Source organism: Vanessa atalanta, chromosome 12 (assembly GCF_905147765.1).
Source record: "Vanessa atalanta chromosome 12, ilVanAtal1.2, whole genome shotgun sequence".
Taxonomy (NCBI): domain Eukaryota; kingdom Metazoa; phylum Arthropoda; class Insecta; order Lepidoptera; family Nymphalidae; genus Vanessa; species Vanessa atalanta.
This window is the reverse complement of record NC_061882.1, coordinates 1818451-1890539: the sequence shown is the minus strand read 5'-3', so window position 1 is coordinate 1890539 and position 72089 is coordinate 1818451. Positions and strand designations below refer to the sequence as shown.

Below are 72089 nucleotides of genomic sequence, written 5' to 3'. Positions count from 1 at the left end.
GTTGGCTCTTTAATAAATGTTAACCATTCCGACGCCAGTGCGCCAATGTTATGACCCTTGTACCAATGTTTGCCTGGTCAATGAAAGTCACTTATCGTCCAAACTGGAACGCAATGATACTTAATATTGCCGTTTGGCGTTAGAATACGTAATGAGAGCAATTCAAAATAAATGAAAGGTCTTTACAAAATAATGGCTTTAGGTCTTTAAATAATATGGATACATGTATGTACTATATATTTCAAATAAAATACTGAAGTCTAACATAACATACTATTAACCTAAATATTATTCCATATTTTCCTCGACTTTTAATAACGTGACTTGCTCAAAGTTAAAATCTCGTAGGCGGGTCAACGAGGCCTTAATGCTTGATAATGCTGACGGCACAGTAATAAGGCTGCTATATCGAGCTATTAGTTGCTAGTACTATTTTTAAAAATATGTCATTAACATTATTTAATGCATTGCATACTACTTTTAATTTTCTAAGCCATTTATTATTTAGACAAGAGTTTTAATTAGAGTGATTTTATTGTATAACTTCTAACAACTCTATATAGTATTTTAGAAATCTTACTAATATTATAAATGGCAAAGTTTGGATGGATGTTTGTTGATCAATCACGCAAGATTCTAGCTAGTATTCTTGCCATCATTCCACGCGGTCAAGATTTATATAGTAACAATTATTAATTCATATTTGTATATATATTTAAGCACTTAATGTTATCAATTCTTATGTTAATAAATGCATTACGCAAGATTAAACGGATCTGAATGATATTTGGCCCAGAGACAGATTTTAGTAACATATATGGTACTCCTTATACTTAACACGCGAGCGAAGCCGCGTGCGTAAATTAGTTATACATAAATTAGTTATTTAGTTTCGTATTTATCTATTGTAAATGATAAATATTTTTTCTTAATTTAAATTTAATTCAAAAAGAGATATTTTTTTATATTATAGCTGTCGTGTAGTATACACACGGCTAAAGTGTTCGTAATACATCCTTGGGGAATTCCCACCTAAAATGGGTAAAATGTTTAGCCTTACTTTGCATCAAATATTTCAACGTCGACTTTGTTTATATTTATAAATCGAATAATAATAACTATATTTAAGTTTTTTCTTTTCTATATCTAAATATCTCAACACATACAACCGTTCGTCCGTATGTCAACACTAAAACTACTAAGTCTAGAAAGCTGAAATTTGAAACATAGGTTTATTTAATACTAGTTGTTATCCGTGCCTTCGCTCGCGTTTAAAGGATCGATCGTCAGGCATAAAAAGTGGCCTCCTTTCTTGGGTGTAAGCTTGTTTCATACTAAGTTTAATCAAATTTGGTTCAGAGGTTTGACAACGAAAGAGAAACAGACAGAGTTTGCATTTATAATATGTATATAGATCGTCAGCACGAGTAAAAAGTATTCTTGGTAATTTCAACATTCAATGGGAAATGGGGGGTGGTTTTCTTCATTAAAAACGTGTCATTCCGTGTCAAATACCGATGGAATAATTGATACGATGTTTTCTGAAAACATGCTTGTAAACGGCTTAATTCGAAAGATAATTTTATAGTGATAAGATATCTTGTCATTTATCGTGAACATTATTAATATATTTACTATAAGATAAAAATTAAAAATACATTTATTTAATTGATATATAATAAAGATATGAAAAATAATTAATAAATACATTCTTCATGTTCGTTCCGGGTTCTATTTTCGTATCCTGATCCAGACAGCGTTGGCCTTAGGCCATGACACAGTTTGTGTTTGCTGAAACAAGCAGGTACTTTTCAACTGTCAAGCGCTACCACCTATGTAAAGAAAAGAACTGCCCAATGACGTCCCACTGTTGGCCTTACATTGCAAATTTTCATCCAGTACATGTAGGTACGAGGTTTTCCTTCACCATCGAGCACGAGATGAATTATAAACACAAATTAAGCACATGGATGTTCAGATATTCAGTGCTTGACCGGGTTTGAAGTCCAAATTATCGGTTACATTCACGTTTAATAACCACTAAACCTCAGATCACCACCACCACCTAAGTAGTAAGAATATTCATAACGAATTACAAAGTATAAATTACATACAATATGTTATTATCTACAATGTCAACCCATCCGTTTTTGTCTGAGATACTGCAGAGTAAAATAATATAATTTGCTAGTAGGATTATTTTTAATGACCCGAAACCTGATAAGCGGCAGTTCAAGCTAAGACTGCGGAATGTTACCTGGAAGTTTAAGCCATCATCATTATATTAACAGCCTGTAAATTTCCCACTGATGGGCTAAGGCCTCCTCTCCCTTTAAGGAGAAGGTTTGGAGCATATTCCACCACGCTGCTCCAATGCGGGTCGGAGGATGGACACATATGACAGAATTTAGTTTAAATTAGACACATGCAAGTTTCCTCACGATGTTTTCCTTCACCGCTGAGCACGAGATGAATTATAAACATAAATTTAGCAAATTTAGTAGTGCTTGCCTGGATTTGAACCCGAAATCATTGGTTAAGATACACGCGTTCTAATCACTGTGTAGATGGCCCAGGCTCATAAATCATATCATTAAGTCATATCATCCAAGATCAATTCAAATATCATTATTAAACATAGTAATATTATACTTTCTTATTGATTGTTAAAAATCTACCACCGGTTTGGATATACACACCTTAGACCTGAGAAGAACCGACGAAAGACGCTCAGCGGGACCTTTTTTACGTCACAAATTTTCGAATGCTATGACAAATTGATTAATTTTGAAATTGTTTATCTATAAAGTCGTTAATATTGTAATATCCTTTGACACACAAGCGTTCTCAAACGGTTTTTTTAAGTTTACAAAAGAAAAATTTTGAACGTTTTCTGGTATTCTGTTGTAGAAGCGTATACATTGTTCCACAAAAGAATCACTAACGCTGTTTAGTCAGGTAACAGGAGTAACAAGTTTATGTTTGTTCCTTGTATTAATAGGGTGCACATCACAATTTCTAGAAAAAAAAACTATTTTTACAAATTCAGCCAACACTTTTAGTGCCTTATATTCTAGCCCTTTTCCGCAAGACAAAGACCATATTTATATTGGCTGCCGTCATTATGGGAATTGCATAAACAAAAGACAGACAAATACTTGCTGGTAAGTAATTGTTGCTAACTTTTACGACTTCTCTACACTCGTATATAACCTTGTGGAGCAGGTACAGCTCTTAGTACTTAAAATCTCTATCGATTGTATCGGAAAACTATCCATTATTTCTTGGTGGTAGGGCTTTGTGCAAGCCTGTTTGGCGGTAGAATATCATCAGATATTCTACCGCCAAACAGCAGTACTCGGTATTGTTGTCTTCCGGTTTGAAAGGTGAATGAGCCAGTATATCAACAGACACAATGGACATAACATCTTAGTTCTCATGGTTAATATTTATTGCAGCACTCTTGTCTATGAGCGGTGGTGATCACTTACCATCAGGTGGCCCATTCGCTAGTCTACCTATACCATAAAAAATATTGAAGGGAACGAATAGAGAAGGCATAGTGTCTCGTGGTCTTGTGTAAATGGTTGTCGTGCCCACAATTATCATACATATCCCTGTATCGAATATATCCGCTATATCTAATTATTTACGGAACTCTAGAAACGGATATGCAAATTCTAATATAATTTATTCATTCTGTAATGTTTGTTGTTGAATGTTAGTTTCCCAATGGTCATATATATTGAAGGTCTATGTTAATCAGATTGTATCGTCGTTAAAATAAATCTTTTATTTTTGTTTTGGAGCACTTGATTAGTTTTTTATTAGTAGATGTGACTCGGAGTTTTACTCACATTGAATTGATATACAGAGATAAACACACATCGAAAGAAATTTTCGTCTTCATGAAAACAAAGTGGCTCACAGTTCAAACACTAATTTAAATAGATTTTTTTTTTCAAAAGGATTTATATCGTTTAAATTGATTTGCAAATCATATTATAACATTATCGTAATATAAATATTATTTTAAAGGGAAATAAACTTTCAATTTCATGGAATATAGCACGGCCATCATAAAATGATCTATGTAATGCCTCAGGCAGCAAAAACAATTTCGCTCGTATTAGGTCCGAAAAATATTTACGTGAAAACTGCCCAGATTTTAGAAGACGTTCAAAAAATATTGTTCTTCATGGATTACAAAAATTGTACAAAATGTACTATGCAATAAAAAGCAATGTATAAATTATTTAACATAGCTGGAAAGAAAAGTGAAACTATTTCATGAGTGCTTTTTGCAAGTTTGTCTGTATGTTCCACCCAATTTTTTATATAAATAGTTACAGCCTGTAAATTTCCCACTGCTGGGCTAAGGCCTCCTCTCCCTTTGAGGAGAAGGTTTGGAGCATATCCCACCACGCTGCTCCAATGCGGGTTGGTGGAATACACATGAGGCAGAATTTCGTTGAAATTAGACACATGCAGGTCTCCTCACGATGTTTTCCTTCACCACCGAGCACGAGATGAATTATAAACGCAAATTAAGCACATACAATTTCAGTGGTTCTTGCCTAGGTTTGAACCCGAAATCATCGGCGAAGATGTACGCGTTCTAACCACTGGGCCACCTCGGCTCATGAAAAAGTCTATCTATGATTATTTAAAAATAATGTGATTCAACCTTGAAATAAAACTAGTTTTTTAACGGATTTAATCGCGTATATTAATTATTTTAACATCCCGACGTTTTGAGCACTTTGCAGTGTACGTGGTCACGGGCAGACTGCCCGTGACCACGAACACTAGTTTTATTTCAATGTGTAATAATCGCGAAAATCTAAGACAACATTATGTGATTCAACCTAGTTGTCTTATTCGCTTGTTTATTTTTCCATATGGGATAATTCGTTTGGACCGAATTTCGGCCGTTGGAGTCGCCCGAAATTTACTAATTTTTTAATAATTATTACATAGTAGAAACACTGATAATTTTAGAGATTTCTCTGGTCGTAAATAAACACATGTTTTTGCGCTTACATTACAAACATTGGCTGAATACTACCTTACGAGATAGATCAAAATAATAGTACAGTACAGTATTGTACAGTAATATAGATCAATATGGCCCTTTACAGCATGTAATTTAAATGAATATATTCGAAGATATTACAGATTTCAAACGCAGGGACATCTGTGAACGTTGTAAGACATTCCGTAGTATTTTTAGTTTCAGCATTGAACCCGTACGATGCCGGGACGGGTCGCTAGTATGTAACAATGCACAATCTACTTACACTATCTTGCCTGATATCATTACAAATATATGTAACACGTCTTTTATCGAATCATAATCATTTACATTTATTTTAATTAGCAACATGTAATAAATTTTAACTGGTATGCGATAAAAACTAAATTAAAGGAGAATACCCAATACTCATTCTTGAAATGAAACAAAAATGCAATGAAATGCGGCCGGGATATCTCTAGCAGTGATTGAAGTGTATACACAAGCCAAGGTCTTTGTATTCAGTTCAAACTTCAAATTTTTGTATGTTTCGGGCATATTTTAGCAGTTGAATTAGAACTACTTTATCTTATACTGTTGGGTTAAATATTTACATGTTGGTTCAGATCGGATAGCAACGTATTTTTAAGGTTCACTAGATATGATACTGAATTGGCTCCAGACGAAGAAACTCCTCAATAATAATCCAGCGCGTAGAAGCATCAATCAAATCAAAATACTTTATTCAAATAGGCTTTTACAAGCACCTTTGAATCGTCATTTAACAGAACTATATTAAGTAAAGCTACCGGTTCGGAATTTTGGTTCTATTGAGAAGAACCGGCAGAAAACTCAGTAGTTAGCGTGTTTTTACCATTCTCGCCGTGATACACCGACAGATGAGAACGCGTTGGAGAGCTGCTGTTTCACACGTCACGCAAGCTACACCTGGTGAAATTAATATTATATGATCGGGAACATCCTAATCCCGATTCAAAAGAATTACTGCTAGCATTCCTACCAAACACAGCGCCCACGAACCAACGAGCGCAATAGGTCCAATGGCTAAAGTACATTAATTCTAACCGTAAATTGTGGGTTTAAACCTGAATTTTATATTATTAAATTGTGGGTTTAAGCTGGTGACGACCAAATTTTCATGTATTTAATTAGTGTGAAACTGTCACGTGTGTTAACAACTCGTAGAGCAGCGTGGTGGAATAAGGTCCAAGCCTTTCTCAAACATGAATGGAAAAGTTTGCCGAGCATTGGGATATATACATACTTCTTATTATTCTTGCCAATGTGCCATGCGGTCATGATTTGTTCAGTAATTTTGATCTGTTAATATTTAATTACGTTCTCGATATATATTATAATGGCATTGGTATGGTGGCTAGTTCTTAAAGTAACAGATCTTTGTTCCTAGACTAAAATCCCGAGTCAACCACATACCACACACAACTATAAGTCTCTGTCTATGTTGACTCTGTTTTTTTGAGAAGAATAAAGTCGTAAGTTGAAGTATATGTGTTTAATTCTGAACCATATATCAAAGTATAGTAAATTAAAAGTGCGATAACTCCAACAAGGTAACATCTTAAGCCAAAAGAATATAGCTCAATCCGAAACAAAAAAAAACACGCTTAAAGAATTGTGTTTCCAAAGTTAAGGACTCGCAAACAACTCGTTACGAAAACATAACGCAAAATACTTTTAAACAAAACACAGGGAGAATTCATTAATTTATTAAAAGCATCATAATGGTAACTTCTTAAAAGCTTTCACGTTAAAATTAAATTGGAATTCGTTATAATACCAGATAATGTTAGAACAACAAAAAGACGTCAAACGTAATTGTAAGAACTTATTAAATAACGCTTTTATTACTTTAATGTATATTCACGAATTAGACAAATTGATGTTTATACATAAAGTTATATTGTTAGTTTTATTTTGTCTTTGCTTATATTTATTTTTTTATATTATTTTCGCATTTATAAGTATCCATATCCGGGGTATTTATTTAAGTTCGGGTAAACAGAAGGTTTACCGTAACCCCTTTTTTTCAATTGCCTCGTTGGTCTAGTGGCTATATATAACACCCCGGGAAACACCTCTACGAATTGTAGGTCCGCATAGGCGGGTCGACCGTCAGGACTTTACGGTAGCATACGAAAGAGATCGCGCGGCGCCCGCCGAAGAAACGGAGAGGGTCGCGCTGGTTTTTTAGAAGTTATTCCAGTGTACTGGGGTGCTGGTACGTAGGCGTCCTGGGCAAGTCAAACATCTCCCGTTTTTCCAGAAAGATAAAAAAAGAGAAACTTGGAAATATGACGCCCCAGGTTCAAGCCCGTTAAAAAGTTATTGGGTATATTCTCGAAAATTTCTGAGTAAGTAACAGCCCGGAGTCAAGATGTTGGAAGTGCCCATGTCTCGGAAGTCACGTAAAGCCGTTGGTCCTGCGTCTGCATTCTTTCCGGTCGTTTCGGATTATGACAGTGAGGTAATAAAGAGTGGAGATGTTCGCGCACATACTGGGCACTTGCGCACTATAATATGTCCTTCATACTTGACTTGTCTTGCTTGAGATTGGCCGACGTTCCCGAAATGGGTCATGACATCATCACCATCGCCAAATTTTTAATAATGTAATAATAAAACCTTTTAAATTAAAAACAAATATTAGCAACCTTAGTAATCGGTACGTATTATTAAAAGTTATTGAATTTATTTATGAAGTTAAATTAATAAAAACGAAGACTTTTATTAATATAAATATAAAAAGAACAATACATTTTATTATAAGACTAATATATAGCAATGGAATGACTAGCTCACTCCTCACGTTCCTCACCTTTCAAACCCGAATACAAAAATACTATATAATGCTCTTTACCAATAGAATATATAATGTGTGGGTAATACCTACCAAGACAGGCACAAAGCCTGAAAAATAACACATAAATATTAAATGTATACTTATATTAAAATTGAAGTGTCTGCTTGTAATATTAAAATAACCGCTTTTAATTAAATGCATATGTATGTTTACACGGTACATATACCAAAACAGCATTTTTTTTAATTTTTGTATGTCTGTCTGTTTGTTCCGGCTAATCTCTGGAATGGCTGGACCGATTTTGACGCGACTTTCACTGGCAGAAAGCTAATGTAATAAGGAGTAACATAGGCTACAATAATAACATTTTTTGTTAAATTTAAACGCGCACGAAGTCGCGGGCACAACTAGTTGAAAATATAATTGACGCGTACACGGGGATTCATTGTTTTGTACCAAGCGACGTGGAAGAGACAAGCAAAGCGTTCTTAGTAGAAGCTTAATTAAGAACCGTTGAAGTGTTTTGATGGCAGCACATTAATTTCATCCTGTTTTTCTGCCATCCCGACCAATTATCTTGGCGAGTCGACGGCGAATCTTCTCGAAAACTTTTAATTTTTCTCGTCTCAATTAAATAACTCTGTAAAATGGTTTGTCTACTAAAATATTAATTTTATTGAGTCGCTTTAAAAATACAATTATTTTGTATATTATATTTAAAAGATTTAATAATTGATGTTAAGTATATTTTTTTATTGTGAATGACCAGCATTGACGTATTTCACGATCAATATAGTGCTTTAAGAAAAATATAATCTTTCCAATCACTTTTTGGAATACACTCGTAGCTTAATTCCAAAAATTATAAATTTAAAACCAGCTTTGTTTGAACAAACTTTATTAATACGAAACATTTCTTTCCTTTTTCCTGCATTTTTTAAGTTCGTGAAAGTTGTGTAAATTTTCAATTGATATACATATTAATTAAGGTATACGAAGTCTCTGTTTTTTTATTCAGTATGAAGTATTGTTAATGTACCTTTATTAAATAAATAATTAAATATTATTACCCGACTACGGGGAGTTTTATTTGCAGGCTATATGTATCTATGTAATTTCATGTGTTTCTGTATATTTTCTAAATTACCCGCAGCAATTCATGATACAGATTTAGAATGATTTTTCCAGCGTGATAAAAAAAAATAAGGTACACGACTACACTCTAAACTTCACAATATGTGTTTTAATTGAAATATTCTATAAGTTATCTACTTTTTAGGTGAAAAATAATTGAATAGTTGTTAGAGAAGAATTTCGGACGAGGATACTTTCTTGTTTCGGACTTTAGAAAAAGCGAATTTTTCCGTAGTCGAGTTTTAGTTTAGACTAAGTTGGTTTAATCGTTTTTAATAATTATTATTATTTATTTATATTATTATTTAAGGTCGTTTTAATGAAGGAGAAAACTAAAACTGAATCATTCGATCATAATTTTCCTGATAGTTCTAAAAAGTAAAAACGCTATTTTGTACATTTTTAAAATTAGGTTTAAAGTTAATTTAGTAAATGTCACTTCCCAAAAGCACCGTTATGACACTTACGCGCTTTTTCCTATTCACTGACGATATACAAATCGATAAAATAAAATAAATACATGTACCAAGTGCTCTTTAATAAGACCAAGGATAATTCAACAATAAATGTATATTATACAACGTTATCCGTCGTGTAATCTAATAAGCTTATTAATATAATACAAGGCGCTACGGTGTAATAATTTAAAGGTAATGCTGACAATGGCGACGTTAGCATTAAACTGTCCAGATCTGATGACCGAACAAAAGAATTACAAAGGCATAAAGGTCTTGAAGACAGTCAGCAAGTGGGCCACGGGTACAAGTATTCACTTGGATAGGAAAATGTACGTATAATTGTATAGTTCACCTCTAAAAGTTGAATCTTGAAGATCTATATACATACATGTGTTTCTGTGTTACCTAATTCAAAAAAACAAATAAACCACTAATAAAATTTAGATCGGAAATGCGCGCTGCATGTAGGGGGTTTAGTATCTAATACGTCACAGACGTCTGCCGATGGTTTTGCTTGTATTTTATGATTATGAGCCCAAGTCTTCGTCCGCGTTTGAATTAAAAAAAAAAAAAAAACTTAAAATTTTTAAAATAATAACTTTTTTATTATCACTACCTATGTAGTAAATATCTTTACATAGTATAAAACAAAGTCGCTTTCTCTGTCCCTATGTCCCTTTGTACGCTTAAATCTTTAAAACTACGCAACGGATTTTGATGCGGTTTTTTTTAATAGATAGAGTGATTCGAGAGGAAGGTTTTTTGTATATAATACATAGATAATATAGTTAAGTAACACTGATAATTTTAAAAGTTTCTAATGTGATGTCGTAAATTTATACATTTTCTGCGCTTACATTGCAAACGCTGGCTGGAAACCCTACGAGATAGATCAAAATAATGTACAACACATTGTACACCTTAAATAGGTTTTCAAAAATGTCCGCGATCTCTTATGGCTAACCCACAATAACCATTTTTTATTCTTTACTTTTTACGAGAAATAATGGCTTATTTTCGAAACAATTTTAAGAAATTTAGCATTAATCCTTATCCAATTAACTATCTTAAATACATTGTTCATTTAATATAGATCAATATGACCTTTTACAGCAAGTAATTTAAATGAATATTTTCGAAGATATTACAGATTTAATACGCAGGGACATAGCGGTTTGTATTGTCTAATGACTGAAAAAACTACATTTTTTAGTATATTTAGTGTCAGTCACCCGTGCGAAGCCGGGGCGGGTCGCTAGTTAAGTATAAAAACAAATTATTCACTTGATAATTGAGTGGTGCTTGTCTGTGATCTAAATGTTCCACTGGGTCATCTCGGCTTTGATTTTTGAATATCGAATGTGACTTTCATGTTGGTTATATATAGTATACCAAGTTTTATTGCCCGATTCAATGTTCGAATGTTTCTTCGGTCGAGTGGATATCTTATTCGGCTGCCGGGCGGATAAAAGTTATTGGGTTGTTCTTTCAAGATTTTCTCAGTAACTGCCGGAGGCGGGAAGTCGGCTTTGATACACAATCGTGTCCTCAGACATAGGCTTCACGTTTGATCTTTCTCTCGGCTGGTGTCGGACGTCTCATTAGTTTATAATATTGAGGGAATACAGAGTAATATTTCCATCAGATATTCTACCGCCAAATAACAGTACACTGTATTGTTGTGTTCCGGTTAGAAGGGTGAGTGAGCCAGTGTAATCACAGACACAAGGGACATAACATCTTAGTTCCCAAGTTTGGTGGCGCATAGGTGATGTAAGGAATGGTTAATATTTCTTACAGCACCTTTGTCTATGGGCGGTGGTGACCACTTACCATCAGGTGGCCCATATGCTCGTCCGCCAACCAATGCCATAAAAAAGAGTATATTTATCTTTATACACATCATTTAATTTGTTAGTGTGTTAATGGTGTGCATCGCCGATATACGCAAAGGGTATCACTAATATATTGAAGAAAGTTCCGTGTTCATACCAATGTTTCTCGTGTATACATATTTTTGGCGTTCAGTGTACCCTTTACTCATGTTTAATATTTGTGATTGTATTGAAGAAACGATATTAATTAACAGGCATTATAGAATACATATGATTCTCATAACTCAAGTATAGTTTTAAACCTAATGACCTTGAGAAAGGTTCCCTACCCACTTAAAATAATTTCGGAGTCTGTTGAATTGTGTTGATACAAAGTAGTCGTGGTCCAGTGCTCTGCTCCACTAGTGGCTTGCCGGAGATCCTCTCAGGTGACGAAGGTGAAGTTTAGTGAACTCAAAACTATAGCAAACATGAGCGTATTGTGTAAATTTTACTTAAAATATGATATCTCTCTACTTTATAAAGTTAAATATATGTACCAATGAAAATCTCATCAAGAATTAAGTAGAAGTATAACTTCATAGTTAACAGACAGACTTTATACCACCAGTATTTAAATATGATTAATATATACATAGTATATATAATTTATACTATACATATATACCCTTTTGTTCGCGCCTACGACTACTAATTTAAATGTATATATAATACAGATCATTGATTTAATTTTAAATAACATTAGTTTCTATATAATCAACCTTTTTTTACAACATTTTTTATAAAAAAGAATGTGTCAAAGCGAGTGTGCTGTTTTCTTTCTTTTGTTTTTTTTCACTTACTTATAAGCCATCTTATTAACTAACGATACAAGCTGTACGAGATTACAAAAATATATTATACTAGTTTTTGAAGCAAATTTTGTTTTATTGAGTTCGGTATCGGACTCCAGTGTCTAAGTAATAGACACCTTTTCTATATTAAGCAATTCACTGATGATATGGTTTCCATTATCTGCGCCATCTTCGTACGCGATAGGAATCAAGTCGATATAATTTTATTCAATTTTAAAACTACTTAAAGATATATAAAGTATCGTTGTAACGCGGGACACGTCTGCAATGCATTTCATTTATATTCGTGCAATGAGGAAGTTAAGTTCATTGTTTCATCGTCTGGAGTTCTGGACAATGATGATCTGTCGAACGTCTATCGGTGGACAGTGAATACGCTGCGCTATACCCTTATAAATGTTTAGAGGCGGAGAATTTTAAATTAAAATATAAAATAGTAAAGGTTTTTTTTTTTAACGTAGTAATTGGCGTTCATGAAAAAATAATAAAATATTACTTAAATTGCCAACGAGCCACCGACCTTGGGAACTAGGATTTTATGTCCCCTGTCCCTGATGTTTCACTGGCTCACTTACCCTTCAAACCGGAACACAACAACGATTGCTGCCTGGTGGTAGAATATCTGATGAGTGGGTACTTACTATCAATTTTTAATGGTTATATTTGACAGATAATTTAATACGCATTATGTTTGAATAAGATTTCGGGTAACTTTTCCGCCTCTCAACAAAAACATTTTTTACAATTACAGTCAGTTGAATCCCATTGGATTCTACGTCGTATCCGTAGACGTGCACCACGCCTCGAGTCATCGGAACAGTTGCTTCAATTATTATTTTTTGGTCGAAGCGATTTATTTTTAAATCTTAATTGGGTAAATGAAAAATATATACACAATGTTCAGAAAAATGCAGTTGTAGTAAACCCTAACTCTGTATCGGAAAATCAGCAATTTTTAAATCGAGGAAATCAGTAATCGAGACTCGGCATGACATGTTTTCATTAAATAAGAATATTTAATATTGAATAATTATCATCGTAAATACGGAACGAGCCACATATAATTGCAAAATATTAAAAAACCCGCCAAGTGCGAGTAGAACTCGCGCACGAAGGGTTCCGTACCATTTCTATAAAACGGCAAAAAATCATGTCCCCCTAACCCCTTAAATATTTATTTTATTCTGTTTTTTTTATTATTTGTGTTATATCGGCAATAAAATACATCATCTGTGAAAAATTAAAGTATCTAGGTATAACAGCTCCTGATAAACGGACAGACGGGTGGACGGACGGACAGCGGAGTACTTACTTTTTTATTCTTTGGGTACGGAACTTTAAAAATTCCGTACCGTACTGATATTATTTGTAAAAATCGCTAAACCGATATATTTATTATTATTGTTGTTTAGTTTTTAATAGAAACAGTAATCTAATTGCTCAATAGTTGGTGTTAAAAAAGGACTTTAGTGTTCACATTTATTGTTAACTTACTTGGAACTTACCACACATACACAATATATATTATTTTGCCAATCAGTTTGCTGCTTGGCACAGCAACCAGTGAGCCAGTGTAACTACAGGCATGGAAATAATAATTAGTCGTGTGTCGACATGCGACCTTCGAATCCCGCGACGATAAGTATTATAATACTTGTTATTATACTAAGTTGCTGTGACGTCAACGTATTAAATTATATCTCTAATAATATATGAGAAAAACACAAAATAAAACAATCAAATACATTCACTAACTTTTGAACTGTTAGAGGAAGGCGCCTGTGCCTGTGACTAGCACGGACGCAGACGTTCACTCTGTCTCAAAAATGTATAGCATTGTACCTACATATTATAATGGTGGTTTTATATCAAATTGAGACGGACAAATTGTACTGGCTTTTTGAATTTTTTTTTTTTTTATTATTTATGATTACTAACTTAGCCATAGAATATATTTTTTAATTCCAATTTACAACATCATAAAACATTATAGGAACTGTCGACATGTCAAACGTTGTCGTTCCGAACTGTTCATTCACAATTTTTTTTAAAAATAATGTCGACTAAAGTAAAAGGAGATCGTGCGGCGAGCGGGCGAGCGGGTACGTCCAGCGTTCTCGCGTCGCTTCGTTGCCGTTTTTACATGTTATCGAACTATTTTTTAAATTTCACTATTTTATTATTTTTTTTCTATACTTGTACCAGCCTTAAGGAGCATTGATGACGTCAGCGCCACTCAACATGTATTATCTTAAATTGTATTTTATATCTTAACATAAGCACTTACTCAATATATTGTAATAAAATGTTATCCCGAGGACGAAACACCGGAAAGTATTACTTAAAGATAAAAGGAAATTACTTGGACAGAATTTTTATATCATAATTGTAAAGTGTTTCAAGTAGCAGATAAAATACCTTGCCTCTGACTACTTAATTCCTTTCTCAGGTAGTGTAATGTCATGTTTTATAAATCCTGAACTAAATGACAAATTCAACGAACGTTATAAGAAAATATCAATGAGTCATATGAAGTTGGGGGGATTTTCTGTCAATAAATTCGTAGAGCAGTTTCATTTAGATTTCACTAGCGATCCGGCCATTATTGGCCATCATTATTTCGCTATATATTTTATTTAAATATGATGGTAAACCCCCTTCAAGGCTTAGTAGTAAGCCTCCTTTTATTATAAAAAAAGGCCTTTGACCACCAGTGGAACTTTTACCGGGTATTACTTTTATTTGTTTATAGAGATCATGAGGCCATTTGTAAATTACATGTGACTATAGGAAGTTATCTTAAAATATACAAACGCAAGGAAATCTAGATGATAAAAAACCTCTTATACTAAGTTCTGAACCTTCTCTATCTCTACAGAGAAGTATTGATTTAATTAAGAACTAAATTACTAATATAAGGAAACTTACAGTTCACTTGTTTAACAATACATATGTTTTATATAATGTTGGTTTCGACGGTAGAATCTATGACGTTTCATGCCCACATGCCCAATTTAACGAAATAATTTTATACGGTTTTCGTCCAAGGACGGAGGATTCATAAATTTCAGATTTTAGAGTATAATTCATACAGGTTTTGAATAAATTGGCTGAAATATAACGATGGCCGTTTATGAATGGAACAATAATGCGAACTTTACTGGCGCGTGCCGTTAGAATTATAATTATTTACGATGTAAACGTTTCATATAGATTCCTATTCAATCAAAGCGAAGCCTGTAACAGTTTAATGACTCTTGATTATTAATACATTCGTGCGACTTTGCAATACCACAATGACCACAAACGATGATTGAAGAAACCCTAGATTTGGTGGTCTCTTAAAAAACCGCGGCGTATCTTTTATTATGACCATTATCATATTTTATACCGTTATAGCCAGGCCGGCGTTCCAGGCCCCCCGGGTTCAACGTCCATTTGGGTCTTTATTATGTTCGACCTGGTTTGGATTTCTATTGGCCGGCTAATTTCAGGGCTGTTATTGACAGCAGAAAACGTGGACGATCGTTTTTTTCTAGCAAGCGTAAGTGCAGTATAATCGTTGATCGATTGTAACGATATGCGTAGAGCACACTATTGAGAGTATGCAGCATGGGAGGCAGAAGAATCCTGAACCTGACGCCCGTTTAAATTTGGCGCTCCTATAGCCGGCACTGCTTATAGCGTTGCTTGGCAGTCAAAGCTACACTAATTATACTATACAACTTAATGTGACTTGATGAACGTTTAAGATAAAATTTAGGAGTTATTGTTCTGGAACAAATATACATATTTAAAATACAATTGGCAATTATGTTTTAATATCGATTTGCTATTAATTTATTTTTATGAATTATGTATTTATATTTATTATACGGATATCTGTACTAAAACGGAGGAAATACTAGAAATATTGAATACTAGCTGTTACCCGCGGCTTTGCTTGCGTAGAATATTAATATATTTACAAATCAACTTAAAATATTAAATGCAAGACCTCTTGGTATACCACATTGGTGTGTATTTTTAGAGTAGAATATCCAAAAACGCTTAAATAAGTATTCACACATTTTTAATTGGGAGCCCAAAAATAAAATTTCATGCTTCTAACTTCAAAATGACGGACTTCCAGACTAACCTGTATACAATATGTCAACCCCTACTTTTTCCCTTTAGGCGTAAAATATCAAGAAACGCTTAAATACGATCAGTATCCCAAAAAAAATGATGAAAATTATCGCATTTATGACAAACTTATATAAACTATACAAAATAAATACACGTATCTACTTAATATTATTTTCCGCGTTAAGTGTTCTTCCTTCAGTTACTATAAAAATCAACTAGTTTCCAGTCTTAACGTCGTACAGTTAATAAGAATTTTATCCAATGCTACTTTTTTATAAATGAGTTATAAAAAGTGTCGAAGTGCCACAACACATTCACACACGGTAAAAGTCAAACTAAATGTAAAATTAATGTTACGCTATTAATTTAGTTAATCGTAAAAGGAGGAAGTCATTTTTATTATTTACATATCAGGCATATATGGACTTAATCCTCTGTCAGTCGCGGTTGCACCAAATTTCAATAAAAAGGTATATTACGATTTTTCAAATTGCATGATTGCAAAATTATTATTATTGAATCGACTTCTGTTTAATTTCAAAATAAATATATTTGGTGCAGTAAAACCCGGTTGCATTAGAGCATGCTGTATGTATGTTGTTAATTTATAATTTGAAATACTTTAAGAATTTGTTATTGTCATGTTATAATAAATTCACTAGCCTTTTCTTTTAAAATATTTTAATTAACTATAAATTCAAAAATATCTTGAGAAATACTTATTTAATACCTATAACGAATTTCATCTTGTTCTTGAGATTGTTTTTTTTATTTCTTTTTTGCAGTTAATCAGTTATACTAAGCACTAGTTGTTAAAGAATGGAATTATTATGAGAATAAAATACATTCCAGTATTCACAATAGAATTTTTATACATAATCATAAATCAAGGAATTGCGACGAGTATTTCTTATACGGGGAATCATTCTCCTGGGTCTTATATCATCAATTAAAACGTGGTTATTTTCTAGACCTCTTATTTTACCTATGTGATATGCTCCTACTATTAACACTAACACCACTACACAGGACCCCACAGCTACCAACGATATGGTCATGGGATTCCAAAAGCTTGTTTTTTCGTTGTTAGTTGATTCCTCTGGTTGTGGCTCAGGCTCTGGCTGAGGTTCAGGCTCTGGCTCTGGCTGAGGTTCAGGCTCAGGCTCTGGCTGTGGTTCGGGTTCCGGTTCAGGCTCTGGCTGAGGTTCGGGTTCAGGTTCCGGCTCTGGATGAGGTTCAGGTTCAGGTTGTGGCTCGGGTTCCGGTTCAGGTTGTGGTTCCGGTTCAGGCTCAGGCTCTGGCTGAGGTTCGGGTTCAGGTTCCGGCTCTGGCTGTGGTTCGGGTTCCGGTTCAGGTTGTGGTTCCGGTTCAGGCTCAGGCTCTGGCTGTGGTTCGGGTTCAGGTTCCGGTTCTGGCTGTGGTTCGGGTTCCGGTTCAGGTTGTGGTTCCGGTTCAGGCTCAGGCTCTGGCTCAGGTTCAGGCTCTGGCTCTGGCTGGGGTTCGGGTTCTGGTTCAGGCTCAGGCTGGGGTTCAGGCTCCGGCTCTGGCTGAGGTTCGGGTTCTGGTTCCGGCTCAGGCTCTGGCTGAGGTTCAGGCTCTGGCTGAGGTTCGGGTTCTGGTTCTGGCTCAGGCTGAGGTTCAGGCTCCGGCTCTGGCTGAGGTTCGGGTTCTGGTTCCGGCTCTGGCTGTGGTTCCGGTTCAGGCTCAGGCTCTGGCTCAGGTTCAGGCTCTGGCTCTGGCTGGGGTTCGGGTTCTGGTTCAGGCTCAGGCTGGGGTTCAGGCTCCGGCTCTGGCTGAGGTTCGGGTTCTGGTTCCGGCTCAGGCTCTGGCTGAGGTTCAGGCTCTGGCTGAGGTTCGGGTTCTGGTTCTGGCTCAGGCTGAGGTTCAGGCTCCGGCTCTGGCTGAGGTTCGGGTTCTGGTTCCGGCTCTGGCTGTGGTTCTGGTTCTGGCTCAGGCTGAGGTTCGGGTTCTGGTTCAGGCTCTGGTTGAGGTTCAGGCTCTGGCTGAGGTTCAGGCTCTGGCTCTGGCTGAGGTTCGGGTTCTGGTTCTGGCTCAGGCTGAGGTTCGGGTTCTGGTTCAGGCTCTGGTTGAGGTTCAGGCTCTGGCTGAGGTTCAGGCTCTGGCTCTGGCTGAGGTTCGGGTTCTGGTTCAGGCTCAGGCTGAGGTTCAGGCTCCGGCTCTGGCTGAGGTTCGGGTTCTGGTTCCGGCTCAGGCTCTGGCTGAGGTTCAGGCACTGGCTGAGGTTCGGGTTCTGGTTCTGGCTCAGGCTGAGGTTCAGGCTCCGGCTCTGGCTGAGGTTCAGGTTCAGGCTCAGGCTGAGGTTCAGGCTCTGGCTCTGGCTGAGGTTCGGGTTCAGGTTCCGGCTCTGGCTGTGGTTCAGGTTCAGGTTGTGGCTCGGGTTCCGGTTCAGGTTGTGGTTCCGGTTCAGGCTCAGGCTCTGGCTGAGGTTCGGGTTCAGGTTCCGGCTCAGGCTGTGGTTCAGGTTCAGGTTGTGGCTCGGGTTCCGGTTCAGGTTGTGGTTCCGGTTCAGGCTCAGGCTCCGGCTGAGGTTCGGGTTCAGGTTCCGGCTCTGGCTGAGGTTCGGGTTCTGGTTCCGGTTCAGGCTCCGGCTGAGGTTCGGGTTCAGGTTCCGGCTCTGGCTGTGGTTCAGGTTCAGGTTTTGGCTCGGGTTCCGGTTCAGGTTGTGGTTCCGGTTCAGGCTCAGGCTCTGGCTGAGGTTCGGGTTCTGGTTCAGGCTCAGGCTGAGGTTCGGGTTCAGGTTTTGGCTCAGGCTGTGGTTCAGGTTCAGGTTGTGGCTCGGGTTCCGGTTCAGGTTGTGGTTCCGGCTCAGGCTCTGGCTGAGGTTGTGGCTCGGGTTCCGGTTCAGGCTCAGGCTCTGGCTGAGGTTCGGGTTCAGGTTCCGGCTCTGGCTGTGGTTCAGGTTCAGGTTGTGGCTCGGGTTCCGGTTCAGGTTGTGGTTCCGGTTCAGGCTCAGGCTCCGGCTGAGGTTCGGGTTCAGGTTCCGGCTCTGGCTGTGGTTCAGGTTCAGGTTGTGGCTCGGGTTCCGGTTCAGGTTGTGGTTCCGGTTCAGGCTCAGGCTCCGGCTGAGGTTCGGGTTCAGGTTCCGGCTCAGGCTGAGGTTCGGGTTCAGGTTCTGGCTCAGGCTGTGGTTCAGGTTCAGGTTGTGGCTCGGGTTCCGGTTCAGGTTGTGGTTCCGGTTCAGGCTCAGGCTCCGGCTGAGGTTCGGGTTCAGGTTCCGGCTCTGGCTGTGGTTCAGGTTCAGGTTTTGGCTCGGGTTCCGGTTCAGGTTGTGGTTCCGGTTCAGGCTCAGGCTCTGGCTGAGGTTCGGGTTCTGGTTCAGGCTCAGGCTGAGGTTCGGGTTCAGGTTCTGGCTCAGGCTGTGGTTCAGGTTCAGGTTGTGGCTCGGGTTCCGGTTCAGGTTGTGGTTCCGGTTCAGGCTCAGGCTCTGGCTGTGGTTCGGGTTCTGGTTCAGGCTCAGGCTGAGGTTCGGGTTCTGGTTCAGGTTCAGGCTGTGGTTCAGGCTTCGGCTCTGGCTGAGGTTCGGGTTCTGGTTCTGGCTCAGGCTGTGGTTCAGGTTCAGGTTGTGGCTCGGGTTCCGGTTCAGGTTGTGGTTCCGGTTCAGGCTCAGGCTCTGGCTGAGGTTCTGGTTCCGGCTCAGGCTCTGGCTGAGGTTCAGGCTCTGGCTGAGGTTCGGGTTCTGGTTCAGGCTCAGGCTGAGGTTCAGGCTCCGGCTCTGGCTGAGGTTCGGGTTCTGGTTCCGGCTCAGGCTCTGGCTGAGGCTCAGGCTCTGGCTGAGGTTCGGGTTCAGGTTCAGGCTCAGGCTGAGGTTCGGGTTCAGGTTCTGGCTCAGGCTGTGGTTCAGGTTCAGGTTGTGGCTCGGGTTCCGGTTCAGGTTGTGGTTCCGGTTCAGGCTCAGGCTCTGGCTGTGGTTCGGGTTCTGGTTCAGGCTCAGGCTGAGGTTCGGGTTCAGGTTCTGGCTCAGGCTGTGGTTCAGGTTCAGGTTGTGGCTCGGGTTCCGGTTCAGGTTGTGGTTCCGGTTCAGGCTCAGGCTCTGGCTGAGGTTCTGGTTCCGGCTCAGGCTCTGGCTGAGGTTCAGGCTCTGGCTGAGGTTCGGGTTCTGGTTCAGGCTCAGGCTGAGGTTCAGGCTCCGGCTCTGGCTCAGGCTCTGGCTGTGGTTCAGGTTCAGGCTCAGGCTGAGGTTCAGGCTCTGGCTCTGGCTGAGGTTCGGGTTCTGGTTCTGGCTCAGGCTGAGGTTCAGGCTCAGGCTCTGGCTGAGGTTCGGGTTCAGGTTCCGGCTCTGGCTGTGGTTCAGGTTCAGGTTGTGGCTCGGGTTCCGGTTCAGGTTGTGGTTCCGGTTGAGGCTCAGGCTCTGGCTGAGGTTCGGGTTCTGGTTCAGGCTCAGGCTGAGGTTCAGGCTCCGGCTCTGGCTGAGGTTCGGGTTCTGGTTCCGGCTCAGGCTCTGGCTGAGGTTCAGGCTCTGGCTGAGGTTCGGGTTCTGGTTCAGGCTCAGGCTGAGGTTCGGGTTCAGGTTCTGGCTCGGGTTCCGTTTCAGGTTGTGGTTCCGGTTCAGGCTCAGGCTCTGGCTGAGGTTCTGGTTCCGGCTCAGGCTCTGGCTGAGGTTCAGGCTCTGGCTGAGGTTCGGGTTCTGGTTCAGGCTCAGGCTGAGGTTCAGGCTCCGGCTCTGGCTCAGGCTCTGGCTGTGGTTCAGGTTCAGGCTCAGGCTGAGGTTCAGGCTCTGGCTCAGGCTGAGGTTCGGGTTCTGGTTCTGGCTCAGGCTGAGTTTCAGGCTCAAGCTCTGGCTGAGGTTCGGGTTCAGGTTCCGGCTCTGGCTGTGGTTCAGGTTCAGGTTGTGGCTCGGGTTCCGGTTCAGGTTGTGGTTCCGGTTGAGGCTCAGGCTCTGGCTGAGGTTCGGGTTCTGGTTGTGGCTCGGGTTCCGGTTCAGGTTGTGGTTCCGGTTCAGGCTCAGGCTCTGGCTGAGGTTCGGATTCAGGTTCCGGCTCTGGCTGTGGTTCAGGTTCAGGTTGTGGCTCGGGTTCCGTTTCAGGTTGTGGTTCCGGTTCAGGCTCAGGCTCTGGCTGAGGTTCGGGTTCTGGTTCGGGCTCAGGCTGAGGTTCAGGCTCAGGCTCTGGCTGAGGTTGTGGCTCGGGTTCCGGTTCAGGTTGTGGTTCCGGTTCAGGCTCAGGCTCTGGCTGAGGTTCAGGTTCTGGTTCAGGCTCTGGCTGAGGTTCAGGCTCTGGCTGAGGTTCTGGTTCAGGCTCTGGCTGAGGTTCAGGCTCCGGCTCTGGCTGAGGTTCAGGTTCTGGTTCAGGCTCAGGCTGAGATTCGGGTTCTGGTTTAGGCTCTGGCTGAGGCTGAGGTTCAGGTTCAGGTTCGGTATCTGCCTGTGGTTCAGGTTTTGGTTGAGGCTCAGGCTGTGTTTCAGGTTCTGGTTCAGATTCCGGCTCTGGTTCAGACTCGGAATCCAGCTCCAGCTGTGATTCAGGTTCCGATTCAGACTCAAGTTGGAGTTCAGGATTTGATTTATCAGGATTTACATTCAGATCTTTTATTTGTAATTCTTCCAAAAAACTGTCAGTTTTTTTAATAGGATTTTGCTTTGATAAGTCTACGGTATCACGTTTAACTTTATAATGAGTTTTTGATTCAGCTTGAACTACCGTGTCTTGTTTCGTTATAATTGCATTTTGACCAGAATTTAGTTTCACATCAGTTAACCCAAAAGGGTCTAGTAAGATAACGTCATCATTATTGCTTAGACCTAAGAAGTTAATCTGAAATAAAAAAAAATATGTATATATATATTATATGTCGGCGGGAAACCAAATGTTTAAGAAAAACGAGCCCGGAAATGATTATTTTAATAGTTAAAAGCCGTTTTATTGTTAAATTAATAATATTTAGTGAATTCTGAGATGTTAAATTAGTCTGAGATGTTTTACCGTTCGTAAATAGGTGTTATATTGAGTGAATAGTTCCCCCCACCCATTTTTGTTATAAAAGGCCGAACACCCGCCGGTATCGGGAGGCTTGTCCAAGCCGTCGAAGCGATCGGACGACCTGCTAAGCTTGGAATAAATCAAAGAAGAATTTTTCCTGCGTTTAATTTCATACCTTCGATGATCGATAGAAATCCAAATCCTGACATTCTTGACGTCAGCAATGCTGACGTCATGTTTTTTAAAAACAAGCTGAGACAAGGCACTCCGTCATATATTATTTAACTTCATTTTATTCATAAATGAGAATTTGTTTTTACACTGTAAGAAATTTTAACTATTATGAAAATTGCCAATGCGGAACAAACTGAGATGTTGCCCCTTTGTGTCTGTAGTTAAACTGGCTCACTGACCTTCAAACCAGTACACAACAGTTTTGCTATTTAGCGGAACATGTTTATTGTGGGGCTTCTAACCAGACAAGCTTGCATAAAGCTCTTCTATTAAGTACGTGAAGGAATACTGAGATATAAGGTCCTTACATATGTCCTTACATAGTACGTATTTTGTCTTTTTAGCATTTAGAACTAAATTATTTTCCAGAAAACTTTATTCCATTTATAGACACCTGTTGAATTCTTTGATTCAAGTATGAAGCAATGATATCCAGATCTTTACCATCAACACCGTAATGTTTTAGCATTTACAAAAGCCGTTTCGTGCTCCACACAATCAAATGCTTTGGATAAATCACAGAACATGCCAATAGCATACTGTGATTTCTCCGACACATCGTATATATATATATATATATATATATATATATATCTAAGTAGTGGGATGAGTTGGTTAGCGACCTCTATTAAAGCCGAATTATTTACTATAAAATATATATATATATATTTTTTATTGTATAGGGGGCAAACGAGCAGGAGGCTCACCTGATGGAAGTGATTACCACCACCCATGGACATCTGCAACACCAGGGGGGTTACAGGTGCGTTGCCGGCCATTAAGAAATAAGTGCGCTCTTTTCTTGAAGGTTCCCAAGTCGTATCGGTTCGGAAAAACCGCCGGCGAAAGCTGGTTCCACAGAGTGGTTGTGCGAGGCAGAAAATGCCTTAAAAATCACGCTGTTGTGGATTTACGGACATCTAAGTGGTGCGGGTGAAATTTAGAATTTTGTCGAGATGTCCGAAGGTGGAATTCAGCTGCCGGGATTAATCCAAACAATTCCTCGGAACACTCCCCGTGGAAAATTCGGTAGAAGATGCAGAGTGATCCAACATCTCTACGCAATGCCAAAGGATCGAGCAGATCAGAAAGGGCTTGATCGTCGATAATTTGAGCTGCTCTACGTTGGATACGGTCAAATGGAAGGAGCTGGTACTGGGGAGCACCCGCCCAGAGGTGAGAGCAGAGTCTTAGGCGATGGGCCGACGTTAAATACTGTCTTGCCTTGCTGAGCATACCTTTTTTGATGCCAATTTGGCTTTGCCTTCCAGTTGACCGCGGAACTGTACGAGGCTCGAAACATCGATGCCAAGTATTCCGATACTAGCTGTAGCGGCTAACGGAATGTTTTTGAATCGTGGAGATACGACGAATGGTGTTTTTTTAGCGGTTAACGCGCAAACTTGCGTCTTTTTGGGGTTGAAATGGATTAGGTTTAGCCGGCCCCAGTTCGAGACTTCGTTTAACGAAGACTCGATTTCAGACACAAGTTTGTTCCGGTTTTCTTCGACGGTGTATGAGGTGTCAACGGTACTGTCGTCTGCATAGCAGTGAATGTTCCTGATTTGCAACAAGTCATTGATATACAGAAGAAACAGAGTGGGTGACAGAACGCAGCCTTGTGGAACACCAGCGTTGACGAATTTTTGGTCGGAGCATGCACTGTCGACAACGACCTTGATGCTCCGATCTGCCAAAAAGCTGGTAATCCAACTGCATAATTTCCCGGGAAGCCCATAAGAAGGAAGCTTCGAAAGAAGCGTTTTGTCGCCACACGCGATCGAAGGCCTTCGCTATGTCCAGACTGGCTGCTAATGCCTCCCCCTTGCTCTCAACTGCTTCCGCCCATTTATGAGTAAGGTAAACTAGAAGATCACCGGCTGAGCGACCCCGACGGAAACCGTACTGGCGGTCACTAATCAGCTGGTACTCCTCTAGATACCGCAGGAGCTGACAGTTTACAATGGACTCCATTACCTTGGAGAACAAGGGGGTGATGGCTATAGGCCATATATATATAAATAGTATTTATACCAAAGTGAACCAGAAGTTAAACCGACAGAAGTATAGAAATAGGCCTTTAATTACACGGAATGAAAATTCGTATTAAAAAAATTCAACGTTACATTCTGGAACATTATTAGTTAGTAATTTATTGGCTTCTGAAGTATATGATGTTAAGTGAGAAGTTATTTTATTGGTATTTTATCGAAAAAAGTTACAAAAGCATTTGTTACTTCCAAATCCAAATATTACATATCTATTTCAACAGGTTAATTCCATACGTAAAATGTTCTGTGTAGGTTTACCGTAAACACTGATTTATTACAACCCAAGTAACCTAAATTTTATCATCTGAATTTATTTATATGAGGCGTAATTTTTTTTCTTATATAAATAGATTAAGTATGAATACAGAAAAATTAAAAAGTTTTCGAATAACGCATAACATGTTCCACAAAGGTAGCCTCAAGATTTCACTGCTTCTCATTGTATAATTTATAATTAATTGATTGATTATTTTTACTCTTATAGATGCCATTAGTAGCCCAGTCGCTCAATTTCGATTTTACATTTGTATAATAATACAAAAGGTTTTAATTTTAAATATATTTTCAAATGAATTTAATATTCATTTTAGGAATTATGTATAAATTTTATCTTATTTTTACAATTTTTAAAATTTTTATATTAAATTAAGAAAATAATATGTTCGTCATTGCAAAGTTATGTCGATCAGATAAATTTACATCTGTCAAAAAGATCAAGCTATCTTGTACAGGGTATGTCTTTTTGACTATTACTATATTTAATATGAAATTAATTAAAATAATAAATGTCAAAATTAACACAAAATATTAATAATATATACTATCACATTAGCAATTTGTCTGTGAAATTTAATCAGTGTGTACATAGTATCCTCTGGTAACTTAAATCTAGGCGTGAATTTATTTATCGTTGATACAATGATAAGTCAAATATTATGTAAACATAAATTCAGATGCCATGATTCTGTGCCAGATGTACAGATTAGGCTATTTGAATATAGTTAGACAGGACGACATCTTTTATAGTTCACAGTAACACATTTCTGTGTTTCAAAAAAATTTAAAACTATAGTTTATAATATTGTAGTAAATAACATACTATTTAACCAAGCCGGAATAGGATTTGCGATTGAAAAAAATATAAGTACCAAAAAAAGTATTTTTAGAGAGATATTTTTTGAATTTAAATAACGAAAATATATTTATTAGTCTTTTATCATAACCGATGATTGCGGGTTCAAACCCAGGCAAGCACCACTAAATTTTCATGTGCTTAATTTGTGTTTATAATTCATCTCATGCTCGCCGGTGAAGGAAAACATCGTAAGGATGTTCCTAATTTCAACGAAATTCTGTCGCATGTGTATACCCCCAACCCGCATTGGAGCAGCGTGGTGGAATATGCTCCAAGCCTTCTCCTCAAAGGGAGAGGAGGCCTTAGCCCAGCAGTGGGAAATTTACAGGCTGTTAATGTAATGTAAATGTATGAAAACAATAATTGTACAATATGAGTTTCTTTCACCAGTTCTTCTCAGTGGTGCTATTACGGTTATAGCATAGTAACTGTTGCAGTCAAATATTTGTTGCGGATTGATATCAAATAAAAAAAATAAAACTCACTATAATTATGGACCTATACAGTAGCATAATACTGATTTATTGACTGTAACACTTATCAATCCGCAACAAATATGAACTATGCCATAAACACAAGTCCGAGGTGTTTCTTTCTGAGCCGGTGGTAGATTTTCGACTATTAATAAGCAAGTGTATCACTTCTATATTGAATAAAGATTTTTGACTTTGACTTTGAGTCTACATTTTCGTTTTCGGGATTTGTACCCTTTCGCACAGTTGTATGTTTATTGAATCACTCGTTTGTTTTCATTTGTCATTTGTTTTTGTTTAAATACGATTGGTTTCATTTTTGAATGTTTTAATTAGATAAATAGTTTCTAACCCAAGCAAATAAAAGACGCGTGAAAAATATCGCGAATATAATCGTTAGCGAATGTTACAATATCATATTGATTAAATAATCTTTAAAAATCCAATTTTGACAAAACGAGTATTTTTTTTTGTTAAATAAAATAGACGGTCGAGCTAATTTTACCATAGCATTGGTGCCGTACTTTCAACCATTCCATCCAACACCAATGCGCCACCAACTTGGGAACTAAGATGTTATATCCCTTGTGCCTGTGGTTAAAGAAGCTCACTCACCTATATAATATGATGAATGGTTGGTACCGATTCAGACAGGCTCGCACAGATACCACAAATTACACCTAGCTATGTATAAAAATCTCCATCAAACAAATTTAGAATAATCAAAACCATTTTGTCTCTTGGGTAGTATAACAAGAATTTGAAATTTTAATGTAATATTTTATACCGTCTAATTTATTATATTTAAATGATGCATGATTTTTTTAACTGTCAGTGGCTTTGTATTTTAGATTTTATTTTTTATTTTACTTTTGTGTAGTTGTGAAATCTAAGGTTGTCATTATTTAGATGTAGTTTTACTTACGTATCCAACGAATTCCTCATCAATATTTAGCACAATTGTATTCCACCCATCATTATATCCGTCATTGAACTTATTGTAGTCATAAGTAACTCTCGAAGTATCATATTGATCAAATATAGTAATTATCAAACCACTTTTATCTGAATCCAGTCTGAGATAGGCGGATAAACTGAGATGACCGCGTGAAAAATTCAACAAAAATGTTGAGACACAGCTCGTCGTACCGCTTTGTATGCATATCGAGTTCTCAAAAGCTGGTTTGATTCCATATGATTCGTAGTCACACAAAAACCAAGAGGTTTTTGCTCCACAGTTCCTGTCACTTAAGCCACGACTGAGTTTGGGATAATTATATTGTTGAAGATTTACGTTAAGTATTAAGCAAAACAGAATGACAAATTGAAGATTTGACATTTCTTTAGTTCACTTGCACCACCGCTGTTAAAAATTACACTGACTTGATATTTTATGATTATATGATTTTGACGTTATAGTCTGATAACGACACTTTACAATAAAGTTATCTATTATTAGTTATTTGCCCCGATATCGCACGGAGTCAAATAGGGAGTTGCAATCTATTGATTAATTGCCATAAGGTTATAAGTAGTTTCCTTTTTTCCTGTAAATTACCGGAAGAAAGAATCAACATGAAGCAATTTGCTTGCTTTTTCAATATATTTTTTATGTAATATGTAAATATGCTATGTGCTAAGTCCCATGTGCCTGCATGTGGAATATCTGATGAGTAGGTGGTACCCAGATAGACGGGCTCACTCGGCTTAAAAAAAGTTAAATAAATTACTAATTGAATAACAATAATAAACATTTATTTGTTTAAAACATGTAGCATAAAGTCGTTAGAGGATTTAATTCTGAACAAATGTGTAATGCATTTGTTTAGAAGTACAAAGTTCTTCATACAAATGCAAACATATTCTCTGAACTTTTCTCCTTCAGAATGTTTTATAACACGTTTATAACCTTTCAATAAAACTCTAATTGAGTTATCTATTTGCATCGTATATTATTTTAATGTAAGTTTATTTATTTTTATTATCATATGTATAATCATCCTTAACCTTATCGTGAACTGATTATTTGACATAAACTTTAAATTGGTTGACAAATGTAAAATTGTCTGCGGGCACTCCTCTATATAGTTTAAAAGAAAATCGTTTCTGGTATCTGTACGCTTGGATCTTTTAAGCTACGCAGAGGATTTTAATACGGTTTCCTTTATTGAGCAGAGTGATTCAAGAGGAAGATAAATAATAATACATCCATATTATAGATGAGAAAAATCGAGTAAATCAACTTTCCTTGCCGGAAAAAGCAATGATTTTTATTTTTATGGTTGTTCTTCGATCTGAAAGTTTTGTATAAGCCCAGGTGAAACAGGTCCCTGATTGCGTAAGCAACCTGATTACTTGATCAGGTTTTTTACAGAAATGCTCAGTAGTGTCTGTGAGCACCTAAGCTGGTCTTGCACTGTTTTACTGTTCGTATCGGATTTGCCGTCTGATCTGCCGTGGATTATTCTTATAATCCACGGCAGATCAGACGGCATAGGAAATAAATTGTGCACTTGTGTGTTTAAGCGCAGCCTTGTGCGCTATGGTACGTCACGAGCCGTTGGGCGAGTTTAACGCGAGAAGGGCTGCCGAAATAAGTCATAAGGATATCATAAACTAGTTTTTTTTTAATTAATATATATGAAATCATAGCTAACTTCCGTTTATTTTTTTCTGTCTACCTGACTATTTAACTACTTAACTTTATTTGTCTACCTGATTGAATTTATTGACAAAGGTGGACCTAGTAGCCTTCTACATTAACTAAAAATATTTGACATTTACTGAGCGAATTGAATTTTAATTATATTCAAACAGACATTCTCAACTTCAGATGGTATTTTGTGAAAAGTAAACCTTATTAACAAGCAGTACTGATGTCTGGTTATCTGATCGGTGGTGTTGTGGTCTTCGTTATCAACTCCGATTCTTAAGGAAAATGTAAGATTTGTTGATAAAAATACAAAAATCCCCCTAGAACTGCCCATAATATTTGTGTTCCCAAAATTCTTCATAGATCTGCAGAGCTGGATTTTGAAAAATAGAACCAATCCGGTGGTATATAATTTCAATTTAATTTAAGGATTTTCTAAATCTTTTTGGAAGTTGGTTACAAGTGATGCGCGTCGAATATACATGTTTTTTTTTCAATTGGTAGTTAGGCAGGCTAAAGGGGCACCTGATAGTAAATAGTCACCACCGCCTACAACACTCGGTGTAAAAATATTAGTCATTCGTCATATCGCGAATGCGACGCCAACCTTGGGAACTAATATATATGTTATGGCTGTGTCTATAGTTAGACCGGCACACTGAGTCTTTAATCGAAATACAAAAATACTGAGTATTGCTACTTAGCGATAGAATATCAAATGCATGGGTGGGTCTTGAAAAGTTGCAACCTTACTTAAATCATCTCGTTAAGATGTTTAAATACAGTCACCCTAAATGAAAAACATTTTATTATTCTAACAAATCTTGAACTGAATTTCTGAAATTTCTGAATTTGAAAAGGGTTATTGTATTTTGGTAGAATAAATGATGAGCGGCTGGTATCTACCCAGACGAGCTTGATCGTAAAGTTGAAAGTATCGTCGCTTGCCCGTATGGTACTTAAACATTACTTATCGGATTGAGATGCGACTTATGGTAATTACAAAAACTGTAGAGTTATTCATAAATTCAAATCATTCGTAATAAAATACATTAATAAATAAGCATATTATTCAATGCAAGATTATATAGATGATAAAAAGTGTGGAGCTATTACTTGTTGACTTCCAAGCAGTGGCGTAGCTATCGTAGGGCCAGGTGGTGTAGTGCACCAGGGCCCCTGAGCTCTGGGGGCCCTCTAACCTAAGCTATGAAAAGAGCTTTGAATAGAGATGAAGTATAAATTTAACTTACTAATGATATGTTCAACTCACTGTATCCTGTATCCCATTCTTATTACTATCTATAATTTTGAATGCCTATATACGTTAAAGAGGGGGCGAGGGCCCGATTCTTTTTCTATGCACCGGGGCCCTTACCCAACTAGCTACGCCACTGCTTCCAAGCAGGATATATTATATATATACATATTTAATTGTATTTAATTACTATGACTTTTTATTTTAAATGTTTAAAAAGAGTAACTACTGAGTTTCTTTTTGGTTCTTCCCGGTAGAATCTACATTCCGAACCGGTGGTAGCTCATTTTGTAAAATGACCATTGAAAAGTGCTTGTAAAATCCTACTTGAATAAAGTATATTTTGATTTTGATATACCGGGTACAGTTTTTTAATTATTTTTTTTTATAAGAATTGTCTACCTACATATTTTTATACAAATAATACTTAATTAAACACACTACTGTACAAATCATGACCACTCGAATTGGTGGCAAGAAAGCATTTCCCCGTTTGATCACATTGCTATTTTGTTTTTTTTTTTTATTTGTACAGTTACTTTCGATTCGTAGATATATACCTACATATGTAAGTACTTCTCAAAGAAATTAACGCATTAGACAAAAAACACATACACTTTCGAAACAAATATTTCGTGTCAAATTAGATTAGAGATTAAGTATGCAGAAATATTACTAATTTCAACTAAAAGTACTTGAATTGTTTGTTATCATTCTTCGCTTATAAAATTAGTTTAACTTAAAAAAACATACGTGTACCGCCATCTATTATCGCCTATATATCTTTTATTTTAAATCAGTTGTCTTAGTTCTACATGTTCGCAACAGATGGCACTAGTTGTATGATATGAAACTATGTATAACTTTGTATGGGCTTTGTGCAAGCCCGTCTGGGTAGGTACCACCCACTCATCAGATATTCTACCGCCAAACAGCAGTGCTCAGTATTGTTGTGTTCCGTTTTGAAGGGTGAGTGAGCCAGTGTAACTACAGGCACAAGGGCCGTAACGTCTTAGTTCCCAACGTTGGTGGCGCATTGGTGATGTAAGGAATGGTTAATATTTCTTACAATGCCATTGTCTATGTGCGGTGGTGACCACTTACCATCAGTTGGCCCATTTGCTCGTCCACCTATAGATATTACAAAAAAAATATCTATTACGCATTTGCAATACTAATAAATATGAATTTCTTAAAGAAGGACGAGGCAGGGATTGTGAGGTATTAATTGATTAGGTACTTGATTATTCAAGGAATTACCGACTTGGCAGAAAATATATTATTAAACAAGTTATTTGATTTTAGATTATATTTGAGTGAGGTTATTAACCCGCGGTTTCTGTGTACCTACTGAAATACGAAAAGAATATCACATTATAATTTTTATATTACGAATCGGTAAGTTTTTATTTTGCTTCGAATTAAATCAAATCGAAATATACTTTTTCACTTTAAAAACGTCATCGTACAAGATTCAATAATCATATAATGAAAAATAAGTCGTATTTTTTATCACATTTATATTAAAGAAACGAATACCTAGCCCCTGAACGTCAAAAGTCAAAAATCTTTATTCAATATAGAAGTGTTACACATGCTTATTGATAGTCAAAAATCTACCACCGGTTCGGAATTTAACACCTCGGACTTGAGAAAAACCGGCGAAAGAAACTCAGCGGGATATTTTTTTTTTTTCATTTTCATGTACAATAATAATTATATTTTAATTATTTGAAATGAAATGATTGTCACTAATTTTATTAATTAAATCAATATTGTATTATTCATCTAAAACATAGTAGTCTCATTATTTATATGTTTATATTATTTGAGATATGATTCTTTATGTTGAAGAAAAGAACGGTCGAACATCGGCTCAACGTCAAAGTGAAAAATCTTTATTCAATATGAATACACCTGATTATTGATAGTCAAAAATCTACCTCCGGTTCGGAAATAAACACCTCGGACCCGAGAAGAATTGGCGAAAGAATCTCAGCGGTGTTTTGTTTATTTTCTAAATATCATATTTTACTATTATTGTTTTCATACACTAACAATAAATATATCTTCGCTATTTAAAGCAGTCGATGATTATTATTATTATTTGTGGATGTCACAATTTCTAGAAAGATCATTTATGTTTTTGCGCACATACATAACATTATCAAAACCAACAACATTTTCTGTTTGGCATGTCAGGTATGGATCTATTCTATTGAATTATCACGACCATACTCTTAAATTTGAGGCGGGCGAAACTGCTAAGTACAGTACTTACGTAATCATATTATATACTAAAACCTTATTAATGCTCCTCCATGCTCCATCTCCTGGTATAGCTTTTATATATTTTGGCTTTGAATATATTTTCAGTTAGGTATCCTCATTTATTACTGATGATGTCGTCCGGCCGATTTCGATGGGGACGTGACGGCGTGCTTTCCGAGGCACAAGAGTGTACACTCCTCCAAATTCCAGACTCACGGCTGTTACTGAGAATTTTTCGATAGAAAAACCCAAAAACTTGCCATTGGTCCGTCCAGGGGTTTGAACCCAAAATCTCTGGATTTGTGGCCTTATATCTAGCCACTAGATCAACGAAATTCATTTATTGCTATAGATGATACAAAATGGCTGATACATACTCTCCCGAGTCGGCTAAAATTAAAGCTAATGTTCGAGCCCACCGAACATGTACTATATTGTCGAATTCAAATGTAAGAGGAGTAAGCATTAAGAATAAAAACTTTAGTTTTGAATGGACATCAGTGGTCGAAATCTATATAATTTTTGGTATAAAAAATATAAATAAAGCGTTTTACTTTATACAATATATTTATGATAAAAAAGCGTGTACTATATTTATATACTATATTCTATATTTGTTGATTTCTAGGCAGTATATTTATAAATTCAATTGTAGTTTATTGACATTATCTATAATTCAAATGGTGGAAAAGAGTAACTACAATTTTTTTTCCGGTTCTTCTCGGTAAAATCTGCTTTAAATATCTGTGGCAGGTTTACATTTTATTTAACACTGTAAACAGACGATTCAAAAATGGTTTCATTATTTGAATAAAGAATATTTTGATTTAGATTTTCGGAATCTTAATTGTTGATTGAATTGACGCCATTGAAGATGTCATTTTTGAGATCGGCGAAGTTATCGTCGAGCTTACACTCGAGGTAGACTTTGGAAGTAAAATTGAAGTTTATAAGTTAAGTGGTATTTTATTATTTATAAATATCAAGCCAGAGCAGTTTTAGTGCATAATATAGCAGATGTATTTGTAAATGCTTAAATCAATAGTTTTTATTATTTTAACTCCTCCTGCCATCAGAATATACAATTCGTTCTTCGTGAATTCACGTGGTGTATCGGCTTAATCACTAGATTCATCTGTAAAAATACTTTATCAAAACGATAACAATTATATCAAAATCTATAATCAAGATTGTATCTATAATGAGTTCATTGTTATTTCCCAATTTTAGTAAATTATATTAATTTCAAACTTAGCCCAAAGATATCGCAATACTGGAAAGGTTTTACTGTTTAAGATAATTTCGTAGTTAATTACTAACTCATTGAATATTTATTCTGATAGACTTTCCGAAGTCTTAGGCAAGTTTCATTAGGATATTTTATTTTAATTAGCTCAATAAAAATGGTATCATTTTATCAATTCAAGATAACGTCTATAATATTCAGGTAAATCTGATCGTTTTCGATAGTATGTCAAAATTATTGAATACTTTTCGTTTGAGGCATATTCGTATCAAGATTGAATATATTCTAGAAAGTGCATAAGAATAATGACTGTACAATTATTGTAGATTTAAATGTTTGTATTGAGCGTAAATTGTGCCTTTGGTTAAAGCCTGGCTGCTTGTATACGTAACAAGAATAGGAAAATCATACTAATTGAAATATCAATATTCTAAATTTAAAGCAGGTAAAAACAAGCGAAGCGCAATCACTACATAGTGTAAAACAAAGTCGCTTCCCGCTGTCAGTCTGTCCCTATGTATGCTTAGATCTTTAAAACTACGGTTTATATAGATAATATAGTAGAGAAACATTGATAATTTTAGAGGTTTCTAATGTGATGTCGTAAATAAACACTTTTTTTTTGCTTATATTCCAAGAACTGGCTAAATTCTACGAGATAGATTAAAATAATGTTATACAGTATTGTACACATTAAAAAGGTCTATCAGCATTGTATCCATGCGAAACCGGGGCGGGTCGCTAGGTCGCTAAAATCATAAGTATGTAACATGCATCCGTAAAACGCGCTGTTTCTTCTGGTGTGAGTTTTAAGTATATTGGTTTAGAGTAACTACTGAGTTTTTCGCCGGTTCTTCTCGGTAGAATATACTTTGCAAGTCGATGTTAGCTTTACATTTAATTCAGAACATGAGCATGACGATTCTAAAGTGCTTTTATGAGCCTACTTAAATATAGAATATTTGATAAGGAGTGTTTAAAGGTACAGAAAAAAATATGTCAGTTGATATACGTTATTAAATATTATACGTTAAATTGGATTGGCGCTACAAAAGCAACAGCATAAATGTCATAGAACGCGGCAAAAGTTTAGATTTACAATAGTTATTTTGGACTAAGTCAAAAATAAAGTCAGTCGAATAGTCAGTTTCTGGACTGTGACTAATTGCTCTCATCAACAAAAATATTAAATCTTCTAACCCGGCGCAATATAATCCTTCAAAATATCTGCTGATTGCTATGCTACCGCTATTTTGGAGAATCTGGGTTATTGTTTATCCTTTTCAATTTATTCCCTATCTGAGATGGTCGCCCTTACCTTCCAGAAATATTGTATAAAAATAATTAGACGATAAATATAAGGCCACAGATCCAGAGGTTCTGGTCGGACCGATTAAAAGTTACTGAGTTTTTCTGTCGGAAATTTCTCAGAAACAGGCCGGATCTTGGAAGTTGGAAGTGTGTACACTCCCGTGCCTCGGACAGCACGTAAAGCTGGTCCTGCACCTGAACTCTTTCCGTTGTCGGATTTCCCGTCCCATCGGATTATGACAATGAGGAGTGAGGAAATAGAAATTGCATCGGTGTTTTTGTGTTGTTTCACACACATGTGCCCTAAAATATATTCTTTGTTTGGTTTCCTTGAGATGGGTAGCCTTGACTGAAGTCGGTAAGAACAAAATCATCAACGTCATATAAATTAACTAAGATTGTAAATTTTATTTGAATAATTTATTTTATTTAGTTACGTACGTTTAACATTTATAACATTGCACGATGTCACTAATATCAAGTAAAGCTTTCCTGGCCTTTACGACCTACGTAATCTTATATTACTTTATACTTATATTTAACTTACTATAATTAAATATTAAAATTGCTGCTAAAAGAAATAGCAATTAAAAGCTTTAAATACAACAGGGTTTTTAAAGCAATCGTGATTTCTTTAAATAGAAAAATTGCTGTGAATGTCCCCAATCGAATTTTCTTTAAAATTGAAAAGGTTTTTAATAGCTTTTGTACTATATTAAGTAGGATTAAAGTCGATTAAATAGTCGAGAGGTATGAAGCGTTTGTTAAGTTTATTCCACACTTACCCGATTGAGGTGTTCAAAACAATCAAATCTGGACTAGATTATAGTCCTATAAGGTGCCATTTAGAATTCATAAAAATATAGGCATATTTCTTAGAAGGTAAGGTTGGTAAGGAACCTAATTTGCCTTCAATCTTAAAGGTATCCCGTTCGATAGAATTTTTTTAAAAGCTTGTAACTTGTTCATAGAAGGACAACGAATATTTAAAAAGTACAATGATGAGTATAATGTTCCTCTAGCTAGAGGCGAGCTGTGATGGAGGTCACATAGGGTCACAAAGGTATGATGAACGTTAGTTGCAATTACAGTGAAACACATTAAGTAATATTAATAATAAATATTAGCAAGTACAGCCCGCAGTGACATACTAATCCGATGCATAGACGTCCTAAGGACGTTCTGAGCGCTCCCGTCGATGTCATTACATCGGCGAACGCTGACTCGATCGCGCCGGCAGGGTCGAGGTCCCTTGTACATTATTAACCAACCACGCCTAGGCGTATGACGGGTTTCTGAGCACATAATCTCCTCCCTCCCGACGTCGACGGCCTAACAGGAGGCGCCCTTAGGACGCGCGTACTCCCCCACCCGCCCGGTGACGCTGTAGAGGCCACTATGGCTACCAGCTACTATCAAATGGAAGGAAAATTTTAAGTTATATTAGGAATACGATTTTTAAATCGAATAGAAAATTCGATAGCTGAAGTACGTCTGACGAAATTAATGTTATATTCAAAGTGTAATAATAAAATTAATTACCATTTTGTTACTATTACTTATTTATTTAATTAAAACTTTTATTTTGTGTGTTGTTATATAATAGAAACTTCGTTCAATTCGTGTTTAACACATTTCGTTTGATTTACTACATAAGAATATTGTTTAAATAAGTAATTTTATTCTATGTGCTTCGTACCTATTTTGTTGTTCAATATAATTGCAACTAACGGCAGTGACCCTATGTGACTGCTACTAAAAAATCTTTTTTGTATCTTTTCATCTTAACGGTAGTAGGGCTTTTTGCAAACCCATCTGGGTGGGTACCTATTCATCAGGTCTTCTACCGCCAAACAGCAGTATTGTTGTGTTTCGGTTTGAAAGTGAAGTGAGCCAGTGTTACAGGCACAAGGGGCATGACATTTTAGTTCTCAATGTTGGTGGCGCATTGGCGATGCAAGGAATGGTTAATATTTCTTACAGCGCTATTGTCTTATCCGCCAACATATAACTTAAAAATAATATATATATAATATATCTATCTATATTACTAACAAGCATCTCTGCGCGGTCTTACCTCTCTTAATGTCATTGCTCCGGTCTCAGGTCTTCACGTAATGTTCAATAGCCTTTGTTTCTTTAAGAATTGGACAATCTAATACGAAAATATTTTTCCGAATCCAACTGAGTTTCTTGGATTATATAAGTATTAATTTTATTTTATTCGACGATATCTCTCTGACAGTAGGCTTAAGAATTTACAATCCCTTCCTTTTATAATAAATACAAAAAAAATATATCGCCTATTTTCGTTACTAACGCATTAAGAATATAGATAACGTTAATTTTATTTGATATGATATCAAAATAATTCTAATAACTACGATTTTTTTTTAAATATGCTTGCACACTTTTTGTTTCGACTTGATGGTCGAGCTTGTGAGGTGTTACCGGTTATCTGGGTACGAGCGTTGGATTTAAACTAAGGGCACACGTAAAAACGTCAACGGTGATGGTTGTTGGAAAACATTGTATTCCAATGTACGTCAATAATCAGTAGAATTAGAATTATATGAAACTTGCTGCAGCTGTATATGTGGACGGACAAATGGGCCACCAGGTGTGAATTGGTACCCACCGCGTAGAAACATTGGCGCTGTAAGAAATATCAACCATTCCTTACATCGCCAATGAACCAACTACTTTGGGTACTACGATTTTATATCCCTTGAGTCTGTAGTTACACTGGCTCACGCACGCTTCAAGCCGGAACACATTTTTACATTAACAGCCTGTAAATTTCCCACTTTTGGGCTAAGGCTTCCTCTCCCTTTGAGGAGAAGGTTTAGAGCATATTCCACCACGCTGCTCCAATGCGGATTAGTGGAATACACATGTGGCAGAATTTCGTTGAAATTAGACACAGGCAGGTTTCCTCACGATGTTTTCCTTCACCGCCGAGATGAATTATAAACTTTGGAGACAGAAGATCTAATCAATGGGTGGTACCCAGACGAGCTTACACAAAGCTTTACCACTAAGTGTAAAGTTTAGTTATTAAATAATTAAAAATAATTATGAGAATTAAGACAAAAAACGTGAAACTAAATTCAACATTCTGATATTTAATGTCCTAAATCACAGTTTATAATAATGCATTCCGCGTTAAAAGTAAACCGTATTCTTGGTATAAACACAAACGCGTCTTCTTAAGTGAGGAGGAGAACTTTGCCCAGCAGTGGGATATTCACAGGATTGTAATACGCAATAACTTTACTCGTTTCTTTTCTCGGTTTTTGATGTCACACAAACCAAGAAGGTTCAAAATGGAAAATTATAAAAAAATAAATTTTTGGGCCCCAACTAAGAAATTTAAAAATAGAACAAAGCAGATTCTCTATTTATTTTTTTATTTCATTTGTTTTAATATATTTCGTGCTACTGAATTACACATTTATCATTTTTATTCATTCATCAGCATTATGATCTGATAATCGAACAGTCGTTATCATCTTATCAAATTAATCTTTGATTTCTCACCGCACAAACATCACACAAACGTTTATAACACTCTAACTCTAACGTCTATATAATATGATATATTATGTTTGGATAATATTTTCCTCCTTATATTTATTGGGTTCTTATTGGATTAACTTTAGTTTTTATTAGTTTACGAGCGAATATAGCAATCAAAAAACCCGTTCATAATACTTATAATAGAATGTAAACGCTATTTAGAATAATCGCTGTTACTAATTATGTAATATATGTATATACGTATAATGGTAAGGATCTACAAGAAGCTAAGGTAGATTTTTTACAGAAGAAAATTATTAAAATTCGAATTTAGAATGTTTTTGAATCGAATATTTAGTTATAACTTAAAAAACTTAACAAATACAAAATAAAAATATTTACTTATTATATACATATATATTCTATAGGTATGTATATAATATTGTGTACGCGCTACACGTCAAGGGAGTAGAGAACGGTGGAGAAGCAACATGACGCCATAAGAGAGTTATACAGTTTGTCACGTCACGGCGTACGAATCAGTTCTACCACAAAGGTGCACTAATAAATGCTATATATAAAAAAAAGTAATGAATCATGGCAAAGGTATAAAACCAACAACTTTCTATATAATAACTCCTTGGGTATCTAACGATTGAATCCGGGCCGTTAATATACTATGACGTTATTAATTTTATCATAAATATAATTGTGGAAAAAGGTGTTGCCGCTCTGTTCTTCTCAGGTCAGAGGTATTTATTTTCATAGAGTTAATACATCTTTTGTCAATCATTAAGTAATTATAAGTATTATTTATAATATAGTAAGTAATTAGTTACGATTTTTATTTCATTTCTTTTGATTAATTAAAAAGTATATATATAAGTATGTATATATCCATATATAAATACTTAAAGCAATAACTTTGTAAGCAACCGCTTTTTTACAAAAAAAAACGCGCGCGGTAGTTTATGAAATTTGGCACTGTTGATGTTTATTTGGAGAAGAAGTGCAGCAAACTAATATTTTAATAAAATGTGCATTAGAAATCATTACACGCACTAAGTTACGTTTAGACACGTTTATCTATATAATATTTAATATGAAACATTCATAGTTTACGTACATACTGCCAATGACAACACACGTCATGTCAAAGATGAAGAACAATGACACTATTTTTTACATTTCAATTTTTTTACTGTAATAGTGGACAAGGTAACGTCCAGTTGAGCCTCATTTTTACTTCTTATCTTCCGAAATAACGCGTTTAATGTTTTATTAGCAATAAATTACAGTCGAATTTCGACCAATGGGCGACTACTAATTTATCTAAATCTCTGACCGTCTGGGTAGGTATCATCCACAGCCTAAGAGCAATAATTAGGCATTATATCTTAATTTATATAGTGGTGTATCGATAATGGGAAGGACACTTAATTATTGTTATAATGTCTAGATTTATGCAGCTGTGGTGATTCGCCAATTTAAAATAAAATAAAAGAATGTTTAAAATTAATCTACCAGGATATATGTTTATTTTAAATTAAACAATGAAGCGTTACATTTGTTTATTGACTACCGAAACGATTCCGAAACTGCCTCAGGTTCGGAAATAAAAATCTCGGACCTGAGAAGAAGCGGCGAAAGGAACTCAGCGGGATTTTTTTTTGTTTAAAATTATCTATATATATGTTTACTTTAAGCAATGAATATACGCATTATTTTTGTGAAAATATAAATAATTAAATCATAGCTAATCCGATTACAAAAAAAGGTATAACTGTGTCGTTTACCCTATCGTTATCAATTATGTGATTAACTGGATTAACACAGGAATTCGAAAGACCGATTCATTATACGCAATACATATATAAATATTTATAAGTATGACAATGTCTTATGAGAATCGTTCTTGATAAAATTGATAATATATACAAAATATTCTGGAAGTTGTATATTTGTTATTTATTTTAAATAGGATATCAAGGTCATAGGTTCAAACTGGATTCGAAATCCACTTAAAGCTTGTGCCTGTTAATATGTCCTGCGGAGTTTGTGTCTCATTTGAAAACTGCCGCGAAAGTAATCTGTCAAGAGACCATCATAATTTATGTTTACTATTGACGAATCTGAGTGAGAATAATAAATTAAAACGAATCAACACATCTGACAGAATGGATTTATTTAAATCAGAAAAGCTGTAATTAAATGTTAGATATCAATTTATTACATTCAAAGTATGCCTTGAAATTCCACTCTCATCGTAAACAAAGACGTACGACTTTAAGTGTGATGTTTTGAATGCATCAATACGCTTATCAGTGCATAACAATGATTTTTGATTTATCATACAATCTTAAATATATTCTTATTCAATTGATAACATTACTTCATGATTAAATAAATTAAATCCTTAACAACTAAATTAAATTATGAAATAATATATTTCAATTAGACTCAATTTCCATTTAATAATAAAATAAATAACCTAATTAATATTAATTGAGTATTTGTCCTCTACGATATTACTATGTTTTGAGTATCTAGATATAGTTAGTTTAACTGTTTAAATATCAGTTTATTCCATTTTAATGATAGTAGCTAATTTTCTTAGCGTCGTTGAGTTTGTCCAAACTTTCGACACCCTCGGAATATGTATAGAGCTTGGAAGATCTTCAATGTCTGCTAGTATCAATTGGGAATCGCGTCGAGATCTCCTTTTTCCAATATAATATGATATCAAAGCCGTGAGAATTAGAATAATAAATATTAGAAGTATAACCATGGATATGGTGAATGCGTTCCAAAATCCTTTTTCTAGATATATTGGCTTTTCTGTGATATCATCAGAGTTAGTTGTCGTTGTGTCACCGGTTCCTGGTGAATTCGTAACTTCATCCATGGAATCTGATGTCGTTGCTGTTGTATCTGGATTTGGATCTGGTGTATCAGGCTGTAATGTAATTTCAGAAATAGTTGTTTCAATATTTAATGTAGATTCAGTTAGTCCAGTTGAATTATTATCTGTTGTTGAGAAAACAGTTGTTTGGGTTCCATTGTCGGTAGTTATTTCAGAATCCGATGTCACTGACATCGTTGTTGTCGTATCAGGATTCAAAATTGTCGTTTCAGGGCCCCCAGTTTGAATTGTTGAATCGTTAACTGTTGTTGGGAAGATTGTGGTTTGTGTTCCGTCGTCGGTTGTTATTTCAGAATCCGATGTCGGTGATATCGTTGTTGTCGTATCAGGATTCAAAATTGTTGTTTCAGGGCCATCGGTTTGAATTGTTAAATCGGTATCTGTTGTTGGGATGACTGTTGTTTGTGTTCCTTCACTGGTTGTTATTTCAGATTCTGATGTCGGTGATATTGTTGTAGTCGTATCAGGAGTCCCACTTGTTGTTATAGGACCACCAGTTTGAATTGTTGAATCATTATCTGTCGTTGGAAAGACAGTAGTTTGAGCTCCATCGTCGGTGGTTATTTCAGATTCTGATGTCGGTGATATTGTTGTAGTCGTATCAGGTGTCCCACTTGTTGTTATAGGACCACCAGTTTGAATTGTTGAATCGTTATCTGTCGTTGGAAAGATAGTTGTTTGTGCTCCATCGTCGGTGGTTATTTCAGATTCTGATGTCGGTGATATCGTTGTAGTCGTATCTGGAGTCCCACTTGTTGTTATAGGACCACCAGTTTGAATTGTTGAATCGTTATCTGTCGTTGGAAAGACAGTTGTTTGTACTCCATCATCGGTAGTTATTTCAGAATCCGATGTCACTGACATCGTGGTTGTCGTGTCAGGTTTCAAAATTGTTGTTTCAGGGCCACCAGTTTGAATTGTTGAATCGTTATCTGTTGTTGGGAAGACTGTTGTTTGTGCTCCATTATCGGTGGTTATTCCAGATTCTGATGTCGGTGATATCGTTGTAGTCGTATCAGGAGTCCCACTTGTTGTTATAGGACCACCAGTTTGAATTGTTGAATCGTTATCTGTCGTTGGAAAGATACTTGTTTGTGCTCCATCATCGGTAGTTATTTCAGAATCCGATGTCACTGACATCGTTGTTGTCGTGTCAGGAGTCCCAGTTGTTGTTACAGGACCTCCAGTTTGTATTGTTGAATCGTTATCAGTCGTTGGAAAGACAGTTGTTTGTGCTCCATTGTCGGTGGTTATTTCGGATTCCGATGTCGGTGATATTGTTGTAGTCATATCAGGAGTTCCACCTGTTGTTATAGGACCACCAGTTTGAATTGTTGAATCGTTATCTGTCGTTGGAAAGACAGTTGTTTGTGCTCCATTGTCGGTGGTTATTTCAGATTCTGATGTCGGTGATATCGTTGTAGTCGTATCAGGAGTCCCATTTGTTGTTATAGGACCACCAGTTTGAATTGTTGAATTATTGTCTGTCGTTGGAAAGACAGTTGTTTGTGCTCCATCGTCGGTGGTTATTTCGGATTCTGATGTCGGTGATATTGTTGTAGTCGTATCAGGAGTCCGACTTGTTGTTATAGGACCACCAGTTTGAATTGTTGAATCGTTATCTGTCGTTGGAAAGATAGTTGTTTGTGCTCCATCGTCGGTGGTTATTTCAGATTCTGATGTCGGTGATATCGTTGTAGTCATATCAGGAGTCCCAGTTGTTGTTACAGGACCTCCAGTTTGTATTGTTGAATCGTTATCAGTCGTTGGAAAGACAGTTGTTTGTGCTCCATCGTTGGTGGTCATTTCAGATTCTGATGTCGGTGATATCGTTGTAGTCGTATCTGGAGTCCCACTTGTTGTTATAGGACCACCAGTTTGAATTGTTGAATCATTGTCTGTCGTTGGAAAGACAGTTGTTTGTGCTCCATCGTCGGTGGTTATTTCAGATTCTGATGTCGGTGACATTGTTGTAGTCGTATCAGGAGTTCCACCTGTTGTTTCAGGTTTCTGAGTTGTAATTTCAGATTGTGGTGTGGTGTAATCACTTGTCGATTCTAGTTCAGTCGTTGTATCTGATGTTGAAATAGTTTCTGCTTCAGTTGTAATAGTTGTAGACGTTGTATCAACTTTATCATAAATTGTACATTCTTCTTCAACGGTTAATGGTGGCATGTATCGAAATGAATCAACTAATACTATTGATTCCTTTGCCGCCACTCCAAGTATTGATATCTGCAAAATAAACATTCATTTTATCATGGAATATAAAACATTATTAAATAAATATTAGTACTTTTTTTTTTAGGAAGGTTTGTATAGATATATTAATTTTTAAGCTAATTAAAGTTTTTGTTATGCGTAAAATTAAACAAAATGTTTGTTTGGTATAATTACAATTTTTTTTTTTTTATAAATTGGGTCCCTAATCTTAAGTATAGAGCTATTGAATTGATTTGTTTATTTATGTTTGACATAAATGATTAAAATTCCTAATATTATCCATTAATTACTCATAAGTACAATCCTACTGGGATTTTGTTGTTTGGCAACCGGGTTTTAACGATTTTTAGGATTGACTGATTTTCGGAGGGTCAGTATGTAATAGTATTAAATAAGTAACTGCTCGTGAGAAGTGTAAATTCAATTTTTATACAACATTTTATTTGTTATAAGTATATATGAATATTATTTAAATTTCCCCCTTTTTATCTTGTATATTAATAGAGTAAGCCAATTTTTGTTCCAGTGATTATGGGACGATGGCTGCATTTAAAAAAACGGTTAGAGTCTCATTTTGAAGAGCTCCAGCCGTAAATTAAAGAGGATTCTTGATTGAAATTTCCTAAATTGTTACGATTTAATAAATCATTAATTTTTGAGAGCCGAAAAAAATTACTAGCCGGTTAGAGAGCGGTCCAATGGCTGTATAAGGAAATAAAAAAAAAAAAAGTATACTTTCTACTTGAACTAATGTAGTATACATTTGATATTTAAAAATTAATTTAGAAGAGATTTCATCATTTTGGCGCCAATGAAATCAAAACAAAACCTATCATAGGCTTAGGACTTCCTCATAAAATCTGTTGAATAAACTGCGAATTTTCGCGGCAGACCTACTAGTATGAAGTATAATTTTATTAACTTTTTTAGAGCTATCCGATGTGTTAGAGCAACTTTATTTTATAAGCCCGGCTAACAACATCGTCCAGTCACTAAAACTATAACCCTATCCTGTGATTACTATTACAGATTAAATATAAATGAGTAATAGTATAGTATAGTATTAGTTGTAATGAACATTTATTAACTAAACATCGCATTCTGACAAACGGGGTCCTGATATTTGATAAAAACAAATTTTTAATTAAATTATTTTTGGCAGTACGATATGTTTCCATTACAAGACAAATTTAATATTGTGTGAAAAATAAATTATTCGAAAAAATATTTTAGATATAAGTTAGAACAAAGAAAAATTTAAATAAGACGTCCTTTTGTCTATTTTTCAACCATTAGTTATTAATTAGTTTTTAAATATTTGATAATTCAATATTATTACTTTGTCACTTAAATAGTAATAAAATTCACAGATTTAAACATGGAAACGTATAAACGTCACTCGGAAAATTGTTTTGTTTATTAAAAATTTCGCATAATACGTAGTCACAAGCCTACGTCTGGAGCTAAGCAATAAGCTGAGTTAAGGTATTTGCTTAGCAAAAAATGGGAAGTTTAAGTGTTATTTGTTTTACTTACATAACCGTTGTATGTACCGAATCCCGACAAAGTCATTGTAGCCGTACGCCATCCGCTGACAAAGTCTGGGTCCATAGCAATGATCAATACATTCCCTACTACAGCGTCATTACCACCTACTACTATCTGATTTGCGAGTATCGTGACCTGATCAGAGGGCGAAGTAGGTTCCATAAACAAATTCACTTCTATAGTCCCATTTGCCGTCATTGAAAACGTAAACGACGAAGCACAACTTAATATTTCATTTGGATAAATGTACGTCATTGAGCTCGGATCAGGGCTGTCGATTTTTAAATTTTCATAATATCCAACATTCCACATCAGTCTGGTAACGCACACTCCCAATTCATTACTGAACGTGCTATTAAAATCTTTTTCAAAATCAAAAGTAACACAATCATCACACATCACACTATAACTGAATATCAAGACGAAAACACAATAAATGTGACAGCGATCCTCCATCGTTATTCAGCTGACTAAAATTGACGTGTAAAATGCCGAATTTCTATGATTATGACTATATTTATAAGACCTAGTTCACACTGCGCGTGCGTTATATATGTAAGTGATAAAGTAATATATTTTTGTCTCCGATTACAGAATTTCCGATTGCAGATATTCTTGTTTCATTTATAATAACTAGACATCTCGATTCGTGTAGGTGCATTTAGTAACGCGTTGTTCAAAAGACCACGCCGTTTTGAGAAACAAGTAGGGAACCAAAATTAAAGATTGAAATACTTCTTAAAATAAAATAAAAAAAAATCTAAGGTTTGATTAGGTTTGATTTTTTCACATTTGACCGCAGATCTCAGTATTTGGTATTATTTTCAACTTTATAGGGGTTACGCGTAGAGTTCTACGCGGTATTGAGAAAAGGGGTTTTGACGGACAGAAAGACAGATGGATAAGAAATTAAAAAGGTTTACAACTTACACGTGCCAATTAATTTATTGAATTGTTTTGAAAGTTTTGCAGGCCCGTCTGGATCCACCACCCACTCATCAGATTTTCTACCACCAATCAGCAATTCAGCTCTACTAAGTATTGTTGTGTTGTTTTTTAAAGGGTGAATGAGCTAGTGTGACTACAGGTACAAGGGACATAACATCTTCGTTCCCAAGGTTGGTGACGCATTGGGATGTAAGGTATGGTTAGTATTTCTTATAGCGCCATTGTCTATGGGCGGTAGTTGACCACTTCAGGTGGCATATTTGCTCGTCCACCCACAATGTCAAAAATAAAGCCCTTTTGTAATAAACTAAATACGTATATGTAGCTATATATTATTTTGCTGGTTCCAACATATTTTATAGTCGGCCTGACCGAGGTTTAAGGGACTGCTTTAGCGACAAGGCTGCCCGAAATACCTTACGTACTATTTATATTTTTTTTTATAATTTCGTCACATATTATTACTAAATAAATAAATAAGGGGATAAAGGTGATGGTATCGAGATTTTGATTACCTATTTTTAGACAACTAATTATATATTATTATGACTGTTTGTTGATCCAAATAAATCAATATTTTTTTTCGTGAAATTGATGTATGTAATTTGACTGAGCTGTGCACGAATGTTCAAAAAATTTACCCATATGTGATTTTCACTGTCAAAAATGTAATTGCCAGTGTTTAGCCAACTTGTTGTGTAAAGGTCGTTAAAATGAAATAAAAATTTAAATGACTCATTTAATTATTCTAACATGTTGACCACGCCTTTACACCTAGCGACATAATCACAACTATTAACAACATAATTATCACGGATAAGATAACTGATTGGCTACAAAAATATTTAGGCGGAGTTATAAATACTTTAGCTTAAACATCCACTTAATGAAATTGTAAAATGAATGACTGACGTACAGCCTAAAATGTTTGATCTAACAGGATGTAATTTTGCACAGAAATTCCATGGAATTATAACGTTTTTTTTTATGGTTATTGGTTGGCGGACGAGCATACGGGCCACTAGATGGTAAGTGATCACCACCGGCCATAGACCTTGCCTTAAATCGCCATTGCGCCATTAACCTTGCGAACTAAGATGTTATGTCCCTTGTGCCTGTAGTTACACTGGCTCACTCACCCTTCAAATCGGAACACAACAATATTGAGTACCTACTGTTGTTTGGGCGTAGAATATCTGATGTGTGGATGGTACCTACCCAGACGGGCTTGCACAAAGCCCTACCACCAAGTATAAAAGTAGCTAAAATGGGGAAAGATAGTTTGGATGGAAGTTCGACATTATTCAAGCTAGAGCTGTGGGCATTAGCCAAGTTACTTTGCAACTATTATATTTTTTAAATAAATGAGACCCAATGTATGAAAAATTATTGTCAATGTAATTAAGAATACCTTTTATAATTATAATGATAATTTATTTTTTACCAGAGCTAAAAGCTATAAATTACAGAAGGTTAATGCCACATGACTAAGTGCTTAGTGTATTGTTTTAGGTTTTTGTACATGTCCGTCTGGGTAGTTAACGCACATCAAATATTAATAGAAATACTTGGTAGGTATTTTGTGTTTCAATTTGAGTTAGTTTAACTAAAGACAGAAGATACGATGTAAGGAATGGTAAAAAATTCTTGCAGCACCAATTTGTACACAGGCAGCCTGCCTACATATTACACACTTAAATAAAAACAAGAATTCAAGTAACTATTTAATTTCATATTTGATAGGCATTTTTACCCCCAGGGGTACCTGTCTGAAGGTACTTTTATCAGATAATGAACGACGCCTTTAGCATGAATATTTCATGTATCTTATTCTTATGAAACACAAAGGTTAAGGTGAGGTGAATTCATAATAAGTACAGACCTATTCACTAATAAAGGCGCTAAACTTTATAATCTTTATTTCATTTATTATTATCGGCTTGCATTAGTATGAATGAGTGACGCTCGTGTTCACGAAATGTGTTAGTGTGTGTAAGACGACTAAGATATATTAAAAATAATTTCATTTCACGTGGAGGGGAGCGCCTTCGTCAGTGAATAGACATATTTTTTTTATTGACAAAATTGAATTGGAATGTGGTCACTCACTAGTTTTTATCTAGGATTAAAACTAATATCTATACAAAATAATTAAATAGGCAAATTATCAAATGCTTATTTACACGTGTGACGTGTGTGACGTGTACTAAGTCCTACGTCCGAAAGATATGGTCGACGAGCTCACGACGATCCAGAATAAGCTAATTTAACGTCAGTGAAACTAGCATTTTTCAGCATCGCCCACAGCATTGTTGCTTCGAGTGTTATTTTGCAATAATATCGTAAGCATAGAATACGACTATTTTAATTAGATCATTCAAATTCGGCAAAGAATCTCTTATATGCGTTAGATGCGTTAGAGGCTGAAATTCCGAACCTATCTCCTTAATAAAGCCCAACAATGCGACTTTACAATTGTTTCTAACGTACTCTAAATACAGTTTTAAATATCATCCATTATCAAACAAACTTGTATTGTTTTAATAAAAGTTATTTATAATTCAAATTAAAATGTACCTCAAATAATAGCAAAATAGAATTTATAGGATCTAGATGCTGGTGGTGCAAATAGAAACGTTGTGGCGGTGGTTTGCATACGGAGATCCTGCGGAAAGTCTAGTGGCTTCTGTCGTTAATTTTGTTAGTTCATACGAGAGGTCGAGCTGTTTGTAAACATGTTTTCTAATAAAAAATCATGCTATTTTTTCAGGACGCTGGCGGTTTTACTTCGTTTTATTGCTGAGCTCACTTTTTAACTACTAAATATCATCTCTTGGGCCACCAATAGTAAGGACCAGTTCCGTAGACAGGAAATTTATTATCTGACGAATAGTGAACTAACGCTTAAAACCCAGTCAGTTAAATAAAAGTAAGTATTTTTGGCGCTGTAGTATTTGAGCAGCTTAAGCAGATAGATCGCCGTTGCGGGATGTAAAGAGTACGGGTTCTGGATATAATACCATCAGCGTGTAGCGTAAGATACATCTTACACAAGGACACCATTCAAATCAAATCAAATATGATTATTCTAATATACTTTTATAAGTAGGTCCCAACTTTTGAATAAGCGTTACATACAAGTGCCTTGGATTTCAGGTTAAGTGGATCTTAAGAAAACGCTGGCTTTTTTGGACACGTTGGACATACTTGCAGGTAATGTTTTGTGCAAGTTCGCCTGGGTAGGTACCATTAGATATTTTCCCGTTAAATAGCTATAATTTTGAAGTTTAAGAGAACTTGTGTCTCAGGCACAAGGGATATAAAATCTTAGGTCCTAAGGTTAGTGGCACATTTGTGATGTAAGAAATGGTTATTATTACAATGGTTATTTATTATTATTATTATATAAATGGTTATTTGTGATCCCTTACCATCAGGTGGCCTATTTGTCTATCCGTGTACCAATATAATAAAAAAAACATATTTCATTGATAAGGGACGGTAACAATATTAAAATTAATCTCTCATTTTTATCATGTTGCAAAGTCCACATTTATTTTAATATTAAAAAGAGTCCGTAGACGTTGTCTGTCTATATGTATATATTTTATATACTGAAATCTTCGAAACGCGATGCACCTTCGGGGATAACTTTTACATCTATTGGTCAAGTAGTTTCTTCGGTTAGGGAGTAAAAAAGAAACCACTAATTATTTATAAAAATACATTAATAAAAATGAGACGTATAAATTGTCAATTTTAACAAAGCAAAAATGCTATGAAGCATTACGTCAAAATCGTAATTATATCGTTAAATCTATCGCGATCTATCCTATCTTAACTTTATTAGCAGCCATAGATAACACATCAAAGTCGATTGCCTCCAAGATTGCAATCAATCAGATGTGATTATTATCAAACGATCGAGATATGATGCTTATCTTAAGTGTTATTGAATATACAATACGGTCATCCAATTGTAATAAAATGATTGATCGTTCATTTGATTTTCATCGTTACCGCTCATGGTTTACGGGTGGGTTTCGTGTACGTAATTTGCGGTAGTTATAAACTTGACCCGGTATACCTAGAATATTTTAAATATACCTAGTGTTTATGTTCGGATGTACGTCGCACAGAAGCAGTAGGATGTATATTGCTTGTTCGCGATTTAACATTATGCATAATGATTGCAATAAGTTACGTAAGTTATTATTTTTAGATGCGATTATTTGATAAAATTATATAAAATCGAAATTATAATATTCTGAATTAATGTATACACTTCTAACTATTTTTTTTGTATCGATCGTCTTTTTTTTCTCATACAAGTATGTGAATGGCAAATGAGTCTCCTTATGTTAAGTGGTCACCAGTGCATATAGGTTTAATTACTTTAAGAAATGTTAATTATTCCTGTATTATCAATGCACCACCACACTTGGAAAATCTGGGCAGTTAGTTTATTAATAAAAAAATGTCTAATGATTAAAAATTATTTGAATTAAGATGAATGTAATGGCAACATAGGTTTTCAATCAGAAGATAAGTAGAAACAGTGTATTTAAGGGGATAACCTAACCTAACCAAAGGTGCTTGAAAAAAGACCTCTCACGAAATTTGCTCCGTATATATTTTCTATGGGTATAATTTTCAATTGTATAGAAAATTAAATGACATACGAATTATAATAAATCACTGGATATATAATTTAGAATATATATGTCCTTTACACTGTATAAATCAATATCTTAGGAGCAACAAAAATAATTTTCCGTCGGCTAAAGGTTGTGTTCGTAATTTTCATCGTTTTTCCTCACGTTCGGCTATCAGATAATGTACGTTGAACCGGGGATTTCATCTGAGATAAAAATATATATAGATAATATTTCACGTCGATAATATGTTCAGTTATTTACATAAAACAACGCAGGTTTTGATTTCAAGAACAATAATTATTGATCGTTGTCGGTTGTATTACAAGCGTTTAAAGCACTTGGTGATAGGGTTTTGTTCAAGCTCGTCTGAATAGAAGTTAGTAGGGTAGTGAGCCAGTGTAACCACAAATATCTTACCTCCAAGGTTGGTGGCAAATTAGTGATGTTAGGATTGATTGTGAATTGATTGATGAATATCCGGCAGCGATATATATACAATATACATGTATCTTGATCAAAAAAATTCTTAACAAAACTATCCACACTAATTTAAAATTTACCAAACCAAAAGAACATCTTAAGCGTAGCACCCGACGAGCTAGCTGTCTTGTATTACCTAAAACTAGAACATCATATGGTAAAAAAAAAACCGTTACGTTGAAGGAGTGCAATTTAAATAAAACTTTATAATAAAATAGGTACCTGGTCACATAAAAAATGTAAACTCATTTAACGCATTTAATACCAACATGGCAAGCCCGTCTGGGTAGGTACCACCCAATCATCAGATATTCTACCGCCTAACAGCAGTACTCAGTATTGAGGGGTGAGTGAGCCAGTGTAACTACAGGCACAAGGGACGTAACATCTTAGCTCCCAAGTTTAGTGGCGCATTGGTGATGTAAGGAATGGTTAATATTTCTTACAATGCCATTGTCTATGGGCGGTGGTACCATCAGGTGGCTATAGCTATTATTATTATTATTTTAGACGTACGCGAATGTTATATTACCATTCTCATGTAAACGACTTATGTCTTTTTGAGAATAAATGTCTATAAACCTGAACCTGATTAAAATATCTTACAGCGCTAATGTCTTAAAAAATACCTTAAAAACAACTAATTCGATTTGTCCTTACACAGGACGGGCTTCTTACTTTTATGGACATTATCCTTTGTAATATTTAGTTCGGTCAAAGTCAATTTAATATTTTTGTTGTAATGTACATTCATAATAACTTAGGTGCTTACTTTCTTAGTTTGGGTTCAATATTTAATACTGCATTTGAATGTAATTATTTCTCATTATTTCTTCATTTCTATTTATAGTTTCGAACCATCGATACTTATATAATAAACGCGAACGTAACTCAGTCTGTTTGTCTGTCTGTTGCTATATTACGACCAATCTTAAGTGGGACCAAAAACCAACGCAGGACACAACTGTGCATTATAATAATGAATGTGTGTGTCTGTGCATTATAATAAATATTATAATAATGCACAGTTGTGTGCGCAAATCCGATACGGTCGTAAATAGTTCAAACTTCAAACGCAGGACGGCTTTACGTACATTCCGAGGTACGAGAGTGTACACACTTTTAACTTCAAGACTCCAGGTTGTCACTGAGTATTTTTCGACAGAAAAATTCAATTACTTTTTATCGGCTCAAGTAGAGGTTAAAACCTTGTACCTGTGCCAGTATATGTGCCCTTATTAAGCCATTAACCACTAAGACAGTAATTAATGAATACATTAGCAGATATTGTAAAACACAAACTTTCAAGGCCAGTTTTATCCCCTTACGGGTGGAGTTTCGTGAAATTCGTTCTAAGTGGATGTCCACACCCTATAATAACACCTGGAAATCAAGTCTGTAGGTGTTACAGCTTCAGAGATTTCGATTAATCAGTGAGTGGTATTTCGACGATTTAATTTTTAAAGAGGGAGGAGAATATTGAACATGTCTTATTCAAAATATAAGTTATCATTATTGTTAACAATGAAACCATTTCCTGTAAATTTAATTCGGGTTAACAAAAAGTATATTTATTTATGTCTAGAATTAATTCTATTTAATTATACTTACACGATATGTTTTTATAGTTCTAACATAAAATGTGTTGATTTTAGTATTTATTTTATTGTAATATTTTTTTATGATTTAACGTGAATATCATTACTATGAATAATTTTGATATCATATCGTCTATCGGCAATTGTCAAACTAATTTCCAATACATAATCAACAGCAATAACAATAAAGTAATAATATTAGGTATAATCATTTAATTTATAAAAAAAAACTCAGCTTCGTCAAATTCATACGGAATTACTACTAACTAATAAAATTTGAGCCGAGATGGCCCAGTGGCTAGAACGCGTGCATCTTAACCGATGATTTCGGGTTCAAACCCAGGCAGGCACCACTGAAATTTCATGTGCTTAATTTGTATTTATAATTCATCTCGTGCTCGGCGGTGAAGAAAAACATCGTGAGGAAACCTGCATGTGTCTAATTTCAACGAAATTCTGCCACATGTGTATTCCGCCAACCCGCATTGAGCAGCGTGGTGGAATATGCTCCTAACCTTCTCCTCAAAGGGAGAGGAGGCCTTTATCCCAGCAGTGGGACATTTACGGGCTGCTAATGCTAATAAAACTTATACACACAGCTTAAGAAATAAACACAAAATACATCTTTATAATCCTAGAACTAAATACGGTAGTAGAAGCGCTCTGTATAACGGTGTAAAATTATATAATAGTTTGCCGAATAGTACAAAACCGTGTAATTTTAGAAAGAAACTAAAAAAAATTATAAAGGAAAATATATATTAATAAAATTAATTAATATCTTTCATATACTAAAAACACAAATTTAATATTGTTGAATTTTTTTTTTTTTTTATTTATTATGTTTTTTCTTTTTTATTTTGTGTCAATGTGAATACTGCCACAGATTCTACCACTAAAAAAAAATTATTTATTTATAATTTATATGTATTGCTCATTGTAAAGTGAACTGTAAGGTTCTTTATGAGTAATAAAGTTCTTTAACTTGATTTTATTTCAAATAGATTTGTTGATAAAATGTTTGTAAACGTTTAAAATGTGAATGAACGACGTAACCGGATACGTAAAATAACAGTCCTTGAATGAAACATACGAATGCGTTGCTTTTTTGCGCCCATAGACAATGGCGCTGTAAGAAATATTAATAATTTCTTATATCGCCAATGCACCACCAACCTTGGGAACTAAGATGTTATGTCCCTTGTACTTGTAGTTACACTGGCTGACTCATCCTTCTAATTGGAACACAAAAATACTGTTTGGCGGTAGAATATCTTATGAGTGTAGTACCCGGGCGGGTTCACATAAAGCCCTACCACCAAGTGTGGTGGTAGAATAAAAAATTTTATTCTACCACAGCGGTGGCAGTTCTTTGCAGGTTGGTTGTATATACGAGGTACAATTAGCGACTTTATGGTTTATGATAGCACACCATGGGAATGAAACGATCACCTCCTAACTATTTCTTTTTGATATTGAATACATGTAAGGCTCTTCTCTGATCGGGGTATTTTCTTTTCCGAACCGGTGATAGTGTTTAATTTGACAATCGATTAGGGGAATACTTTCTATTTTGGTAAAATTGTAGAGTTTTTCTAAAAAAAATAACTTTTCTTACTCAATTCTTATTTAGCATCAGCACGATCTAATAATAAATAATAATAAATATTGGACAACATCACATACATTACTCTGATCCCAATGTAAGTAGATAAAGCACTTGTGTTATGGAAAATCGGAAGTAACGACGGTACCACAATCAGATCCAGAGACCTCGGAGTGGCGTACCCATGAAAACCGGTGTACACACTACTCGACCGCGGAGGTCGTCCAACTTGATTCTACCCAAGTTTTAACCCTTTATTTAATTAATTTCTTTGATTTAATCAATCGTGTTGTTTCTATTGTTTGGACAGAAGGCATTTTTACTAATCTTAATAATGTCTTATACATTAAAAAAGTAAGTACTAAAATGATTCAAATGTTTTGTATTGAATGGATTAAGTTATAGTCGGCAATATTACGGTTATTAGTAGATAAAATAGCAACACTAGAAGGCTTGTCTACAGGCCTTAAACGTATTTTATCCTAACATTGTGACTTTGATATTTGCTAAAAATAAAAGAAATTATACAAAAGTATTAAGAGTACTTCTTTCAACAAGAAATTCGATTTAAGAATAAAATCTTTATTAGCGATAAGAGTTCTGGTTAATTTGTTACTCAGAGCATCGGAATTGTGATATATACAAGTATAGTTATTATATAGTTTCGAGAGAACAACTCTAAACTCATTTGTGAAAAAATAAAATCAGTTAAGTTTGTGATTGCAGTAAAGTGGACTGAATAATTTTTGTCCAATTAATCAGAATTGCAAATCAATAGAAGCGACAGCTTCGCATTTTTACTGGGTACCTATGTTTCTTTCCAGGCAATTTCAATAGTAGGTATTTTTTTAATTTTAATTTATTAAGTACATAGTTAAGTTCTCAATGAATAATTATTATATCATTAATGGTAATATGTATTTAAGAATCGTACCTAAATATAACAATTATTTTTTAAAGCTCTTTGAACGTTTTAAGATCATATTTGAAAGGAAATTTTCTGTATCTAACGTTTATGGTAAAATGTTTCTCAAGAGTTTGAGTTCTATTACGTACAATTTCTGCGCGTGATATTCTATCAAAACCGAAACTTATCATGCCATCTGTGCGTTATAATGTTAAATAAAACGTTTATAAACAAGGTAGTAATATCGATAATGATAATTTTATTAATTCATTTTATCTTTTGATACTTGCGACAAATAAAAGATGGCGCTGTTAAGCAGTACTAATTTTGTATGGATGCGTTCCACGTCGTAGATCTGATCATTCGCGTAGACATGCGCCTTCATGTTAAATTAACGTTGCGTAACTTCACGAGTGAAAAAATCTAACTTTTTTATATATTTCATATATTATAAAGACCCCAACCGATGGGTCAGTATTGATCCATGATACCATTTTCGAAAAATTATACGAAAAATATTCTATTAAATCAAATAATATTTTAAGGATGTCACTGTCACTTATACTGCTTACATACTTACGCAGGCATTAATTTTTAATTTCGCATTTCAGAAAACACTTTCAGCAGTTCATTTAATGTATAAGTTTTATTAAATGTCGTAATTATGCATGCGCCTACCGTATTCGACAACATTATAATGTTAAGTAAATTAAAATTCTCCAAAAAATTCAGGCGTTTTTAAAACTATTAATAAATTAATAATATTATTAATTCTAAAGTATATTAACACGTGAAGTGAAACCATTTTGCCCGTCGATATACAGGGTTAATGGTTCATTCATGTTCATTAGTAGCCTGTAAATTTCCCACTGCTAGGCTAAGGCTTCCTCTCTCTTTGAGGAGACGGTTTGGAGCATATTCCACCACACTGCTCTAATGCGGCTTGGTGGATTACACATGTGGCAGAATTTCGTTGAAATTAGACTCGTGCCGGTTTCCTCACGATGTTTTCCTTCACCATCGAGCACGAGATGAATTATAAACATAAATTAAGCACATGAAAATTCAGTGGTGCCTGACTGGGTTTAAACCCGAAATCATCTCTCTGAAATAGTAAATTGGTTCAGTGTTAATAATTTAATCTTAAATAGTAAAAAGACTAAATGTATTAAATTCACTACTCCCAATGTAAGATGTGTCAAAACGAGTGTACGTTTAAACGGGGAAGCATTAGATGTTTTAGAATCAACAGAGTTCCTTGGTATGACAATAGACTCTAAGCTCCAATGGGGCCCCCATATAAATAAATTGGCGAATAGACTCAGCTCTGCAGCCTATGCGGTAAAAAAAATTAGACTTTTGACTGATGTGGATACGGCTCGCCTTGTGTACTTCAGTTATTTCCATAGTATAATGTCATATGGCATCCTACTCTGGGGCATCCTACTCTGCAGCTGACATTAATACCATTTTTGTACTGCAGAAGAGGGCTATTCGTGCAATTTATAACCTGGGCCCAAAAGATTCGTTAAGAGGTAAATTAAAAGAAATTAAAATAATGACTGTCGCTTCTCAATTTGTTTTTGATAATGTTATGTATGTACGCAAAAACATAAATGATTTTCCCAGAAATTGTGACGTACATTCTATTAACACTAGGAACAAGAATAAACTTGTTACTCCAAGTACCCGATTACACAGGGTTAGTAACTCTTTTTTGGGGCAATGTATACGTTTTTACAACAGGATCCCAGAAAACGTTCAAAATTATTCAATTATAAAATTTAAAAGAATCGTTAAAGAGCGTTTGTGTGCTAAAGGATATTACAACACTAATGACTTTTTAGTTGACTGCACACCTTGGGAATGAAATGATCGCCTCCAGGCTGTTTCAAATAACTAAAATATAATTATCATTGTACATGGAAAATGGTTAAAAAAAATAAAAAAAATATATCCCGCTGAGTTTCTTTCGCCGGTTCTTCGGTGTTAAATTCCGAACCGGTGGTAGATTTTTGACAATCAATAAGCAAGTGTAAACACTTCTATATTGAATAAAGATTTTTGACTTTGACTTTGACTTTGACATCGGTTAAGATGCACGCGTTCTAACCACTGGGCCATGTCGGCTCAGTTATTGGTAATTCGACGTATTCCCGTTAGGAGGTGATAGAGTCTATTTGCGATAACTTAAACCCCCATAAGCATGGTGGAAAAGTGAAACATTTTCGAGTTTCCGTTTTTCTTATTGGCTCCACCGGAATAATAAACTCCTCTACGCTTCTGGCACTCGCGTAACATTACTCCGGACATAGCTTGAACTCTGACGTCATTTCCTGTAACGGCGGAAATTATAACTTATTTGTTATTTTACAAAATGTATATTTATGAAAATTGAAAAACAATTTTCTATTTGATAATTTTAACAAAATTATTTTACAATCAATTTACGGATTTATAAGTTTTATATTGTAATGTACAAGTTATATTCTCTTATTTATTTACTAACATTGCATTTTAGAAGGACCTCTTAATTTAGAAGTAGAAAAGACTAAAAATAATCAACCTTCAGTGGGAATATATGTATAACCGCTGTAATTTCAAATGTACTTCCTAATGTAAATAGTGATTTAAATTTGAAAATTGATTGCTAAAATATTACCAAAGTATTCCACTTTTATAAAGACTCCCTACGAGAACCGATATAATTCAAAATGTATTTCTAATAGTAAATGGAATGGTAGAATCTTTTAAATTTTTCATATAAATTACGACGGATTGATAAAAATAACAAATAGACCAAATAAAAACAAAACACTATACTAGATAAATTTAAATTTAGATTCAATTCAAAATAATCATTATTCACTCCAAACAATACAGGTCCACTTTTGGAATTTAATTCTAATGAAATTAGCTCGTAGTTTGTGAAATGTCAAAATTTCCAGTATACTAATATAAATCGGTTTTGAAAGTAGACGTGGCTGTGAAGCAACTGTACGTTGTGATCACTGAATGAAAACCGAGATTGACGTTCTGCTGAAAGTTAATGAATAACAGCTCGCTGATAACCTTTCCTGACGAATACTCACATCTGCCTGAAATTTATCATTATGTCTGGTTGAATGTTCACCATCGAAATTATTTTTCGGTGTAAAACCATTTGAGTACTTCTAATGGAGGCGTCGCAAGGAGATCTATTGGATCATACTCTATTCAGCTTTTATAAGTATAATCCCAGAAAAAAACTAATTTGCTCGTCGGTACCTATATAATGGAACTACATGAGGTACAATAGAGAGGATTATGTTCTCGATTTAATTAAAATTATTTACTTTTAAAATTTAAATGCTTTTAAATAGTATCGAACTTAAATTCTCGTACATTATTTATTACCTAGAAATGAGAGAGAGAGAGAAATGAGAAATGTTTATTTGGACACGGTACACAGTAAAAAGAATAAAAAAGTATAAAAATTTAAAACAAAAAATAATAAAAAAAAAAGATATTAACTAATTATAACTACTAACTTAATTACAAAAAAACAAAAACAATACAAAACAACACAATGATACTTAACGTGTCCTAAGGGTTACCATTCAGCTTCCAAGTTGGGTTCCAAGAACCCAACGCTGATTGGGTTCTTGGAACCCTGAAATGGTAGTAGTTTTTTTTTTGTCAAAAGGTGGCAAACGAGCAGGAGCCTACCACCGCCCATGGACATCTGCAACACCGGGGGGCTTGCAGGTGCGTTGCCGGCCTTTCAGGAAAGGCCGGCAACGCCTTACGCTCTTTTCTTGAAGGTTCCCAAGTCGTATCGGTTCGGAAAAACCGCCGGAGAAAGCTGGTTCCACAGTGTGGTTGTGCGAGGCAGAAAATGTCTTAAAAATGTTGTGGATTTTCGGACATCTAGGTGGTGCGGGTGATATTTGGTAGTATTTTATATATTTTTTTATTTTATATTGTAGTATTTTCGGGTACTATTTTTGTTAAAAAATTAATGTAAAATGTACATTGGCAAACATGTCGCGATACCAATATTGAAATTTTCTGGACAAACTAATATTCTCAATCGGTACGATAACATTGGCGTAAGAATTTTTTCACAACAGATCATACCAGAAAAAAAATTGGAGAAAAATTTTCTAATTGGAAGAAAATTAATTCCAAATCTAAGATACGATGGAAAAGTAGTAGATGCAATAATCTCTGAAAATCTTGGGACTACACCGATCGCACAATAATATGAAATGGAGTCTAAGGAGAAACTGGAGTATGAGACTGTTTTACTTGTCAAAGGAGATCCTATTCCGTTACAATTCATTTATCAATATAATAAAAAGGGCACTTGCTCCCATCCACTTTTAAGTTTTTATTAAGCCTTCTGTAAATAGCAGTGAGAATGACCAAATATCTTGTAAATCAGTGACCACTGGAAAGGGTATGGACCACCATTGCCTTTATATTGGTCCATCTCATATTCGTGATAAAATATCAAAGCATGGAATAGTAGCTGATAATTTGAAGCAGTATTCGTCACAACTTCAGTTCGTTTCAGATGAATTAATTTGTGCTATTTGACGTTCGACCTTGAGAAAATAGTGCCAAATAATTTATAAAAATATATAGCATCTTTTTGTCTTCACTGGTTGCAGAAGGCTTGGTTAATTTGTCACCAAGAAAATCTGAATTGCGGTACCACGGGGATATACTTCTAGCACTCTTGCCTACATTCCATGCGGTCAGGATTTATTCAGTTTTTTAACTTTTTTGGTTCTCTATTGAAATCTAAAAGTTTCTCAGCGGAGACATTTAACCGAAAATCATCTCTCAGACAAACAGCAAAAAAAAAAATCAATAATAGTTGTATATATAAATAGTTTAATGTTCCTTACATTGATATTGTGATCAAATATTGACTTATCATTTCGATCAATTATTATCTGATAAAAACAAATGTTTTTAATAATGATTAACGCTGGCGCTCGCATATACAGATAAAAAATATTTCTACTTCATAAAATTATTTACATAATATCGTAGAGAATACTTTAATGGATTTAAAGATTAACTGGCCTTTTCAAAATCCAATGTTATTTAATCATATCAGATGCAATAAACTTGTACAAATGACATAATACCAAATGACAAATATTCATTCATACTTTTGAAAAAATATATCATTTGTTAACCGTTTCCATGAATTATTATCACCACGGACAATCGTGGCTAGAAAATATTAAACCAAGGAGTAATAAATATAAATATAATAAATAATATGAAAAAATAAAATAAGGATTAATACTGCGTTGCTAATGTATACTTTAACTGTAATGAGTAATAAGAGTCCTTACTTCTACATAAAAAATCTATCTAAAATACTTAATATCGAACACTTATAATATTATCTTAAATTAATGCTAGTATTTATGTGAAGAGATGAGATACAATTAGGTGGATGCTGAAATATTTTATTATACAGGATAATCTTTTGATATTCTCGTTGGATTTGAAACTATTTTAGTAACTCTAGGCATAATTACAGGCACTGGCAGATCATCGTAATCATTAAAAATTACATGAGGAACTTCTTTAGTGGCTCTTCTTTTACCTATTAAATAAAAACCTACAGACAATAGACTTAATATTATAAGTGATAAAATTACAACCATACTGATTGTCCATGCGTTCCAAAATGAATATTCCGTTTCTAAGGAAGGTATTTCAGTGGTAATATCTTCATCAATTGGTTCTGTAGAAAAAACTGATTCTGTTGTACCCTCAGTTGTTTCTGGCGCGATGGTTGAAGTTGATTCTGGTACAATAGTTGAGGTTGTTTCTGGCACGATAGTTGACGTTGTTTCTGGCGCGATGGTAGAAGGGGTGTCTGGCACAATGGGTGATGTTGTCTCTGGCACGATGGTTGAAGGCGTTTCTGGCACGATGGGTGATGTTGTTTCTGGAACGATAGTTGACGTTGTTTCTGGCATGATGGTTGAAGTTGTTTCTGGCACGATGGTTGACGTTGTTTCTGGCATGATAGTTGACGTTGTTTCTGGCATGATGGCTGAAGTTGTTTCTGGCACGACGGTTGACGTTGTTTCTGGCACGACGGTTGACGTTGTTTCTGGCATGATGGTTGAAGTTGTTTCTGGTATGATAGTTGACGTTGTTTCTGGCATCATGGTTGAAGTTGTTTCTGGAACGACAGTTGACGTTGTTTCTGGTATGATGGTTGAAGTTGTTTCCGGCATGATAGTTGATGTTGTTTCTGGCATGATGGCTGAAGTTGTTTCTGGCACGACGGTTGACGTTGTTTCTGGCATGATGGTTGAAGTTGTTTCTGGTATGATAGTTGACGTTGTTTCTGGCATTATGGTTGAAGTTGTTTCTGGTATGATAGTTGACGTTGTTTCTGGCATGATGGTTGAAGATGTTTCTGGTATGATAGTTGACGTTGTTTCTGGCATGATGGTTGAAGTTGTTTCTGGTATGATAGTTGACGTTGTTTCTGGCATGATGGTTGAAGTTGTTTCTGGCACGATGGTTGACGTTGTTTCTGGCATGATAGTTGAGGTTGTTTCTGGAACGTTAGTTGATGTCGTTTCTGGCACGATGGTTGACGTTGTGTCTGGCATGATGGTTGAAGTTGTTTCTGGTACGATGGGTAATGTTGTTTCTGGAACGATAGTTGACGTTGTTTCTGGCATGATGGTTGACGTCGTTTCTGGCGAGATGGTTGACGTTGTGTCAGGCATGATGGTTGAAGTTGTTTCTGGTATGATAGTTGACGTTGTTTCTGGCATCATGGTTGAAGTTGTTTCTGGCACGACGGTTGACGTTGTTTCTGGCATGATGGTTGAAGTTGTTTCTGGTATGATAGTTGACGTTGTTTCTGGCATGATAGTTGACGTTGTTTCTGGCATCATGGTTGAAGTTGTTTCTGAAACGACGGTTGACGTTGTTTCTGGTATGATGGTTGAAGTTGTTTCCGGCATGATAGTTGACGTTGTTTCTGGCATGATGGCTGAAGTTGTTTCTGGCACGACGGTTGACGTTGTTTCTGGCATGAAGGTTGAAGTTGTTTCTGGTATGATAGTTGACGTTGTTTCTGGCATCATGGTTGAAGTTGTTTCTGGCACGACGGTTGACGTTGTTTCTGGCATGATGGTTGAAGTTGTTTCTGGTATGATAGTTGACGTTGTTTCTGGCATCATGGTTGAAGTTGTTTCTGGAACGACGGTTGACGTTGTTTCTGGTATGATGGTTGACGTTGTTTCTGGCATGATGGTTGAAGTTGTTTCTGGTATGATAGTTGACGTTGTTTCTGGCACGACGGTTGACGTTGTTTCTGGCATGATGGTTGAAGTTGTTTCTGGTATGATAGTTGACGTTGTTTCTGGCATGATGGTTGAAGTTGTTTCTGGCACGACGGTCGACGTTGTTTCTGGCATGATGGTTGAAGATGTTTCTGGTATGATAGTTGACGTTGTTTCTGGCATGATGGTTGAAGTTGTTTCTGGTATGATAGTTGACGTTGTTTCTGGCATGATGGTTGAAGTTGTTTCTGGCACGACGGTTGAAGTTGTTTCTGGCACGACGGTTGACGTTGTTTCTGGCGTGATGGTTGAAGTTGTTTCTGGCACGACGGTTGACGTTGTTTCTGGTATGATGGTTGAAGTTGTTTCCGGCATGATAGTTGATGTTGTTTCTGGCATGATGGTTGAAGTTGTTTCTGGTATGATAGTTGACGTTGTTTCTGGCACGATGGTTGAAGTTGTGTCTGGCACGACGGTTGAAGTTGTTTCTGGCATGATGGTTGAAGTTGTTTCTGGCACGACGGTTGACGTTGTTTCTGGCATGATGGTTGAAGTTGTTTCTGGTATGATAGTTGACGTTGTTTCTGGCATGATGGTTGAAGTTGTTTCTGGCACGACGGTTGACGTTGTTTCTGGCATGATGGTTGAAGTAGTTTCTGGCACAATGGTTGACGTTGTTTCTGGCATTATGGTTGAACTTATTTCTGGCACGATAGTTGACGTTGTTTCTGGCATGATAGTTGAAGTTGTTGTTTCATTTGTATCATCTTCTTCGTCTTGTTTATATATTTGACAAAACTCTTCACTGTATGACGGTGCAATAAATCTGACTGAATCTATTAATATAACTGAAGATTCAGATGCAACCCCCATAAGTGTGACCTGAAAAATTAAAATATTGTATTATTTATTGTAAACAAAAAAATTGAAAAGAAAATTATTAATACTAAACAAATAAATTTAAATTGAAAACTATTTACAAGCATAGTCTATTATTGTATATACATATCATCATCATCATTATCGGTTTCAGTCCATCGCTGGACATAGGCCTCCCCCATAATGTATGTATAAACTATTAAATAAGAGATCTGTATATGAATGTATGTTTGACAGATTATGTTTTAACTTTACCGGATACGCGTTGAAACTATTAATCCGATTGACATTGAACTCATAAAGCGTAAATCTTGATAATTTATAATATCACAACAATATAGGTAGATTTATATTATTGTAGCTCTTGCCTTCGGCCTCACTCGTGTGTGTTTTGGTTTATCACGTAGTTTTTTTTCTTAATCTTCATCGTTGTTATCGATGTCCTTACTTATTATATTATTTTTCTACAAAAATATTTTTCGTCAAAATAGTAAAGTGTTCTTTGCGTATGTATGTGTGTTTGTATTTGAAAAAGCAAAATATACTTTATTAAAATAGGGTTTTGGTAGAATAGACTAAGGAATGAGTACATATGAGGAAATTTGAAAGTGGCACCAGTAACCGAGAAGCTGGAAACCGGCTGTCATGGTATGGGCATGTTATGCGGAGGATAGAGGACCATGTTGCAAGAAAGGTTTTGAGAATGGATGGGGATGGGTAGGGGACGACCTAAGAAAAGATGGATGAATTGTGTGAAAAGATATGGTTAGAAGGAATGTTACTTGTGAGATGACGTCTGACAGAGAAGCATGGAAGAAGAAGAGACGCTGCGCCGACCCAAGTAAAATTGGAATAAGGGCAGGAGGATGATGATTCAAATAGGCATTTGGATTATTATTTTACTGAACTATATTAAAATAAATGCTACCATTGGAATCTAGATTCTACCGAGTAGAACCGTCAAGAAACAAGTATTTATTCTTTTCTAACATTTGAATTATACTATTATAATATATCCTGATTGAAAGTCAACTAGTATTAGCTTCACGCGTTTTTATCATCTATAATCTTGTGGTTAATATGAAGCCTTATTGTTAAAGTTTTATGAATTGGTAAAGTTAAAAATATATGCGGAATTATGTATAGAAACGAATACATTGCTCCAAGAAGGATTTGCGGTGTCGGAGTCTTGGCGTTTAAGATCCATACTCTCTCGTGTTCACACGTACAATGATTATTACAAATTCTACCAAAGAGATCAGCGTTGTTGTAAATATACACAACAATGTTGTATATACGAGTATATTGTGACGCAACTGTTAGTATTCCTATTTTGTTAAAAACTACCGATGGGAGTAAATAGACCGAACGGTTCTCTTTCGTAAAATAATAAATTGAAAGTACAAAACCTTTTTAAAAACATTTATTTAAACATTTATGTTATGTCCCTTTAGCGGATACACTGGGCTCACTCACCATTTAAACCGGAACACAAAATTACTGCGTATTGCTGTTTCGCGGTAAATATAAAACGAGTGAGTATCTAAATATATATTGTATGAGTCATTATCATCGGCTTGGTTAAACATATATAATGTCGTAAACATACAATAATATCTGATTAATAGCAGTAAAAAACGTGCTTGGCAGAGAGATCTTTTATCAAATCGATTTTTATCATAAAATGTATTTATATAAACATAAAAATACAGTACAAATATATTTATATTATGTACAAGAAATAATAAAAAGAAATAGAAAAATTAAACGTTACAAAAATACTTACAAAGGGTTGTATTATCCCTTTAAGAGCAATATCTTTCAGACAACCTTTAGATAGACATGAAATTCAATAACATATCAAAAAATGTTAAAGTATACAATTTATCAGAAATATATTCTAATATCGCTTAAATAAATATTCAAAATGTATACTAATTATTTATTATTTCTTATGTAAGTAAATGATTATATTATTCGTATAAAACTTTGAGTATATATCTAATACCTCAATATAGTAGTTACTAAAATACTTATTTACATATGGAAAATTAAAGGTATATCGATACTGCATTTCCAATCAAATAAAAGACATATCTACACGAAAGATTGTAAGCAGCAGCAGACACATGCAGACATATATTATATCTTTATCTACATAAATCAGTACGTGTGTATGATTGTGGTAAAACACAATCAATACTAAAATATAAAAAAATATATATACAAAATCGAATCGAATCGAATATATATATCTATATAATATTAAAAATAAATATTATATTATACGGTGATATTATATCTATTTCCCGTAATAAAATTAAACGGTCACGGCTAATGTCAGAGTTCTAACTGCCGTTTATAAGAAACGTATAATATTAAAACAACATATGTCTGTACAGTCTGTCGATTAGTTTGGAGGCAAATAAAATACTATCATACAAAGATACATTAAGTCAGCCGTAGATTATGTCTGAAAATAAAACATGATGTATCGTATTTCTTAGAACTAAGTAGTATTTTGTTTATCAACCAATTATTATTGATAAGCTGTCGGAAATTCTTATGTTGTTTATGAATATATTTTTTATTTTTACGACATAATATAACGTAATAATTAATTTATATTCTTTTTACATTAGCAGCCTGTAAATTTCCCACTGCTGGGCTAAGGCCTCCTCTCCCTATGAGGAGAAGTTTTTGAGCATATTCAACGTTGCTCCAATGCGGGTTGTTGGAATACACATGTGGCAGAATTTCGTTGAAATTAGTCACATGCAGGTGTCCTCACGATGTTTTCCTTCACCGTCGAGCACGAAATTAATTATAAACACAAATTAAGCACATGAAAATTCAGTAGTGCTTGCATGGGTTTGCACCCGAAATCATCGATTAAGATGCACGCGTTCTAACCACTTCATATTCCATCGTATACTATACTATAAATTGTGTTTTTTGTAGTGAAAGGGGTTGAGGGTTTTAAGGAGACTAAGTATGTTTGTTTGTGCTCTCATAACTTCTAAGCTATTCATTATAATTTAATAAGAGTAAGGTTAGAAGCGTCTTAATCTTCCGCCGCTTGACACGCACGATACGTGAGTATTCGTAAAGAGGTCATATATAAGGGCTAGTATTTAAAATAAGAATTGAAATGTGCCAGGTATCAAGTTACGGGTACTCAATCAGTGTATATAAAATAATGTTTATTTCTAGCCCTTTCTCGTATTAATATGTGAAATATATTTTTTAAATGATTTAATTCGGTTTTAACCGTAAACTATGATATGAATAAGCTCGGTGAACCACCGGCATGAATCCTTTCTTTTTTCCTGTATTATTAAGAATAAACTCTTTAATTTCATTCATACATAAAAATACCTTATTCACGTCGCTGATATTGGTTAAGGCAATACACGTGTTCTATAGAAGATTATTTATATATTGCTTTATTCGTATAACAAACGTCCTTGGATAGACGACGGTTGGATAAAAAAACAACAAAAGACGGGTTTTGGGTGAAAAATATAGTTTTTGCAAACCTGCCAAGTGAGGTATCGAAATTAAAAATTTTGAAAAGTGATACAAGAATTTAAATATAAAATAAATCATACCACAGAACTAAATAAAACTTTTCTATTAAATAAAAGCCAAAAACGATTTAAAACTATTCTATTTTTATATATATATAAAAAGATCGCTGTTTTTTTAAGCGCATCACGCAAAAACCGCTGAATATTTTAACATGAAATTTATACCATTTTAGAGAAGGTTTTTGGCTTCACAATCATCATACAGTATAATTCAAAGTATAACATAGCCACACCAATGCGTGACCGTGATTGTTATTCATAAAATAGGTAAACGAAATGGGACAAAATCGCTTTCTGAAAAAAAAAAACAAATAAAGATGAAATTCTTCTTTTTAAATTTTCACTTAAGCGTCACCATTGTCTACACTTTTTACATGAAGAAAGACATAAGATCGTATTTTGTGGCAAGCTTTAGGGGAAGCCTATGCTGGGAAGTAAGACAATCTTAAAAGCAAGTCAAATATAAAAATTTAGTATTTAAAAAAGAAACGTATTATGTAAGATTGTTAAATAAAGGCTATTATTATTATTATTGCCTACACACGTAGAAACTGTAAGAATTAATAATTATTCCTTACATCGCCAATTCGTGGAGGCCCATTGGCGATGTAAGGAAGTAAGATGTTATGTCCCTTGAGGCTGTTTTTTCTCTGTTGTCCCTGTGTTGATCGTTACACCGGTTTGCCGTTTCATAGATTCAAGTCAATTGTAAAAAATACATTGGTAAAGAAGGCATATTATTCGATACAAGATTATATTGATGATAAAAAAGCGTGAAGTTAATGCTTGTTGACTTCCAGGTAGGTGACATAACATACATATATAATTGTAATTAACTAGCATGACAGTATTTTTAGATGTTGAAAAAGAGTAATTATTGAGTTTCTTGCCGGTTCTTCTCGGTAGAATCTATATTCCGAACCGGTAGTAGCTTTACTTTGAATAGTTTGTTAAATGACGATTCAAAAGTGCTTGTAAAAGCCTACTTGAATAAAGTATATTTTGATTTTGATTTTGATTTTTGATTAAATATTGCTGCTTGGCGGTATAATATGTTCAATTTAAACATGTTTAACATGTTATATATATAGCCGATAGCTGTGATAGTAACTACCTCTTTTAACGTTAAATGTATTGTTGAGTAGGCCACCGTTAGGGCATCCGGTTTTACGCAAAAATATCACAACAAAGAAAACCATTAAAAACAAATATTATCACTGATACGAAGTTCGTTTATAAAAAAATTGGTTTCGAACGCGAATACAACACAATTTACTTAATGTAAAACAAAAGTTCAAAGATAACAGCAATCACAGTGTAACTGATATAGTTTTTATTAATTACTTCAGCTCCAACCTCCACTGGAATTGATGAGAATACTACTGGATCGGTTAAGAAAGTAGGACCACTAGCTGACATTGATACTGCTTGATTAGCAGATTTTGGTTATTAATACAGCATATTTTATAGTATAGCTATAATAAAAAATAAATAAAATAAAATATTGGACAACATCACATACATTATTCTGATCCCAATGTAAGTAGCTAAAGCATTTGTGCTATAGAAATCAGAAGTAACGACGGTACCACAAACAGACCCAAGACAATATAGAAAACTAATGAACGTTTTCTACATCGACTCGGCCGGGAATCGAACCCGGTGTACTCACTACTCGACCACGGAGGTCGAGTAGTTGACGCTACAGTTATGGTACCGTGTCTGTTCTTCAAGAACGAGGTTATTCATTCTAATGACAATCTCAGATCTCGATGATATCTTCTGTCGTTAAGCAAAGTTGGAATGTATCACGATACTTTTAAACATTTTGACATTACAAACGTCTTACAAAAACTGTACAGAAAAACTTGACACATGTTTTCATCTCCGCAAAGCCAATTCATCCGTCCTTGAACAAGAACTGAGTATTATATATTACCCATTAAGTAAAATGTATATTATATGTTCAGTGGATTAGAGAGACGATTGATGTTTTGCCAGATCTTTTCGCTAGGTTCAAAAATACACCGTTCAAAATACTTGAGCCTTCATAAATGAAGTATTTAATTTAATATACGAGTATTTAATATATGACATCACGCTTATACTTTTACACGAATTACTTTGCATTTCCTCAAACTTAAAAGAAAATAATTTTATTAATTCGCTTAGAATTGTTTTATAATTTATGGAAACAATACTAATTAAGATTTTTATCATAATATATATTATATAGGTAGGCAGACGAGCATATCGGCCACCTGATGGTAAGTAATCACCACCGCCCATAGACGGTCAAGAAATTAGTTATTCCTTACATCACTAATACGCTGACAACTACAAATAGAATTAAGATGTTATGTCTCTTGTGCCTGTAGTTACACTTACTGACTCACTCTTCAAACCGGAATTCAAGAATACTGAGTACCGCTGTTTGGCGGTAGAATATATGATGAGTGGGTGGTACCTACCCAGATGGGCTTGCACAAAGCCCTACCACCAAGTAATATAAATTACTAATATTAAAAATGCGAAAGTTTTGATGGATGTGAATTACACAATCAGGTCAGTACGGTTGAAAATATCAGAATTAAATTTGGCACAAAAACAGAGTATAGATTGAAATCGTACATAGGTTACTTATTCCAAATACCTGTACGACGCCCTCTCATACGAGGGTGAAACGAATAATACATAATATAATTGATTTTCTTAACTAAAATAAGACGTCAAGATTACCCCTTAGTAATTTCTATTCTCTATATAATATAATAAATTCAGTCGCTCTATCTATAGAGATAATTAAATCTTATTAAAATGTTAAAATAAACCATTGTATAATAATATCTTAATCAATTAATATTATTTAGAGTGGAAAAACTTTTTATATTAATAATACATATAACATCCCGTGTTAGTTCTACTATTGTTGATGTGTATTTAATTGTTCGCCAAGAGGATCAGAATTGTGATTCAACGGGGAAATGCTGCTGGTATTCTTGCCTTGATTTGTCTATAGTTATTTTTAATTAAGATTTTTATAAACATGACCTTTAATGTAAATTTTTATTATAAGTTATATATAAATATAAATTAAAATAAAGCTTTAAGTTAACAAAATAGTAATTTATCGAATGTTCAATAAATATTAAATATTGAACAACATCACATACATACTCTGATCCCAATGTAAGTAGCTAAAGCACTTGTGTCATGGAAAATCAGAAGTAACGACGGTACCACAAACACCCAGACCAAAGACAACATAGAAAACTAATGAACATTTTCTACATCGACTCGGTCGGGAATCGGAGCCCGGGACCTCGGAGTGGCGTACCCATGAAAACCGGTGTACACACTACTCGACCACGGAGGTCGTTAAAAATAATATGTTTTATGTTATAAAAATTAAGAAATTGAAGTGGGATGAACATATTTCGTTACACTCACCAGCCGGATATTACATTGTATTAATCTATACTGATATCATGATTTAGAAACTAACTGTCTATCTGTTACGAACCGAATATGATGAAATTTGATACGAAGTAAGCTTAAACCTCGTGGAAGTACAAAGGCTAAATTTTATACGTAAAGCCTACGGTCATAGGACTCGGGCTGAGAAGCCGCGAAGACCTCGTTACTATATAAATATTCCATAGCGGTGTAAATGATGGGATCTGAAACCGTCTTGCTCTGTGTACGTTACTCATTAGTGTTTAACAGTCCAACAGCAATAACTCATATTGTTGCTGTTTGTGAGAGCCGCTGTAATTGCATAATGACCACAAAGAGCCAAGATGGCCCAGTGGTTAGAACGCGTGCATCTTAACCGATGATTTCGAGTTCAAACCCAGGCAGAAACCACTGAATTTTCATGTGCTTGATTTGTGTTTATAATTCATCTCGTGCTCGGCGGTGAAGGAAAACATCGTGAGGAAATCGGCATGTATCTAATTTCAACGAAATTCTGCCACATGTGTATTCCACCAACGTGCCTTGGAGCAGCGTGGTGGAATATGCCCCAAAACTTTCTCCTCAAAGGGAGAGGAGGCCTTTACAGGCTGCTTATGACTACAGTGCATTAGAGCCTACGGTTAGCCGTACAGAACAGAAGTGATATACGGCATGTGGAAGGGATAGCTAACGTTTTTGGTGGCATTTGATGGCAACGGTGACCACTCGATATCGAGTAGTCCATTCGTTCATGTCCACATTTTATGTATTAAAACAAAAATAGATATAGAATATATGTCATGATTTGCAGTGCCAATGACAGACAAATATCTATATAACTTAAAAACTAACTTTTCTTTTTATTGAAGGTAATTGGCTGATTTTATTTTAAACTGCACACTTAAACTTTTATTTTTATAATTTTATTTCTAACTAGCGGTGACTTTGAGTCTCAAAAGTAGGGTTATAGATATGGTTGACATATCTCTGTATATTTGAGTCTGTCGTGGCATTGTAGTTCACAAATGCTTGGACAGATTATGATTATTTTTGATTGATGACTTATTTGAGTACTTTGCCATCGATGAAAAACAACCCACAAACAACCAAGCGTTTTAAATTTATAACTTAAAATAAAATACCAAATACGCCACAGAGTCACATAAAGCTAGCCCCGTAACTGGACTCGCTTAAACGTAAACGAAAAGTTTTTTGGGACGAGAAAGAACCGGGATATAAACTTAAAATCATCGGCGCCATACCTATTTATATTTATAGTATATTTATTTTCAAATGTAAAGGGATGATACATCATCCCCGTGCTATGACACCGCTGGAAGTCCTTAAAAAGGTTCTAACCTCATCAGCCCTGGTTCCATAACATTCCGATTTTGATAAAACAAACACTATAACTTACCCCAAGGCTACTACAGTACATCAATGAAAATCGCATCCAAATCGGTTACGATTCCGAGATTAGCGGTAACAAACGAATAGCCAAACAGACAAATAGCCAAAAATTCTAAAAATCATATTTATTTGATTGATCGCTTTAATAGATTACCCCAGTAATATTTGTTCTCAAATATCTTCCATGTACAG

General features: G+C 35.2%; 4 protein-coding genes across 4 annotated transcripts; 1 reads left to right on the top strand and 3 right to left on the bottom strand.

Moving 5' to 3' along the window:
• Positions 1-17007: 17007 nt before the first annotated feature.
• LOC125067761 (titin-like) lies at positions 17008-27441 on the bottom strand. The gene is made up of 3 exons (XM_047676511.1): positions 27020-27441; positions 20504-22036; positions 17008-20455 (listed from the first exon to the last, which is right to left on the bottom strand). The coding sequence occupies exons 1-3, from the start codon at positions 27431-27433 to the stop codon at positions 17135-17137; spliced, it is 5268 nt and encodes a 1755-aa protein (XP_047532467.1). The 5' UTR covers positions 27434-27441; the 3' UTR covers positions 17008-17134.
• A 13492-nt stretch (positions 27442-40933) lies between these two features.
• Positions 40934-45445, bottom strand: LOC125067896 (mucin-22-like). Its single transcript, XM_047676792.1, has 2 exons — positions 45035-45445; positions 40934-43510 (listed from the first exon to the last, which is right to left on the bottom strand). The coding sequence occupies exons 1-2, from the start codon at positions 45443-45445 to the stop codon at positions 40934-40936; spliced, it is 2988 nt and encodes a 995-aa protein (XP_047532748.1).
• An 11988-nt stretch (positions 45446-57433) lies between these two features.
• On the bottom strand, positions 57434-62052 carry LOC125067895 (mucin-2-like). Its single transcript, XM_047676791.1, has 3 exons — positions 61867-62052; positions 61023-61578; positions 57434-57579 (listed from the first exon to the last, which is right to left on the bottom strand). The coding sequence occupies exons 1-3, from the start codon at positions 62050-62052 to the stop codon at positions 57434-57436; spliced, it is 888 nt and encodes a 295-aa protein (XP_047532747.1).
• On the top strand, positions 62051-63355 carry LOC125067894. The gene has a single exon (XM_047676789.1). It carries the CDS (start codon positions 62051-62053, stop codon positions 63353-63355), a length of 1305 nt encoding a protein of 434 aa, XP_047532745.1.
• Positions 63356-72089: the final 8734 nt, after the last annotated feature.

Excerpts from the sequence above, each read along its gene's own strand:
- LOC125067761 (XM_047676511.1), bottom strand. The coding sequence starts at position 27,433 with ATGTCAAATCTTCAATTTGTCATTCTGTTTTGCTTAATACTTAACGTA. Across the intron at positions 22,037-27,019 it reads ATGAGGAATTCGTTGGATAC|ATTAACTTCTTAGGTCTAAG; the intron begins GTAAGTAAAACT and ends TTTTTATTTCAG. Across the intron at positions 20,456-20,503 it reads CTGAACCTCAGCCTGAGCCA|GAGCCTGAACCTGAACCACA; the intron begins GAACCAGAACCC and ends GAACCTCAGCCT.
- LOC125067896 (XM_047676792.1), bottom strand. The coding sequence starts at position 45,445 with ATGTGTGATGATTGTGTTACTTTTGATTTTGAAAAAGATTTTAATAGC. Across the intron at positions 43,511-45,034 it reads TCGGTACATACAACGGTTAT|ATATCAATACTTGGAGTGGC; the intron begins GTAAGTAAAACA and ends TTTATTTTGCAG.
- LOC125067894 (XM_047676789.1), top strand. The coding sequence starts at position 62,051 with ATGGTTGAAGTTGTTTCTGGCACGACGGTTGACGTTGTTTCTGGCATG.
- LOC125067895 (XM_047676791.1), bottom strand. The coding sequence starts at position 62,052 with ATGATGCCAGAAACAACGTCAACTATCATACCAGAAACAACTTCAACC. Across the intron at positions 61,579-61,866 it reads CCATCATGCCAGACACAACG|TCAACCATCATGCCAGAAAC; the intron begins TCAACCATCGTG and ends CCAGAAACAACT. Across the intron at positions 57,580-61,022 it reads CGCGCCAGAAACAACTGAGG|GAAATGACGTCAGAGTTCAA; the intron begins GTACAACAGAAT and ends CCGCCGTTACAG.